This window comes from Bidens hawaiensis, unplaced genomic scaffold (assembly GCF_021521415.1).
Source record: "Bidens hawaiensis isolate Kalapana, Puna unplaced genomic scaffold, B.hawaiensis_p1.1 tig00001960_1, whole genome shotgun sequence".
NCBI classification, from domain to species: domain Eukaryota; kingdom Viridiplantae; phylum Streptophyta; class Magnoliopsida; order Asterales; family Asteraceae; genus Bidens; species Bidens hawaiensis.
In genome coordinates this window covers 1,644,564-1,716,652 of record NW_027491108.1, presented here as the reverse complement: position 1 = coordinate 1,716,652, position 72,089 = coordinate 1,644,564, and the positions used below count along the sequence as shown (strand labels likewise).

The 72,089-nt window shown below is 37.3% G+C and overlaps 3 protein-coding genes and 1 pseudogene across 3 annotated transcripts; 2 read left to right on the top strand and 2 right to left on the bottom strand.

Moving 5' to 3' along the window:
• Positions 1-11,411: 11,411 nt before the first annotated feature.
• Positions 11,412-12,557, bottom strand: LOC143602004 (F-box protein CPR1-like; annotated as a pseudogene).
• A 7,221-nt stretch (positions 12,558-19,778) lies between these two features.
• LOC143601999 (fatty acid amide hydrolase-like) lies at positions 19,779-23,069 on the bottom strand. Its single transcript, XM_077079260.1, has 11 exons — positions 22,797-23,069; positions 22,476-22,558; positions 22,339-22,407; positions 22,155-22,219; positions 22,001-22,062; positions 21,836-21,931; positions 21,601-21,661; positions 20,354-20,562; positions 20,184-20,228; positions 19,971-20,012; positions 19,779-19,892 (listed from the first exon to the last, which is right to left on the bottom strand). The coding sequence occupies exons 1-11, from the start codon at positions 22,911-22,913 to the stop codon at positions 19,779-19,781; spliced, it is 963 nt and encodes a 320-aa protein (XP_076935375.1). The 5' UTR covers positions 22,914-23,069.
• Positions 23,070-48,169: 25,100 nt separating this feature from the next.
• LOC143601305 (phosphatidylinositol 3,4,5-trisphosphate 3-phosphatase and protein-tyrosine-phosphatase PTEN2A-like) lies at positions 48,170-54,958 on the top strand. Its single transcript, XM_077078755.1, has 13 exons — positions 48,170-48,291; positions 49,979-50,402; positions 51,005-51,106; positions 51,216-51,272; positions 51,926-51,991; positions 52,309-52,485; positions 52,571-52,657; positions 52,749-52,813; positions 52,970-53,046; positions 53,576-53,622; positions 53,779-53,909; positions 54,006-54,075; positions 54,342-54,958. Exons 2-13 carry the CDS (start codon positions 49,995-49,997, stop codon positions 54,714-54,716), a joined length of 1,662 nt encoding a protein of 553 aa, XP_076934870.1. The 5' UTR covers positions 48,170-48,291; positions 49,979-49,994; the 3' UTR covers positions 54,717-54,958.
• A 4,711-nt stretch (positions 54,959-59,669) lies between these two features.
• Positions 59,670-71,589, top strand: LOC143600612 (cyclin-D3-1-like). The gene is made up of 4 exons (XM_077078248.1): positions 59,670-60,228; positions 60,360-60,564; positions 70,783-70,913; positions 71,274-71,589. The coding sequence occupies exons 1-4, from the start codon at positions 59,755-59,757 to the stop codon at positions 71,448-71,450; spliced, it is 987 nt and encodes a 328-aa protein (XP_076934363.1). The 5' UTR covers positions 59,670-59,754; the 3' UTR covers positions 71,451-71,589.
• Positions 71,590-72,089: the final 500 nt, after the last annotated feature.

The following is a 72,089-nucleotide window of genomic DNA, read 5'->3' as shown; positions in this document are numbered from 1 at the left end:
TAATGAAAGAAATAGCAGAAGACGTATTTCATGTTTCAAATTCTTTTCTTGTTTCGTCCTTTGTCACTAACCCAGTTAAATTTTTTTTATTAAATATGGTCATGTGCCTTGCACATGAGGGCAAACTGGTCATTTTACCTATTTATTTAAAAAACATTGTAATAATAAAAATCAATTTAATTAACCCCTCTCTTTGAGTTCATCCACCACAAGTCACAACCAAAGCTTCATCTTCGACGAGGAAGCCACCACCGTCTTCTCCGGCGAGCCACCAATGTTGGCACCGGAACCCCCATACCTGGCCCACCTACCATTGTCTCTCCTTCCAAGCAACCCAACACTGCCACTATGAACGTCTTCCTTTATTAACTCAGAATCATTCACCACCACAATCTTTAATTAACAACAAACTAACAAATTAATCAACGGACGACCGTCACTGCATCGTCTGACGACCACCGCAACATCAAAAGACCACCACCGCACCACCACGGGTCCTCAAACACACGAACCTCTCTAGTCTCCCCAAATCCACCTCCACCTCCACCCAACTATTCAAGGAAATCCGATGAAGAAATTGAAACCCATCATCTCCTTGTTGTCTAAAAAAACCACTGTTGGCCAAACAGGCCACACCACCACTAGCATATATCTAACCCTACCCACCCCAAATTAGAGCTTTCAAACCTAGAAAAAAGATGAAGATGATGCATACTTTAAAACCATAGATCCCCAAATTAGGGATTTTGTTCTCAACGCCCCACCTGCAACCTCCGTCAGCTCCACCTCCCATTGTAACCACCATCAGCTCCGCCTCCACCTGTAAAAACCGTCGATTTCGCCTCCCCCTTTAACCACTGCTGGCTTGGGCTCAACCTGAAATTACCGCCGCTTCGCCTACACCTGCAACATCCACCGGTTGCATCTCCACCCTCAAGCTCGTTTTATGGCACAATCGTTTGGCTTTCAAAGATAGCAACAAGGTTGTTGGTGTTGAAGCTCCGGTGGAGAAAATCGGGTTCCGATGATGATAATATGATGAGATTTTGTTGCTGGTACCATGATACGAGTGCGGGGATGAGCTCCTCAGTAGCATTTTTATTTTTAGAAACTACAATTTTGGCGCCGGAAAACGAGAGGGGCTGTACCCTCTGCTGCCATCGCAAACCAACATCCTCGTGATGCCTAAACTCCAATACTACAAACTAGTTCCGTGGCTGCCCTGATGCTAGTGGCGGTGGTGGTAGGTGGAGGTGATGGTGGCTTAGAGAGATCGGAGATAGAGGTGAGAGAAAGAGAAGAGATGAGATGGAGATAGAGTATTTTAGTGATTTTAATTACAGAAATAACCACTCAATAGGTAAAATGACTAAGTTGCCCTCACATGAGGAGCACATGACTGGATTTAACGAGAAAAATTAAGGGGGTTAGTGCCAAAGGATGTAACGTGAAGGAATTTGAAACATGATATATGTCTTTTGCTATTTCTTTCATTAAAGGACGTCTAATGAAAATCGGGTCAAATGTAAAGGACGTCTTTTGTCATTTTTTCTTTTAGAATTGAAAGTCTTGCATTAATGATATTTTTTACTTATAGAAATTTAAAATTAAAAACTTTGTACGAAATCAAGCAAAACCAAGCTAAACCAAGCCGCTTGGTTTCAAACCGAACCAAGTTCAAGCATAAAAATATCGCTCATTTCTTAAAATTCAATCTGCTCAGTTCGACTCGCTTTCAAACCAAACCAAGTATAAACAAACATGCGTTTGGTTCGGCTCGGTTCGTAAACAACCCTAATACTACCACAATTCAATACGCTAGTCTTAGTATTTACAAGTAGTCAAACAAATATAAATTACAAATCAATAATGCTATTCTTAGCATTTGCCACTTTGCCACTAGACAAGTTTAACACACCACGTGATCATTACATTCAACCTAACACATTCTTATGAGCTATGCTATTATTAAAACACATTCTCAAATATGATGCCATAATTAAAACACATTCTCAAACAAGAAATTTTTTTAGGGTATGTTTGGTATAAGATAATAGAATGAATAAGGAATTGAATGAACAGAGTAATTGAATGGACAAATGAATGAAATGAATCATTACCATTCAATTGTCTTGTTTGGTTACAATATAAGAATGAAATTAATTATCACTTTATATTATTTTGTTTAAATAGTAAACTACACACACATACTATTTTCGTCGATTAACAGAGAAGAAATAACATAACAATGATATAATAATATAAATAAAATTAAATAATTATAATTATAATATAATAATAATAATAGCTATATACATATATTATAATAGAAATGAACATCGATAACAAAAAGAATAATTATAATAATGATGATAGTTATATTGTAATAGAAAAAAAATGTTGATAATAAAATAAGATTTATAATATTAATTATTATTATTGTTATTATTGATGACTTTTTTCATTCCATTCCTTAAAGGAATGAAAAAATAACACTTTCTTTTAAGAAATGGAAAAAAAAACTATAAATGGAAGGAAATGCATTTCTTTGGAATGATTCATTTCATTGATACATGACAACTAAATGTGTTTGATTTCCTTTAGAATGAGCTATTTCTTTTCAACATTCATTCCTTTATATCAAACACTACATTATAGTTTTAAAGAAATCAATTTTATGTTTAAAATAGTTTGTAGCGAGACGGTATATGCTTTTCATTTTCAATATCACTACCCTTGTCACAAGCAGTTTACGTACATTTTCTAATGTTGTTTTATTCATTCGATGTACAGTTTTTTCTCATACATTATATGTTGCATTATTCACGGTAACGGCAAACATGGTCTAAATTTGTTCAAATTGGATAACGATTTGAATATTTGTGATAAAACAACAAATGTTGTATATAAAAAAGTTTTTATAAAATTTATAATTTTGAGATTTCATTTCTTTTTTAGCTTTAAATTTTATACATTTTTTTTCAAATAACAATCATTAGTTTTTATCATTTAACAAATCTCGTGTAATACACGGGTTCGAAAGCTGGTTCTTTATATTTGAACATTCATTTGCTGACTGCCACAACCTCCTCATATAATTCAACACTAGCTTTTGAACCCGTATATTACACGGGATTTGTCAAATAATAAAAATAAATATGGTATGTTATTTGAAAGAAATGAACAAAATTAAAGGTAAAAAGAAAATAAAATATATAGTAAAAATAATAAGAAATCTACAATCTTAAATTTACAAATTAGAAAAAATATCTTTATATACAACGTTTGTCAAAATTGTTTTGACATATTAATCTATTACCCATGGATAATTATGATAAATGAGATGAGAGTTAGAGAATTAGAAGAAAAATTATAACTCATTTGTTAAAATTGTTTTAACCCATGACCCATGGATATATGTAGGATAAATAAGATGATGAATTAGAGAATTATAAAGAAAATTATAACCTATTTGTCAAAATTATTTTGACCCATAACCTATGGAGAGGGATGAATGAGATGAAAGATTACAAAGAAAATTATAACCCATTTGTCAAAATGGTTTTGCCTCATAACCCATGAATATCTAGAATGAATGAAAAGAGAGATTAGACCAAGAATGAATATGAGAATGCCACATCATCTCCTTTATTTTCTTTTATTAGTATTGTTAGATTTAGTTATACATAGTGTTTGGGAAAGTTGTAAATACCGTATCTTCTTATCAAAATTCACACCTAATATTCAAATAGAATTCATATCCCATTCTTTATAATTGTTCATATTTTAAAAATATATAAAAATGAAGAAAAAAAACCTCACTTTGTCACATTCTTTGTACTTTTCTTTATCCATAAATTATATGGTTATATATATGGGTTAAATAGTGATTTCTAATATTTATCGAACGCACTATTCATTTCATATAACTTTTTTATGAGTGAAAGAGGGAGCAATAACTGCTAAATCTGATTAAAAGTGTATTATTTAATTGAATACAGATAAATATAAGGATTGAGACGTAGATTTTAACAAAGAAATGTAGAAAAATTAAGATTCAAGTTAAACTTTATTCGAATTATGTGAATAAAAAGAAAGAATAAGATATGAATACTCCTGTGAACACCTAAAACCCATTGTTATCCATGAGACAAATACCAAGAATTCATTTTTTTACACTTAAATCTGAGATTCATGTCAATACATAGCTTTATTTTTCTTTTGCTAAAAGAGGTTAAAGACATTCAAAATGTGATGGCTAGTTTTGAAAAGTCATAGAATGTGTAAGGACTTAGTTGCAATATGTTATATTTCGTTACCTTAAATTTTATTCAACATTTTAGGCATTGAGTTCGTCTATTTGAAATCAAATTAAACCATCAACCGATAGAGAATGAGAGATAGAAGCTCGTCGGAGGCAGAGCCGGCTCAATAGTATAGGAAACTAATGCCCCAATATTTTCTTTATAAATAAGCTATCCCTTTCATGTTCATACTAATAAGTGCTTTGCATTTTTATTACACAAGCTTTGTTTACTCCGGTGGTGTGCATGTTGCTTTTTTGTCCGCAAAGACATGTTCGAATCCTACTGGTCTTGACTTTTAATTCCAACAAATTTTCCTACTACTTTCGGTTGCCTTTATAATACCATATAATATAATTTTCTAATGCTTCACATACGCTATTAGTAAAACCAAATATTTTGGTTTAGAACTTTTAGTTTTCGTTGTTTATGTCTCAAAGTTATCTCTTTATAATCTACTAACTAAATCAAACTCAGGGGTTGTTTGGTTGCCTGGATATGATGTAACCATTAAGATGATTGCCTCTTAACTATTCAAACTTAAGGTTACCTCTTAACCATTAAGAGGATATAAACCATTAAAATATAGTATCTTAATGGCCATTAAAATGCTACCAAAGAACCTCTTAATAAAATCAATAAAGAACCTAAAAGACCCTCATTTTCCTCATTTTATACTTTATTTACATAGACTGACATCTCTCAAAGGTTTGTAATTTTTGACTAAAAATTGATTATTTTTTTAGTCAAATTGAGAAAACAATACACCTTCAATTTGAAAATTTGAACGAGACCTATTAATAAATCTGTTAAAGGATACGTGGTTTCATTTTAGATCTATTATCTTCTAAACTTTACTAAAAAGTTGTTTTGATTGAAATGGAAAAAAATCAATCACATAATGAATTAGTTAATGAGTTGGAAAAAACCAACTAAAATCAAGAGTTTTTATTTCGTTAGACTAATGCCCTTAGTTAATCCTATAATTCATATCAGGATAAAGTATTTCTTTTTAGCTTAAATCTTAATCCTTACTCCATTTTTATTTTACTATTATAAGCATTCGTTTTTATATGTCACCTGGTCTCACAAGCACTACAACCACATCCTAAAAATGGAGAATACACTCACATAGTATGAAAAACCCATTGTGAATGCTCTTGAGTTGGCCAGGGCTAATAATCTTACTTACGCTCATAGGATGGATAACATATCGAAAGTGATAATGGATTTTAATAATTCAAGCTACCATAAATAATCATAACTTTAGGGTCAGTGTATAAAGAATAGAAGATAAAGGACCTTGAAGCAAGTCATAAGCATAATTTGCTAGAATAAGGTTAGATCTGTTAATTAGGGATAGCTTGTTAGTGATCCTGTTAATGAATTAAAGCAGTAATTATTAGTTTTTAGTATGTGCAAGAGTATGTGCAAGAATCACTTGAGGAATCAGTTTCAATTAAACACAGTGACTTGGAATTCTAGGGCTTTGTTTGAGTAAGTGTTACATATGATGGATTTGACTTCTTTTGTTTGAGTAAGCGTTACATAGATAGTGGTCATGACAAGATGCACCATCAAAGTTCTCTGCTTCTAGTATAAGCACATGGGCCAAAAGTTTTAATATGTAAAAACAATAAAATAATTATTTGGGTAAAGCGAGTCATGTTCGAGTCAACCAGTGATAATGCGAACTGTGTTCGAGTTACCTGTCTAACACGACTTTCGGTTATGAGCATATGCTTTGCTGATAATACAATGGAGTGATGGACTATAATCTTGCTCTTAAATCATTATGCAAAAAAGAATGGATGTCATGTTGAGGTTAGCACATTTTATTTATTTATTTATTTATTATTATTATTATTATTATTATTATTATTTTGGCAATTATGATATCTATTTTAGTGAATTTGGCCAAAAAAGGGTATGTTGGCCAACTAATAGTCTATGAAAAATTTGTACAAGGAAAGGCTAAAAAAGGAAGACTTAATGGCAACATGGCGTGCTAGGAACAAACTGTTCAATTCGGTTCAAATTGTTTGGGTAAATCTGATTAATCGGTTAATCAGTGTTAAAATAAAAACCAATAGCCAACCCGGATGAATCGAATAAACCGATGAACATCACCATTATGATTTTGTTTATATGATTATTGATTAAGGTGAGGGGTATTTGTTATTCTGTTATTAGCATATTTAATCAAAGCCAAGAATAACAGATCCCGATTTTTTCTGTTCATCTTTGCAGAAGTAACCAAATTATCGGTTAAGACGATTAAACCGGAAAAAAAAAACAGAACTGGAATATTATTTTGTTATTCGGTTCGGGTATGTAACCGTAGCCAAATTCTTATTTGGTTCGGGTGCATTACCGATAGTAGCAACATGCTTTGAGAAAAAACCATATATAAGGCCATACTGTAAAAACTAACATATGCAACACAATTTGAAACTTAACAGTGTAACAAATAGATATTTTTGTTTAATCTCATTACATATGATACTTGAATCGAGTAAGGTAATAAAAAGGGCACCCATCTATTTGCAGGCTTTATTATTGGTCGGTTTTCAAGTCAAGAAGGTTGTTAAGGGGCATGAGTTATATATGAGATATACAATTTTAACGAATATTTGGATTTTATAACTATGATGCACCGACCAGGACATGAGTTCATTTTCATTCGTTTACTTAAATGACTAAAAATGGTGGATATGTTTGTTTGTTTATTTAATAAACGAACATAAACAAACCCTCTTGGTTCACGAACAATTCACCAAACGTTTTCTTATAAGCCTAAATTTTTTAAGTAAAATGAACTCCTATTTCAATACCAATATGGTACACAACCAGAAAGGGTATATATTTGACGAATTGTTATTCTTACATTGTGTTTGATGTTTTGGAATGTTTATATTTGTATAGGTTATGAAAGGGAGTTACAAAGCCAAAATCAGAAAAGATTGAAGATTAGTGAAAAGAAGATGGTGGTTGCTACAGCAAGTTCAGGTGCAACGTCTCTATTGTGATGTGTGTGATTTGCAGATCTAGATTTGCGTTCAAGATCTCTTGTATCGAATTAAAACCTACCATATGTTCTGTAATATTAGCTCTTTCATGTGCTATTATGAGGATTTATTAACTTTAAAGTGAATTGGTTGATTCTAGAAATGTTTTAACTTATATTGTTGTATAGCGAGTTGTTTTCGGATCCCGCAAATGCGGCGGGATCCTACTATTATATATTATATAGATTTGTTCATTTTAAATTGTTGATGTTGTATATCATAAAATTCTAAGCAGAATTTGCAAGAAAAAGGTTAAATATGTAAATGGGGAAAATGTATCTATGATCATGTTTATAAATTATAGTACTGTAAGTTTGTAACTAACTAACTAACTACAATTATGTGCAAGCATCTAAGTGAGGAATGAATTTCAATAAAACACAGTAACTTGGAATTTTACGCTGCGTCTCTGAGAAAGAAAGAAATGAAAACATTCCTTTCCTTTAGGTGGTGTTTGGTAGAGGGATTTGATTGGGGAGAAATGGAATTAGAAATATTTCTTTTGTTTGTTTTCCACTTTTCATTTCTATTTCTCTTTCTATTTCTCTAAAACTAGAGAATTCCATTTCTCTTTAAAACAAAGAGAAATCCATTTCTCAGCAGACTCCTCATAGCATGTCACCACCTCGTCTCCGGCCGCCACCCCGTCTCCAAGTCTGCAACCGCCAACTCGTCTCCAAGTCTTCAACCACCACCCCGTCTCCGCCGTTCGCAGTGGTGAACACAGAGATGGTAACCGGTTGTAGGTTGCAGGTGGTACGGGTGAACGGAGATTAGGGTTTCAAGTGGTGGTTCGTGGTAGGTTAGGGTTTTCAGATGGTCGGGTGATTGTGGCCGCAGGTGGGTGACAGTGGTGGTGGAAATCGGCGGTGGTTGCAGGTGGCTTCTGATTATCATCATCATCATCGCCACCACAACCACCACCACAAAATCTCCAAAGAGGCAGTGATGACAGATCTGAGCCTCCTTTTTCTATATCTTATGTTCCAAAAATTTGAATCTTTTTAATTTCTTGTGTACTGTGGTTGAAGAAGGGGGTTTGGTGGCGGCAGCCGGTGGTGGTGGGCTGTGGTTGAAGAAAGGGCTGTGGTGGTGCTGGTGGTGTGGGGCTGTGGTGGTGGGGCTGGTGGTGGTGGTGGGGCTGCGGTGGTGGTGGGGCTGTGGTGGTGGGGCTGCGGTGGTGAGTGGTGTCAGGTTGGGTGGAGGTGGGGTTGGGTATGGTAGAGTTCTCTGTTTATTTTCTCGTGTACCAAACAAGAGAAATGATTCTCATTCTCCATACCAATTCTCTCTCTCTACAATTCCATTTCCATTTCTATTTTCTCTCCATTTCCATTCTCTGTACCAAACACCCCCTTAATTTAATTCAATTTCCTTTCCATCCTATTCCTTCCAATTTGAAAGGAAAGCATCCACCCTTTAAAACATCATATTTTCTCCTTTTTTTTTTCTTTTCTCTCTTCCGTTAAATGAAATTTAGGAACACAATGTATTTATTTTTCCTTTCCTTTCTTTCCAAGATAAAACTTAGGAATATACAGCTCTCTTGTTTTCCATCCCTTTCTTTTCCTTTCTTTCTTTCTTAGGGTTTTGTTTTAAGTATTATATAGATTTAACTTAGTTTGACTTTTGCTTAACACTTGAATTTTTACAATATGTTCACACCAGAATATAACCATCAAAATGAAATAATTTTTAGCATGTTTCTTATCAACTATTACTATTGAAATTTTGGATGCTACAATATTCCCGCTTAATGGAGATGAAATCAATTATAATTTTCTCTCCACTCTGCCATATGGTAAAGACTCAATTACACTATATCGCATATTAAAACATATTGGTACATATCTTGGTAGATGAATGCACGAACCGAGATTAACTAGTTTTATACCCGTCTGGTGGACGGCTAGTTTAATGTTATAATAACAAAACTATCTTATTTAACTTATGAGTAAAAAATGTTTAAGATAAAAGCACAACTTGTTTAACTTATGAGTAAAAAATGACCGAATTCATTAATATAAAACACAAAGCGATGAAAATTATTCATGTACTTGCCTACATAGATACATCCAATCTCCAGCATTCCAAGTGTAATTCCTTACATCCTGTCCATGCATTCAAAAGATATTTACAAGTAATATGATACTTTAAGTATGATTAAGAAACTATAAAGTTGTACACTTACAATGATAATCTAACATTTGAAATAACAATTTTGTTCATCAAGATTGGAACATGAATGAAGATGTATATATTTTATGAACCATTGCACGCTATCTGGCTGCCTCATAAGCTCATAACAGGCCGGTATGTGACAGAAGATACAACACAAATAGTTTAGTATTTTGTAAATCCTTTAGCTTGAACATTATGACAACAACTGTCAAGTTCCTTCAACTCATTACTACAGACGGATCAACGATCACTTCTTCCTGATGAAATAAAAAACGAAGTTACACTTAATTAATGGATTTACAGTCGCAAAGAATCAACAAACATATAGGATAACCCCATGATCTTATGATCTTGAAATTAGCATATCAAAGACAGCAACATAATAAACTTAATCCAAAAGAATGAAAAACACAAATTAGAGTAATCCTTCTATGGTTTCACTCGATCCAATATCATATCATATAAAAATCCGTCAACAACCAATTCCTACTCATAAACATTGCCAACTGAAAAAAAAATAAAAATAGAAAAATAGTTTAAGAAGAAAAATATAATAGCAAAAACCATTGAATACGAGAGATTGATCGATGGAGTTCATATGCCCTGCCATCACGCCTCAAATACGAAATCAACTAACAATAAGGTCGGCCCGGACCTCATATTTGAATTATAAATTCAAACAATTTGGGTTTGAGTTGAGCTAAAATAAAGGAGTTGGGAGTAAAAGTCACAATTAGAGATAAAGTTTAGTTTGATACGCAAATAAGGAAATGATTACTCACCGGCAACGATGCATTGGGCAAAGGAACAAACTTTCAATACCGTTGAAGTAGGCGATGCTGGAGGAACAACAACTGAAGATGATGGAGAAACAAATAGTTACAGAAGATGTTTTTTTTGGTAGAAGGCTTGAACGGAGAGTGGGGTGATATAGGTGTCGTTCCCTATCTTACCGGGAGTAACAGCGGTTATCATAGACGTGTGTAGGAAGTTGAAGAAAGCAAATAACTTCTTGTAACTTCCCCTTCTAGAAGGAATTTATGGAGTTTAAACGATCCAGATTTCACCTCAGCTTGATCCAAGGGTGGATATTCATCCAATAGTTGGTTACATAATCCGGGATATATATATATAATAAGGATATTTATCTCAACCCTGGTTGACCTTGTTTGTTTGCTCATGTGTTTGATTTGCTAATGAAATAATGTAAAAGTTGTCTATTAACAATCACTATATTAATATTAATATTATTGGATAATATATATGGAGGTCATCTAAGTATGTATCACGGCTCATTTATGCTAATCAGAGCAAACAACATGTGTCATGCAAGACGATCAACACACTTACTTTTTTTGTTTTTTTTAGCATGTTATAGGTCGAAATTAAATGTTGTCTTCTCAAAACATAAAGAGTTTTTTCGTCATTCAAGCATGTTTTTTGTCGTAATTGATATAAATGAAAGCAAAAGCTGAATTCTTGTTATCCTGCACTTGTGTTCTCTCTCGTATTATCTTTATATGTACAAATATTAGAGGGCTAATGCATGCATAGACCATCCGAGTATTCAAAAGTTTCCACCAAGGTCGCTTAAACATTAACAATTCTAAAGGCTAGTCTTGATCTTTGGAGGAAGAAAACGAAATGACAATAGTGTTGACGATGATGAAGCATGTAATGTTTGGAATCACAAAGCCCTTTTTCATAATAAGGCGACGACCGCTATTTGTTAATAAAAATAAAACATGTCCATTGAGTTTATTAATATAAATATAAATAACCACCACCACAACCGGCTAATACTGTTTAAAATTATATAAAGTTATTATATTATATCCATATGAGCGGCTTGTTATGCTTACAAAACCACGATCGACCTCTTACTCTTACTCTTACTCTTACTCTTACTCTTACTCTTTCTTATGTTGCCGCTTTCAGCAGTACTCTCATTACCACCTTCCTGCCCCTGCTGCATTGCATGTACAAAACATATATAGCACATGTTAGTATGAATCTACACGCACTGTGTTTGTATGTAATAAAAAAACAAACATATTTAGATCAAACCTTGGCATTTCTCGTTTGTCCCTCGTTAACATGGGAATGGGGAGATACGAGGCTCTTGACAAATATACTAGCACGCATATAATCCCCAGCGCTGGGCTCACGTCTACCATCAGGTCCATCCATATGACTGTAGATAAAACTAGGCGGTGATTCCACCACAAGGGTCAAGCCGTGCACAATATCATACATGTTGATCTCACAATGATCATTACTATTATATAGTTCCCACTTGTTGCTTTTCAATACCCATGTGTTACTAGAGAAGGGGGGATACACTGAATAAACACATAGACATTCGTCTATAACTCCGAGACAGTGATCTATATCACGTACATATAACATATCTGGCAATGGTTCGGGTATTTCCTTCAGTTCCTCTGTGGATAAATCTAAAGATATGATTACTTTCTTCTTTTTTTTTCCAAACATTCGATTTCAACGTTAACACATGAAAACATGTCCGCTTTATATGAAGGTTTTTACTGAAACCTGCGATAACCTTGTAATCATCAATAGACGAATCATAACCAAAACCCCAACATGCGACCTGCCTGATCATTCCAATCTTGTGCATTCGAGGCCGATATGGCGGTGTTGGCAGTTGCTTCTGCTCTCTAGTAGAAGGATTGATTAGTAAAAAGTCAACATCTTGAGGAGAAACGCATACGAGGCCATTAGAAGAGCCAACAATATGAAAAGAGTTGCTGAAAAACCAAAAATCTTCCGACCTAATTAGGTGACTAGCCATCCTTCGGTGTCCAAGTTCTAGATTGTCACTATCGCTCTTGACATTACGTTTCAAGTGAGCGTGAACAAAACCAGGAGAGGATATAAAAGATAGCCATGACTTACAAACACTCTTGCATCGAATAAGATCTTCCACGTCCAATCGTAACAGCATCTGCTCAACCACATCAAGCGCAAGCTCTGCAGCCATGAAATCAAACCCTCCCTAATTGCATGCGGCTAAACAATGCGTATAAATATAGTTTAAACCCCATCACATAAACAAACATTATTAACAACTCTCAGCCCAAGCCCATGGTAATTGCGTAATTCTAAAGTATCCAAATTAAAAAGGTATACTATTTATTTATATATTACTAGGTTAATACCCATGTCATACACAGTGGCGGACCCAGGATTTTTTGTCAATGGGGTCCCAATTTTTCCGGTTTACAAAATTTTTGGGTCGGTCGTTATTCGGGTCGGGTCGAGAGGAGGAACATAATAAAACACGAAAATATGGTGTCATCGGAAACGAGTAAGTAGAAAGAATATAGATTAGAAACTAGATAGAACATACACTTTTAATTCATTTTTATTCATACCCGAGAAACATAAGCGTAAGCTATATATATATGGTCTTACATGAATAACCAAGACATGAAAAACTAACTCTTACACAAATAAATGATTAATTATAATATACATACACAAGATAAATAATTTAAGTATATGTAAAACTCATGTTGTCATTATATATGTTGCATGGTGATAATGGTTATATGGGATAAACTAAAGTGATAATGGTTATATGGGATAAACTAAAGAAAAAACACAAATACCCTAACTAAATAACTAATATTGACTAGAATATTAAAAAAACAACAAAAACTGGGTATGGTGAGGCTTGAACCTGCAACCTCTCAAAGAAAAAACAAGGGACTTTCCACTAGACTAGTTCAGCCTTAATAGTATGGGTTCCAATTATTAATTTTTATGGGGTCCTTACAAAATTTAATATATCGTCTCTAAGTAATTTTTAAAAAACATTGGTGTCCCGGGACCCCGATGGGAACTATGTGGGTCCGCCCCTGGTCATACATGGGCTTGACAAGTTAAATTATGTAAGTGATAACTTTTGATACATAAAGTTGAGTAATACATTAATAAGTATGAAGTAAAATTACAACTACTATTCACAATCTTAAAAATAAATCATAAATCTCTAAATATTTCTTTCGACACAACAGTAGACGATACACTAAAAATATGGTAACAACTAATTAAGTAAAATAGAATTATGAGAGCATAAACAGTACAATCGGAACAATACGAACCAGTCATCAATAGAAGAAAGTTTTCAGTAAGTCGAAATGTGCAGTAAAAGAAAATCATTAAGGTTCTGATTGACAATATATGGATAGAAAGAAAGAGATTACGGTTATAGGGGAAAAGAAGGTGAGCTGGGTTCAGTTAAATATCCACGTATTTTTAACAATGAACCCGCTAAGTAAGTTTTAGGAGCTAAGATTTTTCATATACATGTAAATGTTTTCTTACATATAAAAACGATATAACTTTATATAAGACAAATTAAATAATGAAAATGTTCAGTTTATAAAAATGTTTTATAAGCAAACCTAACGTTTTTAAGAAAATAAAATATGTTTTGTAAAAGTAATTAGAGAAATCATTAAACAAAAAATATATAAAAGAAATTTAAAAAATGTACTATTAATATATAATTAATAGGAGAGAGAGACGGGAACAAATAGTAAGAAATGCATAAGGGATTGACATGTGACATGAGAAAACTTTTATTTATTATATAGTATAGATAGATATATTTTAGATCCTATTATATTCTTTCCAATATAATTGATAATAATATATTCATCGTTAAATGTTTATATTTATTAATATTGATTAATATAGTTGCGGGCTAATATATTTTTTGCACCTTGATCATATTAATTTCTCATTTACAAGTTGAAAGATTTCTTTAAATTCCTCTCTGAATATATTTAAAGAAATAAGTGTTAGGTTCGTTGTGGTCCGTATGATTCAAATGAGTTTTAACAAACGAGGAATGTATTGTCATGACTCATTTCACATGCAATCCGACAAGATTCTCTATACAGTATTGTAGTTCATGGTTTCAAATTGTGACATATGGTTTCTCAAAGTCGTGTTTGGTTTCATCGAATTACCACAATTTTATAATTTGACATTTGACACATATCGAAATGGTACCAAATCTCACTGTTCATATTCGAGTGTCTTGACTAAACCAAGTATTAAACCAGACGATATTTAAGGGCGGTTCGGTAAATCTCATGGGATGGCTTGGAGGATATTTTAAATAATAATTCGTTTATTATTTATTAATAAGTTAGTCTTATTTTAATTAAGTTAGTCCTATCCTAAATCCTATTTGAGTTGGGTTCAAATTGTGTATTTGATTATGAGTAGGACTTGAATTAAGGGCGCTACATAAACCCTTGGTTCACGTAGGTTTATAAGTTTTTTACGTGTGCCGTTTTCTTATAAAGGTTGAGTCTTTTGTTCGTCAAAGAAAAACTCAACTGTGTTTAATTATGTGCAGCCCAAATTGGAGTTTTTTGTCCTTGTTCCTTGCTGTACGTACAAGAGCTACAAATCAAAAAGAAACAATAATTGTTTTGTGTTTTGCGCATTCAAGATTAGTTCTTGATTGTCATCAACTCCCTTGTGTTATATTCAACACCAAGTTCCTATTTTTGCAAACACATGAGGCGCAAAATGATAAAAATACCGAGTTTTAATAGCTATAAGCGTCTAGTATTGAAACCCTGGCACATCGCCCGGCACGGGTACAAACTAAATGCTGGCCAGAGATTGAAAATCGATGTGTACGTTGAGGGCAGCGTCATGTATCTTTCAAACCAGGTTGGAATCAAGTAAACCGTATCAATTGGTGTTTTCATTGAGCTTAAGCCGCGATGGATTTGGAAAGACTCTTGTGGGAACATCCGCAATTACCTCGCTTCACTGGATTCAATCCTGCTCTATAGATCTCACAAGGCATTTTCTCTTTTACATGGTCTATGACGACGAGTGGTTTCCCTATGTCATTGAATCCTTCCTTGATGAACCATTATGGTGGTTCAATAGTTGGCACTTGAGTTCAGACTTCGGGCGGTTACTTTATCAGGGCTCCGCAGGAGAAGGGAAGCACGGAGGTTCCTTCGCAATGGGACAACTCACCCAGCCATGATGCATGACAGAAGAGATCGAGCACAAAATGGAGTTTCCCTCTTGGGTGAGGCTCACGTCCGGAAAGAATCTTTTTCACGACTTATTGGCATCAGGAACCCTTTCTCACCCAGTCCTACCTACCCTATGTATTCGAGGGGGCTGGAACCGAAAAAGACCTGGTTCCACACATATGAGACAGGCAGAAGGTATGGGACGACCAGCTTTCACCGATAATCACATCCAACTACATCCAGGAATCGCATCTGCCAGATGTGGTTTCGGGACCAGGCGTGTAACCTCGATAGCATGTGAAAGTCTTAGAATGAATGTTGGCCTAGATAGAGGAATAAAAACTAGTTCGACCGGAAGGGAGAGGATAGGCGAATCAGTAATTGAAATGACAGCTGGAGTCAGACAGTCAGTTGGAGAGCTAGGATGAAGAAGTAGGAAGGGGTATTCGAAAGGCTTTGAGAAGAGGGGCAACTCTTCAATCTCGGGATACCACCTAAATAACTATAACTGCGGCCAGAGAGTCAAATAGGTCGGGAAGAAAGAGTCTGAGGTTGGGTTGGACGACATACATCTTGGTGTTTTGAGTGAAGGCCAATATGGGCAAAAGGTTTTAAGTTGTCAACCGCAGACGGGGCTAAGCTTTAGCGCGAATTCAAAGCCGGGAACCAAGCTAAGGATTCATGATTAGCGCGAAAGCCTAGCGAACAAAGAAGCGCAGCCCCTCCATCGACCAAGACTCCTTCAATATGCACTTTTATGTAAAGTGGCTTTAGGTGCATGGTCATTGCCTAGGCCTTCGGAACAAAGGCGATTCTGTTCATGCTTCAGACGATTTGGCTAATTATATAGACTTCTATACTAATTCTATTAGACTTCTTCTATTATAAATAGAAAGGCGAACCTATAGGATCGACATGAGAGTCCAACTACATTGCATTGCCAGAATCCATGTTGTATATTTGAAAGGCTCGGTTATTGATAGAGTGAATAAATCACATGGGACACTTTCAATGCTGCAATGCTGAATCAATTCCATAGTGGTGCCCTTTTTATTACTAGATCTAAATGATTTATTATAACAAGGTTGTTTTTAAATTCATATTACGAGGATGCCCATAATTCATTGGTTTCCATCTTTATTGGTATTCAGTGGGATTAAAAATGAATTAGTAATTCTATCTGAAGGTATATGTGTGATGTTCTTGTTCTCATTAGAATCAAAGCCATACCTACAATATAAGAACCTGAAAAGTGCAACTCAAACTTACTCCTCCTCTACCAGAAATGTGCAACTCAAAACCAGCAGGCTGCTCTTTTAATTGTTTAGAGTGATGATTTTTATTCTCTTGATATGTGCATATGCTTTGAATTTCAGGATATGCATATCTTTGGGCCTCCAGTCAAGAAATCATTGGTGTTGAGAATAAGTTTAGTGGCATTTGTTATGGTATGTGGTGTTTTCATGTGTTCAATTGGTGTAAGCAACTTCACAAAAACTGGTTTCATTGACTTTTAACCCATTTGACCCGTTGACCAATTGTCACCATGTGTGAAACAGGTTACAACAAAAGTTGCATCACAAAGTAAAGATGGGGAGTTATTAGAGTGCCTTAAAGACATGTTACAACATAACACAACCGCTTCGTCAGTATTTGATACTCTGAGGGACGAACTCTCATTTCCGGATGTTTCTTAGTCTTCGTGACATGCAAAGTTTGTGTTTTGATCTTTATTTGCGGGCTATTGAGTTTTAAAGAAAAAGTAGTGTTCCTGTAAGATTTTTTTTTTATAGAAAAATTATTGATTTGGGACTATTCTGCTTAATTCATAATCGGTGTTGTGTCTGATTTATATTTTGGCTGGTAACTTCTTCTAGAATGAATAAGTTTTGGATTTCAATATTAGTTTCTTGTTCAATGTTTTCAACTCTTGAAAATCCCTTATTGAATTACAAATCTGGATAAATTAAGCTTGTTTTCCATTTATAGCCAATGCAGCATTAGTTCAAGGGAATAGTCGAATAAGAAAACGGTAACCACTAATCTATCATGTGTAATGAAGATACATATTAAAAATGAAAAGACTTGACTTGATCAGAAAAGAGTTAAGCGATTCAAATCAAACAAGTATTTATTAACCGGTACCATTCATAGTAAGTAGTATGAAGTGCATCACGCAGAAAATGTAATATGAAAAAAATGGTCAACCAGAGTAGCATTAAGAAACAGCATATAACATCATAGTACAAGTAAAGGATGGTGCAGATAACAGATAACGGGCGTGTAGTTAACAGACAGCTTCACCTTAGCAGCTCTCACATCCTTTACATGTGTCAACAGAGAAAAACAGAGGATTAGAGTTTCTAGATGATATACATAGACATGAACAGAATGTATGTACGCATATATGCATGTATGTATATATGTATGCTATTATGTAAAATACGCATCATGTAGCACAGATAAGTGACCAGATAATCAATCCTAGTTATGCAGCAATTTGTCAAGTGACATTATCATGTATTAATATGACCAAGAGTTACATCCTATGCTGTAACAAGATTTTGCATTAACATGATCAAGTGCCAGAAAGATGGTTTATGCAGCAAAGTGACATAACTATACTAGGGTCGGAGAACATGCTTCGCGGTGTGGTCATAGGAGGGTGTTTGCGAGAATTTGTTTGTTACCTATCGATGGATTAATATACACCATAAGTCTCTTTCGTACTCTTTTTATGCTGGTTTATCAATCCACCCCGCGCGTTGCCATTGTCACTTACCAAATGAACTCAAAAGACTATGTTGCCCTTCTCACTTACCAAATGATAGATTTGGTAAGGCTGAGAAAAAACCTTTTACAAAATCATTCCAGGTGGCCTCTAAAAAAAACAAAAAATAAAAACTTACCAAATAACATATTTGGCGAGGGTAAGACCAAAATTAAATTTTGTTCTAAAATACCTACACCGGATCAAGAAGCCTAAATTTTGACCAAAAAAGTAATAGAAAATCAACAATGTGGGTCAGACTTGCTTGTTACTGGGTCAAAGGCAAATAGGTCATTATATTGCATACGGGCCAATCAGGAAATATGTCACATTAGATACGACCCGGTACACAACCTGAACCTGAAATCGTGTCACGTGGTACCAAAAGACTCAAACAGAAAAATAAAAGGCAACAAAGGCTTTACAGCAGCAGTTAAACAACCAACGCATGCATATACAAACCACATAGAAATCCCTTAAATCTAAACACTCCGGAGAGCGGATCAAAGATAAGAAAAAATGTAAAAGTTTCCAAGCAGTGTTAAACGGACCGTGTTCGCGGGTCCCTGTAACAGAGTATTAAGTGCAGCACAAAACGCATTATAAAAATCATATTATGCGTAAACAACACCTTACAAAAACACAGCTCCTTGTCCCGTTTCAATTTTTGGGTAATAACTTGCTACTTGAAAGTAAACATTTCAGTTTTGACCCATGTATGGCTAAAAAAGAATAATGCACAGAAGAAAAGATTAATGAGGTTGTAATTAATAACTAAGCCCATCTAAGTTTATGTATGACACCAGAAGTCAGCAGCGTTGACACACTGATGGTCAACCAGGGTCAAAAAGTCAAGGATAACCAAAATTCTCAAAGAAGGAAAAAGAAATCAGAACAAATAAAATAAAAAGAATATATGATATGTCTTTTAAGAATATAAATTACACATTAGCATTAGCCCCTTTATCAAAAGATAATGTACTCTAATTAAAAAATAACTAGGTTGTTGCTTTCGTTCATGAAAAAGTGTGTTAGTCAAAACTGCCCCTAGACTTTACCATAAGTAAGGTGAATTTAGTGGAAGGCATAAGAATCCTACAAGGCTACAACTTGTTTAGTGCTACATTGAAACGAGACAGGATTCTTAATTGGAAAAGTCAAGATAGAAAGTCAACACCCTAACAGTGACCAAGACAGAAACATGTCAAATTCTTGTTGCAGCAGCTGGTGTAAGACAAATTCTGGCAAAATGGAAGTTATGGTTTCCAAATTAAATCAAAAAGTCAAAGCTGTCTTTATTTTGTCTAAGTTGAAAGGTCACAAACATGATGGAGTCCAAAATGTAGGATTAAGATTTTTCTTCCAAAATAATATTTTATAGATGTAATTGGCTAAATACCTGCTAGATGATCACTCAGTTCTTTTTCTCTTTTGCTCCAATTTTGAAGAAGACTTTGAATGACATCTTTTTAAGTTTCTCATTAGACGTTCTTCTCTTCTTCTTACAAACCAGCTCAAGTGAAGTATCCTGTATAAATATGCATGCAGATACCAAATTTTAGCAAAAAACAATTAAAGAATAACCAAAAATACTCATCAATAATACCTCATCCGCAGCAGATTTCTCATCCAGCTCAAGTAACTCCTCCTATGTGTGAACAAAAATAATTATATTCATGAAATATACCAAATTACAAGTAAAGAAACAAAACGAGTAGATTTCACCTGAAGTTTTCGGTCCCTCTCAATCCTTTCTTCTTCAGCACGTTTTGCTAGTTTTCTAGCCTTTTTTCTTTTGAGTTATTGTCAGGGGCAATACAGTCACTTTATTGCCATTAAATGCTATGATTGGCACGAAATACCTCTAAAAAACAAAAAACATAGCTCATAGAAACAAAGACAACGAAGACAACAACAACAACAACAACAACAACAATAATAATAATAATAATAGCAACAACAGCAACAATAAGCAATAAAAAGTTATACCCTTTGTATCTCCTCATAAAATTTTGGGGTGGTGCTTGCAAGCATGTATGATGGTCTATCCGGTGTCTTCAACAGCTCTCGAATGCATATTTTGCCATCAAGGATAACAGAGTGTCCGCAATCGTGTTGGTAAACACGCAGCGGGTTGACATTCCACAGATTTGCAGCCACGTGTCTTGAAAAAGCACGCACGTGGAAATCTTCAAGGCCTTTCATAATGCAACTAAAAATCGGAAAACGATCAGCATCATCTTTTTATTTTTTTTATATATATTAAACAGCAAAAGGTTGCAAATCACCTGGTGATACGCACAACAATATTCTTAGGACCTCCTGTATAGATAATAGTGGCTCGAGGGTCTGCCGAATTCATGGCGCACCAACGTCCAAAAGAAGGATCACACAATATTTCCTTAAAAAAGTAATACAATCATACATACCAATTCTTGAAAAAAAAACAGAGAAACTTAGAATCCACCAGCTGAGCTATGCTATAACCAAAGTGTAACGATACAATCTTACACACATATGTAGACCGGTTACTACCATTTATGAATTTTGAAAGCCATAATATATTGATCAGCTAGGTTAGGTACCCGTGTAGATTACGGGTTAAAATAAATAAATTTATTTAAATAATAACACAATGTGAAATATAAAAAATATGTTCAACATATAAAAAAATATAATATATAATTGAATAAATTACACAATACACAGTATGGAAATAAAAAATTACAAATTTGTAAATCTCTAAATATTTTTTTGTATACAATATTTGTAACTTTATCATCCATATTAAAATTATTAGTTTCACTTTATTTTTGTTTCAACTATATATAATGGAACACGTAACTGGCCATATGTTAAAACATGTTGTCTCAAAAACAAACAAATTATCTAAAGCAATCGGCCTTGTCTTTTATTAATCTTCATTGAGAACCAAACATAAAATGAAAATTTCTTTTTTTGAAATTTGAAATTAATTATTTTATCTAAATCAATGTGAAAATTCATTGTTTATAAAAACTTACTATTAATAGCTAGTACAATATATTAAAAACTAAATAATATATACTTAAAATAATATATATTAAAGCAAATTGGACTTGTAAATATATACTTAAAATAAAATTCCATAATTAAAGCAAATTGTCAAAAAAAACATGAAAGTTAACAAAAGTCATGGCTTAGAATCAAGTAACCCTTGAGCACTCATCAACAGCCTTAAACTTGTTCTCACTTACCCTTTGTATTTGTAACATCAAAATATATTACAGACTTCCTCTTAGGTTCATTCCATTGTTGCTGCAAACGTAAATGCAAATAGTCAACGGTCTTCATGTTTAGTCTTGTCTTTGACTTTTAAGGTCAAATACATTATATATTTTTCAGCTTTAATTAATATGATTATCTTTAAATTTAGACAAGTCCATAATGATTTTACTTAATATAGTTGAAAGTACAAAGGTCAACTTTTACCTCTATAACAACAGCCAAACGCAAAATCGTTGCTTCACACCAAGGCCGTCCTATTAGTTGCAGCCCTATTGGAAGTCCCTGCTTATCATAACCAACCTAGTCAGACGCAGACAACAACATAAGACACGAGGAGTGGTTACGTTTATCATTTCCATACACACTTACAGGGACAGAAATGGCCGGGAATCCAAGAACATTTGCTGTCAATCCATATTTCATTAGGCTAGCTGAACAACACACACATATAATAATAATTAGACTCACATTCCATTTTGTTTGTATAAATAACAGATAATCTTTTCTTAAGTTAACTATGCACCTGTAACCTCCAGATCCGATTCACCACAAGCAAGTGCACTCGGGTGAATCTTAGGTGCAGTCATGCTGGACAATAACGCAATTAGATCATGAAAACAATCAACATATACATACATACATACATACATACATACATACATACATACATACATACATACATATAGTAGCTGCTGAGCTTATCATACCCCGTTGAAGGGGTCACAATAATGTCCACTTTCTTGAAGATTTCCATGTGGTAATACATTAATCTCCATCTGTAGCATGTTAAATTATAATTATTTCTCTAGCTATAGAAATCATGATAAAGAATTTTTTTTTTTACCTAAGACGTTGGGCAGCAACATAGTTTGAGCCTGTGAATGACTGAATAACTGCCAAATTTATACGACTATTCAATGCAAGTTTCTGAAAGTTCCTGCATGAAAAACAAACAACCTGTCATTCACCAGAAGTCCATTTTTAATGTTTATAGAATTCTGAAATCGTTTTACTTGTAAATTAAGACTACTATGGTAACATTAAAAATTATATTTCTCATTAAACTCAAAACGATTACAATAAAGTCGTGATTAACATGTTTGTAATTATACATAACAAAACACACATACCTTTCTAGGAATCGAGGCATTAATGAGCACAGGGCTTCACTACCATATGAAACGATATGTGCTATGCGCATCTTTTGAAGCTCTGGTATAGTAATCTCTACTATCTTGGACCACAGAGAAAGCAAATTATTGCAAGCTAGAAGAAGTAACATTTAAGTAGATATATAGACTTACTTCACACCCATGCATCTCTGATAATGAAGTAAGAACTTGTCCACAGACACCAGATATGTCAGGCGAGTTTACATCATCAAAGCACTGAAAGAGTGGTACACATAGACATATTTAGTACTCTTTAAGACCTTATTAGGTAAAAGTATAAAACTGTGTCCGTTTCAACTCAATTATATATTTTAACACAGTAATCGGCGAGGCATGGATTATTTGAGGACACGCCGGAGCAATTAAGAACTATACCTTAGTCGCTGTAGCAATCGGTGAGGCATGGATTATGATGATAAGACGTAACGAATCTTCTAGTGCTGGATCGAGAAGAAGAAAGATTTGAGTTTGTTTTTCATTTTTTGTAGTTTATTAATTATAATATATGATTTTAATAATCCTTTTATATATATTAACTAATTTTTAAAAATTTAAAGAAGATGGAACCTCTAAAAGAAGTGCTGACATATGAAAAGATTAACAAACCTGAGCTTGCTGAGGCAAAAGTTCCTTTGTTTCTTCGGGCTTTGCAAACTCTTCCTCGGTTTGAGGTTCACAATTTGCATCTGAAAGAAGTTGTTTTAAGGATGCAATGGTTTCTTTTAGTCCTTCACATTCAATTATCTTGCAAAAATCAAAAATATTGATACATCAGAAAACAAAGAATATCAAAAGGCAACAGAAATCTGCAATGGACGTTTAAAATTGTACCTTTTGGTTGAGCTGTTCTTGTATTAGTCGATGCTCCTCGGTTTTCACCTGTTAATCAAAATGATATAACATCTATGCAATAATAATAAACATAATCATCGAAATTCACAAAATTGAAGAACATTTGGTTAAAACAACAAATAAATAATCAACCCTAAAAAGAATAAGGAACACGATTTAGAGTTTATATCAAAACAAAAATAAAGATAAAAGGCACATATCGAACATAATTTCATACATTATGAAATCGAAGAATAAACAATGGTGAGATGCTGCTTGTTAATCAATTCATGCCTAAATACATTCTGATATCGATTTAGGGTTTATATGAATAATTAACGAACACCGAATCATATGAGAAAGCAAGAACTATAACATACCAGCCTGAGGTCCAAAGACTGGTGTACCAAAAGGGTTGTCGGCGAGACCAGTGGTGGAATCAGGTGAGAAAAAGGGGGTGGCGGTGGCGGTTGCGGCTGCAACATCGGAGACGAAGGTAGCTGAAGAATGATTTAACAGATGAATCGGACCAGTGTAAAATCCGGTGAGAAAAAAGGGGTGGCAGTGGCGGGTGCAGCTGCAACACCGGAGACAAAGTAATTAAGCTCGAGGATGATTTAGGGTGTGTATGAAAGAAGGCGTTCAGATTGAATCAGGCCTGTTATAGGAAATGGGTGGTTTGTAAATGGATATTGGTGAGAGGCGGGAATGGGAGACTAATGATGGGTTAAATGGATGACATGTGGCATAAAGAAAGATTTATTTATTTAGTAGTATAGATTAATATAAACTAGCCTTCTGGTTTGAATTAATTACTACTGGTGCAGCACATTGTTAATGTATTCGGGAGCTCAGTCAACAAGAACAAGAGCTGGCTAAGGATATGGTACTTTTCTCATCTTCAAGCAACCCAACCCAATAGGATATCTGCCTTTTCTAATAAAGTAAAATAAATGAAGACATTTGTCATGTTTTGGTTAATTCTTATAATTTTTCTCTCTCTAAAACTTATATACCCTAATATATGTAATAAATCAATAATTATTTACTTTTCTTTTACACTATATTTATATAATATATGTATATGTGTATGTATATATATATTTATAAATATAAATATTAACATCTTATTTTACTATATATTTCAAAATACTTGGTGAATTCCAAAAATCAACAACAAATTATGTTTCTCAAATGAAAATTGTTTTGGGTTTTTTATGGATGTTAAATTTGATTTTATGGGTCAAAAGTTGGTAAATAGATTGTTTGGTACAAGTTAACTACATTTAGCCCAAATTTTGTTACGGGTCAAAAATGAAAATTTTGAGTACTTTTAAAAGTTTGAGAATGCAAATAGATTTATCGTCAAATTTGTTATAGGTTCAATTGTTGAATTTAAAATGTTAAAAGTATGAAAGTTAGAATTTTAAACATGATTCGGGTTTCAAGATTATTTTTAAGGGCATTTTTTGAAATAATCAAAAGGTTCGGGATTTGGCAAATTGACTAATTTTCCCTCAACTATTAAAACTTAATAAAAGATTGCGAACACTTTCGACATGCCACCCCCATGCCTATCAATGCTTCTAACTTTTATCAAATTTCAAATATTTATGTCAACATTAATTTTTCATTCAATGGTGATCAGAACGTTATATGGGAAGCATGTCATGCAAAACTATGCTCAAATGAAACAAAATATTCACAAAATTGAATGAGTTAACATATTATTTTTTATGTTGTCATTATAACAAAGTTGAGAAGCCCTCTGAAACTTATCAAAATCTTTTTTATGGTGTAGCTCGGAAAAACATAGTTCTTGAAGAACATCTATTGTTACAATTTAATATCCTACTTTCTTTTGATGGGTAGTAAATTGATAAATATATCAATAAAGGTAACGCCTCTTTTGTATTTAGGCTGAGTGGTTAGAACTACTATCGTATGAGAAGTCTTATTTTCGAAATTGGTTCATAACCAAAATTGTTATGCATATATGACACCGAGAATGAATTTTTCAATAGAAAGAAGTATTCTCGGGTACGATTTTGCACGGAAATTTTTTTATTAAGTTCATTTAAAAAACCATTTTATGATATAAATAAAATCAATTTATGTACACATTGTATATATACAAGCATAGATGTAATACATTTTTTCTTCATATACGCCATGTAATTATTTATTTTACTTATACTTTTATAATTTGAATTATCTCGTGTGTAACACGGACTCTAAAACTAGTTATTATAATGAATTAGAATAATTTATGTAAAATCCAAGGCATATATATATATATATATATATATATATACACATCACAATTGAAGAATTACGAAGGCTCTAACAGCATATACACGTACGGAAAGGAGAATTGTACGGCTACATTTATGGAAGTCTATCATAATCATAACAATACATCCTATCTAAATCTAATCTAAATGTAAATAAATAAATGAAGATATAATAAGCATAAATATGGTTAATACGAAAATCATGAATTATTTTCCATAATAATTAGGTGATCCGAATCCTATATATAGATCCGAATTCCACGTCCTCTTCCTCCGTAGGTCAATTATTACATACTATACTATAAACTAAGCTATAAAACAGTCAAGGAGATATGCTTGCTTATTCGCCATAGACGAACCGGCTACTAGAAGTACGGAATGAAACGAAATCGAAATGGAAATGGAAAATGCGTGAGTGTTTGACGCTTAAATACTGTCACTGTGATGGGAAACGTGCATGCGCCTAAATTATGTAATTGCCACCAATGTTTTCAGACCCGTCGACCCGGAGGCCTTGCCGGGTCAAAGATTGAGCCGGTGTTTGACTTGAGTGACGTCATAAGTAATTTAAATATATTTACATATTTAATTTATATACATATAAAAAGTAATAATAATAATAATAACAAAATTTAATGTTTATTTATGTTTTATACATTGTTTTTTAAATATATATATATATATATATATGTTTGATTAATAGACGCATCAAGTGATCAAACATAAATGGGAAGGCATACTTTGTAATTCCTAGTTAAAAACATGGCTTAATTAATAATTGTAAACATGCAGAGGAGCAAAACGCTTTGTAAGATGCCAGGTGGACCTGCAACAAACTTTTGTACTAACCATGTTTAGCGAGAGATCAAGCATATAAGATTGTTACATATAATAGTTTGTGTGAACCGCCAATCAAAAAGTTAAGAGCCTATTCGTCACATCCTAGCTAGCCATGGTAAGTAGGATGTCGATTCCATAAAGACGGACTTAATGGATGACACAATTCACATGGATCAAAATACACAACTAAAATATATATATATTTTTTTCTAATTGGTTGTTGTAGGACAGGAAATAAATTATTAGAATATATTTGACTAAACTATGATCACGCGTGCATTCAGGTTTGATATCACTGTGCATAAGCTCGCTTCATTAACTACGCTACTAGGCTACATAAGAATAGTCATATTTTAACACTAGATTATAGACAATTAATAATACCTTCAATCATGCATGGTGTCTTTAAACGATTCTAGCCAACAAAACAAAGATGCAAGAAGTGATCACAGTTAATCAACACATTACTAAATATTGCAATATCTATTGCAAAGTAATTGTTCTTTTAACACTTCAACATAGAAAGTAAAAAAAAAAATACAAAAAGGGATCATGACTAGCTAAACACACGAGTCTAGCTACTCGAATCATTATTAACAAGTTTAAACTACAAAAACATACTTTTAATACCAAATTAATATTAAAAATAGCTCATTTAAGATGTTGAAAATGTGAATTATTATTAAAAAAATACCAGCATTTTAACTTAAAAATAGTTTGTCATAAAAGCAAATCTGTCATACGCAAAGTACATTAAACACATAGATTTATTATACAAAAGTTGAATGTCATTAAGAGTGGGTGCTACTAGATGACTCATTTTGGGATTATGTATACAAAAACAAACGCCCAGAATTTTTTGTGACATGCGCAAAGTGCCATAAAAATGTTCGCCGAGAAAATATGACATGGTTAAGCAAAGTACCAATAAAAACTTAAACTAGTGGAACAAAAGCAAAACGTCATTGAAACGTGTAACCACCAAATAGTTTTTTGGGTGGAAATTTTAGGAAAAAGCGCTCGAAATTTTAGAAATAAGTATGGGGACCAAATAGTCCGTAATAACTATTTAAGGAATAAAGTTGTAACGGTTAGTCGTTATATAGTAGTTACAACCGTGAGGATCAATTGTTAACGACTAACTAGTACTTTGTTATCGCATTTTTCACTTGATTGGTATACTACAACTACTTAAAAGTTCAAATTTGTTACCACAATTCCGTACGCTAGTCTTAGTATTTACACGTAATAAAACAAATCTAAATTACAAATCATTAATGTTATTCTTAGCATTTACCACACTAGACAAATTTAACACGCACATGATCATTACATTCAACCAAACACATTCTTATAAGCTATGCTATTAACAAGTATGATGTGGTAATTAAAACACATTCTCTGTTCCTGCATAATTTCGTTTGAATAATATCAAACAAGAAAAACTTTTATAGTTTCAAAGAAACCAATTTCATGTTTAAAATTAGTTTGTAGAGAAACGGTTTATGCTTTTCATTTTCAATATCACTACCCTTGTCACAAGCAGTTTACATACACATATTCCATACAAGTATATTCTTCATCCATTATGCTTGCTTTATATTTGAACATTCATTTGCCGACTGCCACAACCTCCTTATATAATTCAATGTTTAGTTACACATGGTGTTTGCAAAACTTGTAAATACCGTATCTTCTTATCAAAATTTACACATTATATTCAAATACTTAGAGAATTCATATCCCATTCTTTATAATCGTTCATATTTTAAAAGTATATGGGAAACATGAAGAAAAAAAACCTCACTTGAAGAGGTAGGTCCCAGCAGAGCCCAGATGGACCCACAGGACTCACCTTGAAGAGAGACGTCTGCGCAGAAACCAACTGGATCCGCAGGACCCACCATGCTCAGAGACGTGACGTCCTTACGCGCAGTACGCAAGCTGTTCCCGCAGGAAATGCCTCCCAATGGTGAAGTACTCCGCCTGTTCCCGCAGCTGCGGATACAAGCCATCAGGGAAGGCCACCCGCGCAGCAGGGCTACACGCACAAGGTACTTAGCTCTCAATAATTCAGTTGTCACCTGAAGGAATGAGCAAAGCCGGGAACAATCCCGCACAAAGGCGGGAGGGGGAATACTCGCGCCAAAATGAGCCAGTCCGTACGATACTGGAAGATCTTTTGTACTGTACCTGACGAGGTATGGGCAAAAGATCTGACCAGAGATACGACAGCCCATTGACAACAGTATGGCGAGCAGCATGCTCTTGTACTGTATGTCACTATTAGCCGCTACCTACTCACCAACTCCTGTCATACCACGTGCATAGCCTACAGTTGGTGGAAAAGGAATAGTACACAGCAGGCCTGGTCACTGTCAGCCGCTGCCTACCCACCAACTGCCAGCATGGCACGTGCGTAGGCCACAGTTGGTAGAACAGAAATACTATTCAGCCGGCTATACCCTCTTGGAAACCTACCTTCGGCTATAAATACCCCAAATGGTATGATCATCTCATCTTATCTTGTATCTTACATCATATACCTGATATCTGCTCTAGCAATCTCTTAATATACATTTATATTCAAGAGCAATCTAGTCTGATTCTCACGCCGGAGGGTGGTCACAAGGAGGAACCCCCCCCCTTCTCAGTGACGAGCTTACGGTGTCTGTTTTGCAGGTTATCAGAAGAACCATCTTTGCCGGATCTAACCCCTCGTGGGAAACATCTATTTAACCCCCAGATTATCCGTAATCTGCCCGGGGTAACTTAGTGTTTCTTCATTGGCGCCATCCGTGCATAAAAGCTAGAACTTCATTTCTTTTCAGTTTTTTCAAACTTCTGGAAAGATGGTTAAAGAAACTCCGGTAACCACAACCCCAACTACTCAGGGGAATACCGGCGACTACACAGTTTTTACGAACACTACCCCGGTTACCCAAGCCGGGGCAAGTGCAGTAAATAATCGCTCACTGGGATTCACCGATACCCAGTTAGAGAGACAACGAACGAGGCTCCCCCGCCAAACACTCGATGAAGTTAAAGTGTGGGCGGAAGCACGTCAAAAAGAATTCCAAGCCGAGTTGGATGAACGCTTACGTTCACTCCAACAGCCTGAGGAATTCGGAGAGTACTGGGACAATGATTCGGAGGAATCCGATAGTGACGCAAACCCTCGTCATAGGGCGAAAGGGAAGCGTAAGGAAACGGACTCCCAACCGAGAAGGCGTTTTGGAGAAGCCTTTAAACCAAAAAACGCAGGTGAAAACCCACGTGACTTCTCCAAAACATTTACACCAACTGCTGCAAAGGCGGGAACGTCCAAATTTGCAAGGGACATTGCGGAAGCAATCGTCCCGAAAAGTGCCAAACAGATGTCCAACATCGGCACTTACGATGGTATATCTGATCCAGACGATCATTTGAACAGGTTCATAGCAGGGGCAACCGTCAGTAGTTGGACGGAACCTACGTGGTGTTACATGTTCCAAATGACGCTTGTTGGGGCAGCTAGAGCGTGGTTCGATCGTCTACCGGTCCACCACATCTACGATTGGGAAGACTTCCAGCAAAAATTTAGCCAACACTTCAGCCAACAAAGAAAGTATACCGAAGAGCAATGGACAATCCTCAAATGCATTCGAGAGGAAGATGAATCTTTGCCAGACTTCATCACTCGCTTCAACTCAAAGAAGCTAAGTCTGGGTAATATTAGCGAAGATCTTGTTCGCGCTGCTTTCATCCAGGGCGCGAACGACCCAGAGCTCATCCGCACCTTAACGGGTAAAGATGGCATGCCATCCACATGGGATGCCATCATGACAGCAGCTAAACGCTTTGCGGAAACGGAGAAGCAACTGGGTAGAGATCTCCCCCAGAGCACAAACCTCTACACCCAGAAAACAAGAGAAGACAACGTCCTTACCGCCCGACTAAACAAAAAGCGGAAGCTAGGCATTTGGCAGTCAAGGGTAAACTTTGACACCTCATCCGGCTTGCAACATCGGTTAGGCGGAAGGGATAACGTACAGTCGAACCAAAACTCCAGATGGACGCCACTCACCAAAAGCGTCACCGAGATATTCGCCACTGAGGTGCTCCCATGGCCAAAGGCTCCAATAATCCGACATCGTCACAATGCTGATCGGAGCAAATACTGTGACTTTCACAGGACAAAAGGCCACAACACTGAAGAATGCACAGACGTAAAGGACATCGTCGAAGCATTTGTCAGAGATGGGACGCTCGCACACCTCGTGGCGTAACGAACGCTGAGCAGGCTGATGCGTGTAGAACCCCAGCTGGGGAAAACACGAATAAAATTGTAGCTTCAATGCCGGAGACTACATACTGCGTAAACAACGAGATCCCGAACCAGGTGCATATCGGCTCGATGACATTCCCATCCCAACATGGAAGGGAGCTCAATTACACAGTTTGCATGTAGATCAATTCCAAATTTGTAAAGAAAAGGCCCAGAGCCACTTCTAATGGAAATGATTCTCCTTAGAACATCGATGCTGATGATTTTACATTTATACTTATGAACTTTCCACACGAATATGCCGGTTCTCACCGCATAATTACGTGGAAAGTCGTTGCGTGGGGAAGGCGGCAAAACCCACATAAACCCAAAAAACGGTAAAACTTCCACGCAGGTCGGATATAGGTAAAGTTTAGCCATCCTACTAAGTGCAAGTGACGGTCTTACCCGCACAATCATGAACGAGGAAGCAAAACTTCAACCTATTATCTACCACGTTCAAAGGATAACTTATTTTAAACACTTAGAAAATTTCAAAGGAAAGGATGAGGAAAACTTCTAATGGAAATGATTCTCCTTAGAACATCGATGCTGATGATTTTACATTTATACTTATGAACTTTCCACACGAATATGCCGGTTCTCACCGCATAATTACGTGGAAAGTCGTTGCGTGGGGAAGGCGGCAAAACCTGCATAAACCCAAAAAAAAGGGTAAAACTTCCACGCAGGTCAGATATAGGTAAAGTTTAGCCATCCTAATAAGTGCAAGTGACGGTCTTACCCGCACAATCATGAACGAGGAAGCAAAACTTCAACCTATTATCTACCACGTTCAAAGGATAACTTATTTTAAACACTTAGAAAATTTCAAAGGAAAAGATGAGGAAAACTTCCACGCAGGTCAGATATAGGTAAAGTTTAGCCATCCTACTAAGTGCAAGTGACGGTCTTATCCGCACAATCATGAAAGAGGACGCAAAACTTTAACTTATTATCTACCACGTTGAAAAGTTAAATTATCTGAGTACAAAAGAAATTGCTAAGTTAAATAAGAATATGCGTGAAATAAACAAGGCAAGGGATTGGCAAATAATCTTTATTCCATCGAAATTCAAATATTACAAAGATTGCTGGGTACATACCCGCATACAAAAGAAGCTATACAAAAATGAAAATCTACTCTAATGGTGGAAAGGGATCTTCAAGATCAAGCCTCAGGACCACTACCGCTTGGACCCGCACCATCTGTAGAGTGTGGCGGTTCAAGGAAAGCTTTAAGGATAGCTAGCCCATCATCAGCAGCGGCAACTTCGTTTACCTTCTCCACCACCGGACGCGGGAAGGCGGCATACTGATTCACTACTTGGTCGTATACAGCTTCAGTATCCACATCAAATAAAGGGAAGTTGGAAGGCGGGATGCCTTTCTCAACGAACCCTAGACCAAGCAGGAAGCCGGCCTTTTCCCCATCCTCATGAGAAGCGTTGAGGGCTGCGCTCATAGCATCGTCATAAGACGTATCCGTGAAGACCCGATGCACAACCTACAAAAAGAAAAAATACAAGTATCAAAACCTTTTCTATTCACAAAGAAGCGTAAAGACATTATGAAGTTAAGCTTACCTGAGACAACGCTTCTCGAAGAAGCCATTCCTTGGCAACCAGAGCTTCTTGGAGGGCGGCTTGAGCTTGGTTACGGGCGCGTTCGGCTTCACTTTTATTGAGGTTGGCAAGCAACACTTCTTTAGCCGCAGCCTCTTCAACGCCCTTTAGCTTCCGCTCAGTCTGGTCAAGCACCCCCCTCTGGTCCAGGATCTCTTGGAGCTTCTTCGCGTCTTCCATCGCCAAGACATCATGAGCCTGTTGGAGCGCCTCTAGTTTAGCTTTAAGTTCCTCATTCTCGAGGCGTAGAGGCTCAGCAACAGCTTCAGCCTTGGTGGCCCTTTCAGTCGCGTTCCGAGCAGTTTCCATAGCCAGCCGAAGCTGTTCGTTAACAGCTTGGGCAGCCTTGGAACGGGCCTCGAGACGGGCCTGAACTTCAACTTCAAGGGCCTTGAACGCCTTCTCCTTCTCCGCAGAAGCCGCGGAGAGCCTCCTATTCTCCTCCCGGACAGCCCGCGCCTGAGCTACTTCTTGGATACGAGCTGCTTTTAACTTGTCGTTTTCATGACAAAGCAGCTCGACGCGCGGCTGCATCCGGGCCAGGAGAACCCGAAGCTCATTGGTTAGCCTACCCTCCTGGTAGCTAGTCATGGCTTCCCCCAACGCACCACTGGGAGCTGCGTGACGAGCCCACTCCACGCACTCCACAGGTGTGCGAAGGGTTGTTCCTCGGCGGATGTTCCATCGTGGAACATACACTTCATTGGAATCCGACACTTCAAAAAACAAAAAGCAGTTAGGAAAAGATGATAAAAAAAAAAAAGAGGCCAAAAGAACCCTACGCACCTGTAGGGTCAACAACAGGCCGATAGCCGCCAAACCCATCACCTGAACCCAAGGGAAATCCGTCCAAGAGGTCAGGTAGATGGGAAGGAGGCAGAGGTTGGCGAGAAGCCCCATGCATACCTGAAGGATCGGCCGTCGTTGCCGATGACGGAGGAGGCATGGTGAAGGCCGCCGCGGTAGTAGAAACCAACGTAGGTGAACTCACCGTAGGTGAACTCACAACCGTGGTCGCCGCTGCGGAGTCCGCAGAAAAAGTAACCGCCGGCTCAGTGAAAGATGCGGTAAATATGGCACTGACAGCCGGCGGTGATGTCATCGCTGTTGGAACAGTTGGCTCAACTGGGTGAGCAACTGAACCAACGGAAGCAGGCGCAGCAGTCTGGGTCGTCGCCTCAGGTAGGCTGACCAAGCCTACCGTCATGGGTCCGGAGGTACTCCTCCCCGCTCCACCCTGGAACGCGGTAGCATCCACGCCTGCACAAAGAAGATAAGTATTAAAGATGGAAAGCTATGAAGTTAAAAAAAAAAAGTTTGTACTTACGGGTTTTCTTGAGCCTAAAAGTGCGGACAGGCGGGGATGAACCCGATGGAGCCGGCCTCTTCACGCCGCTCACCGTTGTCATCCTGGGCTCTCCGGAGGTGACAGTCGTCGCAGCCTCCGGAGCAGTGGTCTTATCACCACCGGGGTTCCCCGCCACCTCCTCGCTCTCGGTCTCTGAATCAGACCGAGGCACCGGATCGGCAGTGGAGGCCACCTTCGCCTTCCCCTTCCCGCCGGCAGCCTTCTTCTTCCGTACCAACGGAGGACCATCTGCGGATTCCTCATCAGAACACAAGATTAGAGGAATTCCAGCAGAGGTTTCAGCATTGAGGGGTCGAGGGTTGAATAACGCCTTACCTGGCCGCCTGGCGCTCAGGATCTCGTGGCCTGGCGGGTAGACCTCCACGAACCGATCCGCCGTCTGTTCAAGGATGGGCAACTCGTCCTCATCTAGAGCACGAGTACCCATCCGAGCGGGACTATCAGCCTCCCGCGGATACAGGAGAGACTGCAAGTCGTTCCCCTCTGAAATAAAAGAAAAAAACAGTTAGAAGACAAACCTATATAAACAAAGAAGACAGAGCGTACCGTAAGGGAAAGAGTTCAAACCGTATTCAAGGACGATCGGGATCTTTTGCGCATCCGCATCCTTCCACACCCGGCTCATCCCGAGCATCACCATCCCGGACTCCGCAAAGCGGTAAACCGGAGATTGGACTCGGGATATCTTTGAGAACCATTCCGCCTCCTGGTAGTTGGAGGCGTGAAGGCTGGGGAGTGCTTGCCCATTCTTGAACTTCATGGCAAGGGAGATGGCGCGAGCGGAGATAAAAAAGAACTCCCGCTTCCATGAACGAAGATTGCGCTCGGTTGCGCAAATCTTCAAACCCTTGATCCGGGTTATCAGAGTATACCACCCATGGATGCACCTCCAAGAGTAGAAGGTCATCAGGCGGTCGACGAAGGGCTCAACGCCCAGAATCCGGCACACCCACTCGAAGTGGCGAATCTTCGCGATCGCCATCGGGTGCACCTCGGTCAGGTGTACACCGTGCCTCTCCAGGACACGGTACACAAACTTTGTCAAAGGGAACCTAAGATTCCCATAGACAAAGAATGCGGCATATACCCCGATCTTGCCTCTGGGGGCATCATACACCGTCTGATGAGGTTCAGGAAACTCAGGCTCGAGAGACTCGAGCATGAACTTCCTGACGATGTACTGATATAGATCGACAGGCAGAGCACACTGGCACTCGCCAGCAGTACTCTTGTCATCTTTGTCGGACGTGGATGACGGGTTCTCGGCGTACACCCCAGCCTCCTGGGCTGTAGCCTCAAGATCGTAAGCAGAAGACATCTTGCAGGTATGAAAAAGAGAACGATTTCAAGAGAATGCTCGACTGAAAAGGTGAGTATTCGCCGGAAATCGTTTTGAAGATGAAGAGAAAAGTGAAAGTGTGGATTACAAATGACCCTTTCCCCCTTTATATACTAATCGCAATTAATGCGATGAATTTAATGCGGAAGAGAGAGAAATCGCAGGTGCAATGAAACTATGACACGTGGCAAAAAGCAAGCTGGCAACAGCTGTTGAAAGGACGCGTGCCAGTAATTTCGCGGCCACGCGCCCGAAAATTCGCGCCCACGCGCCGGAAAAAGCGCCTGGAATGACCATATATTGTCACGTCGCCATAACTCCCTGCACGTCCTGACACTGTCAGAAGAAACCGTCGGACGACGTTTCAATAGTTCGGACTGTTCTTATCCTTTCACCAACTCTTCGATTTCAAAATTTCAAAAAGATTCAAAAGCGGGAAAATACCCCTTACCTTGGCAACCAAGTAACTATAAGATAGGTGCGAGTACAGTGTTAAGGCAAAACCCTTCACATACTTAGCACCTGCAGGGAATTGAAGCCAAAGAATACCTTGGCGACCAAGTAACTATAAGACGGGTGCGGGTACAGTGTTAAGGCAAAACCCTTCACATACTTAGCACCCGCTGGGAATTGACGCCGGGAATACCTTGGAAGTAAAGTAACCGTAAGACGAGTGCGGGTACAGTGTCAAGGCAAAACCCTTCAGATACCTAGCACTCCGCAAGGAATTGAAACCAAGAAGGATCTTCTGGGCAATGCTTGCGGAAACGGGAATAACATCCCCACATAGCGGGAACGTCGAGAACTACATTGTTAGAAGCTTCAAGATGGAATTGGTGGGTTTAACATAATTGATCACTATGTTCAAAACTACCAAAACCTCATGGAGAATCCACACAAGTGTGACTCAACGCTCCTGACTTGCGAGGAGGTTACAGACCTACCCGCATCATACCCAAAGATCAAGCAGGAAAGTCGGGAATTTCTGCAAGTGACATAAGAACTTCCGCGGGAAGAATCCCCATGGAAAACCTTAAAACTAAACCCCTTTTCAAAAACCCTTTGCTTAAGTCCAAAAGTTCACCTCACTTATTAAACACTCATAAGAAGAACATTGGACTGGGGGGACTTGAAGAGGTAGGTCCCAGCAGAGCCCAGTTGGACCCACATGACTCACCTTGAAGAGAGACGTCTGCGCATAAACCAACTGGATCCGCAGGACCCACCATGCTCAGAGACGTGACGTCCTTACGCGCAGTACGCAAGCTGTTCCCGCAGGAAATGCCTCCCAATGGTGAAGTACTCCGCCTGTTCCCGCAGCTGCGGATACAAGCCATCAGGGAAGGCCACCCGCGCAGCAGGGCTACACGCACAAGGCACTTAGCTCTCAATAATTCAGTTGTCACCTGAAGGAATGAGCAAAGCCGGGAACAATCCCGCACAAAGGCGGGAGGGGGAATACTCCCGCCAAAATGAGCCAGTCCGTACGATACTGGAAGATCTTTTGTACTGTACCTGACGAGGTATGGGCAAAAGATCTGACCAGAGATACGACAGCCCATTGACAACAGTATGGCGAGCAGCATGCTCTTGTACTGTATGTCACCATTAGCCGCTACCTACTCACCAACTCCTGTCATACCACGTGCATAGCCTACAGTTGGTGGAAAAGGAATAGTACACAGCAGGCCTGGTCACTGTCAGCCGCTGCCTACCCACCAACTGCCAGCATGGCACGTGCGTAGGCCACAGTTGGTATAACAGGAATACTATTCAGCCGGCTATACCCTCTTGGAAACCTACCTTCGGCTATAAATACCCCAAATGGTATGATCATCTCATCTTATCTTGTATCTTACATCATATACCTGATATCTGCTCTAGCAATCTCTTAATATACATTTATATTCAAGAGCAATCTAGTCTGATTCTCACGCCGGAGGGTGGTCACAAGGAGGAACCCCCCCTTCTCAGTGACGAGCTTACGGTGTCTGTTTTGCAGGTTATCAGAAGAACCATCTTTGCCGGATCTAACCCCTCGTGGGAAACATCTATTTAACCCCCAGATTATCCGTAATATGCCCGGGGTAACCTAGTGTTTCTTCATCACTCTATCTCATTCTTTGTACTTTTCTTTATCCATAAATTATATGGTTGATATATATGGGTTAAATAGTGATTTCTAATATTTATCAACTCACTGTTTATTTCATATAATTTTTTATGGGTGGAAGAGGGATCACTAACTGCTAAATTTGTTTAAAAGTGTATTATTTAATTGAATATAGATAAATATAAGGATTGAGACATGAATTTTAATAAGAAATATATAAAAATTAAGGTTAAAGTTGAATTTTATTTGAATTATGTGGATAAAGAATAAAATGTAAATGCTTTTATGGACACCTAAAACCCATTGTTACCTGTGAGTGTGAGACTAACACCAAGAATTTAATTTTGTACACTTAAATATGAGATTCAAGTCAATATATAGCTTTATTTTTCTTTTGTTAAAAGAGGAAAAATACATCCAAAATGTGATGACTAGTTTTGAATAGTCATAGAATGTAAGGACTTATTTGCAATATGTTATGTCATTACTTTTAATTTTATTCAACACTTTAGACATTGATTTCGTCTATTTCTATTTGAAAACGAATTACACCATCAACCGATATAAAACAAAAAACAAAAGCTCGTCAGAGGCAGAGCCAGTTAAAAGCTTGTCCGAAGCAGAGCCACTGGCCCACTACAATAGCATAGGAAACTAAAGTCCTAGCTCTAGGCCCCCAGAACGTTAAAGATCCCAATATTTTAAAAAAACTAATAGCAAGCCCGTCACGTTGCACGACGGGACACAAATTAATGTATCCGTTAAGTTCGTTGCAACATCTGGACTATATAAAAGTTAAGTTTATAAACGCTCAAAAGAGTATCGGAACGCATACAGCTTATAATCAAGAGTAAAGTGCCATTTTCGTCCTTGTGGTTTGGCAAATAATACGAATTTAGTCCAAAAAGTTTATTTTTTACCCATATGGACCCTCCACGTTTCCCAATTCTTGCCAATTACATCCAAATCACTAACCTCGTTAAATTTAATCATTAAGTCAGGGGTAGACATGTCTTTTCACTATTTCTTATTATATGAGTAAAGTGCCAAAATCGTCCATGAGGTTTGGTCATATTTGCGAATTTCGTCCAAAACTATTTTTTTTTGCAAGTAGACCCTCGATTTTCCCTAACCGTTGCCAATTTCGTCCAAATTGTTAACTCGGTCTAAATTCAACGTTAACTTATGGGTGTTACTGTCATTTTACATGTTTGTTTACATTATTGTTATTATGTGTTTGTTTGATGACATATATAACATTTCACGATTCCTATGTTTGAATCCAATATATTATCCGTTTGTTTATTCTTCTTTATTTTTAGTCATATAAGAGGTTTAGCTCAGCGTAATAATAATAACAATGTAAACAAATATGTAAAAGGACAGTAACACCCTGAGTTAACGTTAAATTTAGACCGAGTTAACAAATTGAACGAAATTGGCAACAGTTGGGAAACATCGAGGTCTAGTTGCAAAAAAAGAATTTTTGGACAAAATTAGCAAATGTGACCAAACTTTAGGGACGATTTTGGCACTGTACTCATGTAATGAAGACAGAGTGAAAAGACATGTCTACCCCTGAGTTAACGATTCAATTTAACGGAGTTAGTGATTTGGATGTAATTGGCAAGAATTGGGAAACGTGTAGGGTCCATATGCAAAAAATAAACTTTTTAGACTAAATTCGTATTATTTGTCAAACCACAAGGACGAAAAAGACACTTTACTCCAAAAAGAAAGACAAAACCTTGTGATTCATGTTACCAATTTGTCTTCGATTTTCATATCATTTTCATTATCTACTTTTATTAATTTTTTTTCCAATAGAATGAGTTTAATACGAAAAATAAAAATGAGAAAAAGACCTTACATACATATCCAAAAAATACGCTTAAAAATTCTAGACGGCTTCATGTTGTCTACAAGACATGATTTTAGATGAGTGCATGATAAAATCTTCAAAATTAATATAATTAGAAGAGTAAAGTGTTATTTTCATCCTTGTGGTTTGACAAATAATGTGAATTTAGTTCAAAAAGTTTATTTTTTGTATATGGACCCTCCATGTTTTCTAATTCTTGCCAATTACATCCAAATCACTAACTCCATTAAATTGAATCGTTAACTCAGGGGTAGACATGTCTTTTCACTCTTTCTTTATTACATGAGTACAGTGTCAAAATCATCCCTGAAGTTTGGTCACATTTGCTAATTTCGTCCAAAAATATTTTTTTCGCAATTATACCCTCGATGTTTCCCAACTGTTGCCAATTTCGTTCAATTTGTTAACTCGGTCTAAATTTAACGTTAACTCAGGGGTGTTACTGTCCTTTTACATATTTGTTTACATTGTTATTATTATTACGCTGAGCTAAACCCCTTATATGACTACAAATAAAGAAGAATAAATAAACGGATAATATATTGGATTCAAACATAGGAATCGTGAAATGTTATATATGTCATCAAGCAAACACATAATAACAATAATGTAAACAAACATGTAAAAGGACAGTAACACCCATAAGTTAACGTTAAATTTAGACCGAGTTAACAATTTGGACGAAATTGGCAACGGTTGGGAAAAATCGAGGGTCTACTTGCGAAAAAAATATATTTTTGGACGAAATTCGCAAATATGACCAAACCTCAGGGACGATTTTGGCACTTTACTCATATAATAAAGAAATAGTGAAAAGACATAGTCTAACCCTGACTTAACGATTAAATTTAATGAGGTCAGTGATTTGGATGTAATTGGCAATAATTGAGAAACGTGGAGGGTCCATATGCAAAAAATAAATTTTTTGAACTAAATTCGCATTATTTGCCAAACCACAAGGACGAAAATGGCACTTTACTCTATAATCAAAGTGACAAATCTGGTCGCTGCCGATTAGGTTTGTGTCGGTATATGCATTAAACCCTAAAAATAAATTAATATACGCCCAAAATAGTATTGAAACTCGTATAGCCTATGATACAAAAAAATAACATATTTAAACCGACGTTTATTTGAGCGATATCGACTACGTTTGTTATGGTATCAAAACTAAACCAAAAATTAGTCTCGTCAAGTTAGCATACTTAAATAAAACATGGGCGTTGCCTCGACGAGTTGACGCAAATTCGTTTGATATCAATTTGGTTCATTACAAATAATTATCATAATAAAAAAAACAAACTTTTATACATAAATAGATTAAAAAAAATCAATATAACAAATAAACAACACCTGCAAATAAAACATAATTTCAGCCATCAGACCAAACCAATCAGTTTGGTTATCAATTTAACTTAACTATATAAAAGCTCAAACAATTGCTCCTATAGATTATTATGTGACACCAATCAGGTGCTGTTTGTTTTTTAAGACAAAAACTGTCTGTAATCTGATTTCATGTCAGCAACTGAATATGTGGTCTGAAGGTCTGCAATCTGAAAATATAATATTGTTTGTTTTATAAACTGGGTATCATCTGCGTAAGCTGAAAATTAGTTACCTGTCATACATATCACGGTAAATAGAAGTCATTTAACGTCTGTAAACTAGTAAAATAGTTGGTGGTGGGCGGTGGACGGTGGTGGTGGCGGACGGTGGGTGGTGGTGGTGATGGTGGTGGGTGGTGGACGGTGTTGGTGGCGGATGGTATGTGGTGGTGGTGGCGGACAGTGGGTGGTGGTAGTGGACGATGGTTGTGGCCGACGGGTGGGTGGTGATGGTGATGGATGGTGGTGGTGGGTGGTGGTGATGGACGGTGGTGGTGGTGGTGGTGGGTGGTAGTGAACGGTGGGTGGTGGCGGTGATGGACGGTGGTGGTGACGGACGGTGGGTGGTGGTGGTGGTGGCGGCGCACGATGGGTGGTGGTGGTGTTGGACATTAGGTGTTGGTAGGATTTTAAGAAGTGTGAAGATGTGTGAAGAAGTTAAACAATAGCTTATTTTTTAAGACCATAAAAACAGTTTGCAGATATTATTTAAAAAAAAAAAACAAACAGTCTTCAGAAACTTATGTCTGCGTGCCCGCAGACATAAGTCTCCTGCAGATATTTTAAGAAAAACAAACACCACCTCAGTTTGGTTATCAATTTAACAAAACACTTGATATTTATCTTAGTATATAATGACAAATAATTATCATATTAAAAAAACAAACTTTTATACATAAATATATTAAAATTAAAAAAACATCAATATAACAAATAAACAACACTTGGAAGTTGTTAACTCAAAAAAAAAAAAAAAACAAAAATATGATTCTCGAGGGGCACGAACTCAAGCGCTTAATGATATTAAGAGTTAGAAAACGCAACTTCAACCATTAGACCAAACAATCAGTTTGACTATCAGTTTAACTTAACTATACAAAAGCGCAAACAAGTGCTCCTATAATTTATTATGTGACACCATCACTTGATATTTATCTTAGTATATAATAAGTTATCCCTTCATGTTAATAAGTACGTTGCATTTCTATCACATAAACTTTGTTTAGTCTAGTGGTGTGCATGTTGACTTTTGTCCGCGAAGACATATGCTCGAATCATACCGGTATTGATTTCTAATTCCAGCAAATTTTCCTACTACCTTCAATTACCTTTATAATATCATATCATCTAATATAAGTTTCTAGTGTTCACATGTCCTTGAAGATATTAAATGATGTTCTCTTATGCTCTATTGAAAAGTTATTCATTAAAAGCTAGCAAAGGAAACACTATATACTATATATACAATACGTATTACATGTAACATTACTAGTTTTCTATTTAATTAGAAAAAAAGAACTTTGTTATTCATTAAAAACTAGCAAAGGAAACACTATATATACATACATATTACATGTAACGAATTACTAGTTTTCTATTTAATTAGAAAATAAAGAACTTTAGCATGTTGAATGCTATACTTTTTTATATATGCATCACTGAGTTTGATTTTGAGAGAGGAGGCGATATATCATCTACAAGTTTCAGCATGAATCGACACTCATCTCACAATCAATAGACATTCATGAGTCAAGATTTCAAACACTTGATTTGTTTTCCTTCTATCTTACATTTCGTTTCACGATTCAAGGTTGTTCTCCTTTCTTTCAGATGCTGCTTAAGTTACATGATTGATTTCTGCTTAGTTGATTTTTGGCTTATTTTTTCTCCTTAGTTGAATCTACTAGTTCATTAGTTGGTTTATGCTATATATATTTTGGGGAAAAAGGCACTGTATAATCTAATCCGTGTTAGGCCCCAAAACGGTGAGTCAGCCACTGGTCGGAGGTCCATGATATACCCAAAAGAGGGATCACGTGTATCACCTCATGTTTTGAAAATTTGTGCTCAAAAACCGTATTGAAGTTTTTGTAAAAATTGAAAATGCTAATCAACTGTTAAGTGATCAAGCATTGCAAATGCAAAATGATCACAATAAACAAGTCATGGATTTTAACAGAAATTTAAAGGAAAAAGAACACTGAAAGTAAGCAAATTGACTTCAAAACCATAAAAACTAATGGCACAAAAGCAAAATGTCATTTAAAACATGTGTCACTAAAGAGCTTTTTTTTTTTAAGAAAGAAAAAATTATGGAAAAAACGCTCGAAATTCTAGAAATAAGTAGAAGGACTAGATAGTTAATAATAAGTATTTAAAGACTAAAATTGTAATAGTTTCAAAGTTGTAACATTTATTCGTAATATAGTAGTTACAATCGCGCAGATCTTGCTAACGATTAAAGAGTGCTTTGTTATCGCATTTTCCACTTGACTAGTATTATAATGGAGTTACTTAAATTCACAATTTACTACCACAATTCAATACGCTAGTCTTACACACAATAAAACAAGTATAAATTACAAATCCATAATATTATTCTTAGCATTTACCACTAGGCAAGTTTAACACACCATGTGATCATTACATTCAACCTAATATATTCTTATAAGCTATGTTATTAAAAAATATGACGCGGTTAGAACATATTCACCGTTCTTGTATAATTTCGTTTCAAATATCAAATAGGAAAAACTTTTATAGGTTAAAGAATGTGTAATTTTATATAATAGTAATCAAATTTTAAAAGTGTTTTAATTAGGTCATTCAATTTTAAAAAGTGTTCCAATTAAGTCACTCAACTTTCATTTTTTATTAAATTAAAGGTTTTAACATGTTTTTTAGCCCTTTTCTTTTTTGTTTCATATATAAAATCTTTTTATCTTTTTTTTTTTATGTTAACGTTAAGTGGTACGTGAATTTTATTTTTTATTTTTAAATTTTAATAGAATTAACGTTTTTTTTAATTTTTTAAATTTAAATACATATATTGCAAATTCCGACCACCACATTTTATCCTCAATTTCTTTCTTGACGCACAAAAAAATTGATGAGACTTGATTTGAAGATTTAGTGACCCGATTTGGAGAAAAATTATATAAGTGATCTAATTGAAACACTTTTGAAACTTGGTTACTATTATATGAGATATTCCTAACTTCATGTTTAAAATTGGTTTTTTTGAGACGGTTTACGCTTTTCAACACCACTGCCCTTGTCACAAACAGTTTACATGCAAGTATATTAATTCTTCATCCATTATAGGTTTATGCATGCTTTATATTTGAGCATTCATTTGCTAATCGCCACAACACCTTTTTAAATAATTCAAACATTTATTTATCTACTTTGACCATTCACACGTATCATTCTTTATAATCATCATATTTTGTAAAATATATGTAAAACATAGAATACAAAAATAAAAAGATCACTGCATCACATTCTTTATACTTTTCGTCATCCATAAATTATAATATTTATACGTTTTTTTATCCACAAATTGCACAGTTTATTCATATGACTAGATTTTGTCCCCCGTATTACGGGGATTGTTTTACATTATTCGTTTTTAATTTTTATATATGTCTATTTGGATTTTAATTTTATCTATTGTAAGAAAAAAGTTAATAATTAATATACTTGAGCTTTGATGATAAAATGGTTACATTAATAAATGATATGTTATAATTCAGTTTAAAAGCTATCTGGGTTTTGTGATACCCATTACCCATTTATTTTATTTATTATAAAATTGTTTCTAATTATAAATAATATATATTTTTTAAATAAAATATGATATTAATTTTTAGTATATCCTTGTTTTATATGAATTTTCATATCAAATATTTTATAAGATTAATTTTAATATAATGAGATGTTATAATCCATTTAAGAGCTATCTGGGTTTAATAAGACCTCTAGCCGTGAATTGGGGTCAAATGCGTGAGAAACATTCATTTACAAATAAAGCAATCCGATGGCTTGAGAGAATGATTGTTTTACAATTTTTATTTTTTGGATTTTAATTTTCCTTATTATAAGAAAGTTAATAATATACTTAGGGTTTGATGATGAAAGAGTTTCATAAATAAATGATATGTTATTACTCATTTAAAAGCTATATGGATTTGGTGACCCATGACTCGCTTATGTTTTTTACTATAAAATTGTTTATTAATTATAAATAATATCTTTTTCTTTTTAAATTGGATATTAAATTTTAGTATATCTCTATTTTATAGGATTTTCATATCAAATAATTGGTATGATTAATTTTTAATTTAATGAGATGTTATAACTCGTTTAAGCGCTATCTGGTTTTGGTAAGACCCATACCCATGAATTTGGGTTAAATCAATAGAGGTCTTCATTTAAAAATCAAGAAATCTGGTGGCTTCCATAAAGGGGGGGGGGGGGGGGGCGACCACATCGCGACACATAGAATTTTTGGGTTTTCGTTTATATATATATTATAGATTTGAATAGTGATTTCTTATATTTATAAAATAAGTAAGTATTCATTTATAATAATATATATAAACGAAATCCCTAAAATCCTATGTGTTGCGTTATGGTCGCCCCCCCCTTTTTTGGAAGCCACCAGATTGCTTGATTTTTAAATGGAGGTTTCTCATTGATTTAACCCAAATTCATGGGTATGGGTCTTACCAAAACCAGACAGCTCTTAAATGGGTTATAACATCTCATTAAATTAAAATTAATCTTACAAATTATTTGATATGAAAATCCTATAAAGCAGGGATATACTAAAATTTAATATATAATTTAAAAAAAAAGATATTATTTATAATTAATAAACAATTTTATAGTAAAAAACATAAGCGGGTCATCTGTCACAAAATCCAGATAGCTTTTAAACGGCTTATAACATATCATTTATTTATGAAACCTTTTCATCATCAAACCCTAAGTATATTATTAACTTTCTTACAATAAAGAAAATTAAAATCCAAAAAATAAATATTAAAAAATGAAAAATGTAAAACAACAATTTTCTCAAGCCATCATATTGCTTTATTTGTAAATGAAGGTTTCTCACGCATTTGACCCGAATTCACGAGTAAGGGTCTCACCAAATCCAGATAGCTCTTAAACGGGTTAAAACATCTCATTATATTAAAAATTAATCTCATAAAATATTTGATATGAAAATCCTATAAAATAGGGATATACTAAAAATTAATATCCTATTTTATTTAAAAAAATATATTATTTATAATTAAGAAACAATTTTATAATAAAGAAAATAAACGGGTAATAGGTATCACCAAACCCATATGGCTTTTAAACCGGATTATAACATATCATTTATTTGTGAAACCATTTTATCATCAAACCTCAAGTATATTAATTATTAACTTTATTACAATAAATAAAATTAAAATCTAAATATACATATATAAATATTAAAAGCAAATGGTGTAAAACAACCCCCGTAATACGGGAGATAAAATCTAGTTGCATATATATATTTTTATGAGTGAAAAAAAGAGAGAATAATTGTTGAATTTGATTAAAAGTGTATTATTTAGCTGAATATTGATAAATATAAATGTTTGATAAAAGTGTAATTTAATATTAAAGTTAACTTTTAATTACATTATATGTGAATAAAGATAAATGAGGAGATGTGAAAGCTCTTATGGACAACTAAAACCCATTGCTATCCGTGAGACTAAGTACCAAGTAACTATATCATAAATAAGTCCTTAAATATCTATGAGATTCATGCCAATAACTTTATTTATGTTTAATCTTTTGTTAAAAAGAGGGAAAAGATATCCAAAATGTGATGGCTAGTTTTGCTGCCTATAGCTAAGGGGTTATTTGCAATATCGTATTACTTCTACTCTTAATAAGTGTTTTGGGCATTGAGTTTGTCTATTTGAAATCGAATCAAATCATCAACCGAACCAGAACAAGAGACCGAAGCTCGTCGGAGGTCCATGACATGTCCCAAGGAGAACACATGTGTATCACCTAATGTCCATGAAAAATTGTGTTACAACTATATTGAGGCTTTCATGAAAATTAAAACCGCAAATCAATTGTTTAGTGATCTAGTGTTGCAAATGCAAAATGATCACAAGACACAACTCATGGACTTCGAACGAAAGTAAACACTGAAATTTCCAAACTCAACCATGATACAACTGATCATTTTGATTCTTTTTGATTATTTGATTATAACATACTAAGCTTAAGCTACAAATTTTTATAATGTAATAGTAATACATTAGAAACAGTGACGGACCCAGGATTTTTTACCAATGGGGTCCCATATTTTCGGTGTTCAAATTTTTCGGGTCGGTCGTTGTTCGGGTCAAGTTGAGGAGAAGAACATAATAAAAACAATATCATAATAAAACTTTATTTTCAATCATCACCACCTGAATGGGTCAAAATGGGTCGGGTTGACACATAAACATTTTTTTCCCTTTCTTTAACGCTTTTGAGATAGACCCTAGATCCACCCTTTCATAAGCATGTGTTGAAAACCATTAACTTAAACTAGTGAAAAATAAAACTGGTATTTTAAAGGTGCTTGGATGTATCCAAAGAAAACCATGCATAAAGTTGAAAACAATGATATGTATTTTAGAGGTGTTTGAATGTTTCCGAAGTTATATTACAACATTAACAATCAAATGAATGATTAACACTAAAAATTAACACAAAAAACCAAAAACTGAGCCTTGTAAGACTTGAACCCATGACATTTCAAAGATAAAACAAGGGATTTTTCACCAGACCACATTAATATTAATAGTAAGGGTTCAAAGCATTAAATCTTACGGGGTCCTCAAAAAATTTAATATACCGCTTCTAATAAAATTTTAAAAAATGTTGGTGCCCCGGGACCCCGGTCCACACTATGTGGGTCGGCCCTTGATTAGAAACCCATCAGCCAATACGAAGCATATGTAGGGATTTAGGGTGCCACTGGTCACCTCCGTTTTTTTTGTTCAGTAATGTAAATTTACGGGTCTTTGTTCGAAAAATTTTATACGTAGTGTAAATTTATTCATTTTCATCTGGAAATTTTGAGCCCACCCACCCGTGTTTCTGAAAATTTCTATCGTATTGAATCCGGAGACCCCGGTATTTTCGTCCAAACTTCGCCACTACTATCTACTAGGGATTACAAGTTCGAGTTATATTCACAAAATATAGAAAATGATATTGGATTTTAATAATTAAAGCTACAAGCATAATAATCACAACTTTAGGGTCAATGTATAAAGAATAAAAGATAAAGGACCTTGAAGCAAATACACAAAGTCCTCGTCCAGTCCACGTATTGTTTAAGCCCGTCCGTCGTCATTCCACATCGAATAACACCACCGTAAACCTCCAATCGCCACCGTTAGCAGCCGTTTTCCCTTTCAGATTCCGGCATCTGATGCTATACTATCCAGTAAGTTTTGAGCTAACGTTGTGTTTTTGATTGTCTATTTCACATATCAAGTAACGATGCCAATTTCTCGTGTATTGAAATATGCTTGTTTTATTATATTCATATTCGTTCATATTAAATTGTAGAGTTTGTAGATCAGAATAAAGTTAGAAGCATAATTTGCTAGAATAAGGTTAGATCTGTAAATTAGGGATGGTTTGTTAGTAATCCTGTTAATGAATTAAAGCTGTGATTATTAGTTTATTATTATGTGCAAGAATCAATTGAGGAATCAGTTCCAATTAAACACAGTGACTTGGAATTCTAGGGCTTTGTGTGAATGGATTTGACTTATTTTGACTCTCATTAGACTTTAATTTCTACAATTTGTTTGCACCATAATGCAACAATCAATATGAAATAAGTTTAACATATTTCTAAATTAGGGTACCGTACCGGCCCCGTACTGATACCGTCAATTCGGTACTGGCATCAGTATCTGTTTTTTTTTGTCATTTTCGGTATCAGTAAAAGGCGGTATCAGTATTTGTTTTATGTCATTTTCGGTATCAGTAAAAGGCGGTATCGGTACTGGTATCGATATTTGTTTTATGTCATTTTCAATATCAGTAAAAGGTGGTATCGGTATTTGTTTTATGTCATTTTCGATGTCAGTAAAAGGCGATATCGGTACTGGTATCGGTATTTGTTTTTTTGTCATTTTCAATATCAGTAAAAAGGCGATATCGGTATTTGTTTCTTGTCATTTTCGGTATAAGTAAAAGGCGGTACCGGTACTCGTTTTTTCGGTATTCCCAAATTTGTACCGATTTTCAAGGAATTTTTATACCATTTACCAATCAGAATGTGAATCTGTGAATTGTGATACAACCGACCTATGGAATTTGTACACCTAAAATATTGGCCTATCAAATAGGAATGGATTGCAATGGTTAACTAATTTTGATTCAAGACAAATTATATTGAATCAATTTACTTTTCGTAGCATTAATTAAATAAAGTAATAGTTCCAAAATGATATGGTATTGAAATTCTACTATAATATATCTTATACATAATCTAAAATAATTATATTTTGCAAACTATAGCTCATCATTTATGATATAACACGTGCGGAACAATTCAATATTTGAAGTTTGAAATCCATGTAATTCAAAACATGTATGCTAAGTTGCTAACATAATATCCAGCTTGAATAACATCTACCCAAGATTCTAATGAACTATACTATTGAAATTTGGGATGTTACAATATTCCAGCTTGATGGAGATGAATCTCACAATGTCTTGCACGCTTAGATAGCTGCCTATATAAGGATATTTGTTTTAAACTTTAATGACCTTGTTTGTTTGCTCATGTTTTAATTTGCTAATGAAGTAAGGTAAAGTTGTGTTCTAACAAATAAAAGAGTAATCACTATATTGTTGGATAATATACGTGGTGGCCATCTAAGCATATATCTGGTATTTCATTTATACCAATTATAGCCAAAAACATGTGATATGTTGAACATGCCCTTAAATTTTCTGAAAAGCCAACAATACCTTACATGAGGTGCCAGTATGTTATAGACTGAAGTTGTTGTATTCTCAAAATATAAGGGTATTTTCTATATAAATGAGACTTTACACTTGTTAAAAGAACAATGCACTCAATTTTCGATGCTTACTTGCTGCTTATGTTGAAGGGGCTTAAAAGGCAAAATGGATGTCAAATCGGCCAAGCCAGAGGCGGATCTAGAAGCTTCCGTTTCTGTAGATAGTGGTCATGACAATGTTGGACAAGATGCACCATCAAAGTTCTCTGCTTCTAGTATAAGCACATGGGCCAAAAGTTTTAAACTACCTCAGCCTTTAGGGAGAACACAAGCTGACTCTACATCCGAAGATACTGGAAAATCGACTTTTGCACGTTTTACTGGCGGGCTTGGGTTGCGGTTATCTCCAAAGGCTTCCCAACCAACTGAGGATTCTGTTGAAGGTTCAAAATCACCACAAGCTGGCTTCATTGGGACCCTTACTAAAGGTTTTGTTGACACATCTAAAAGTGCAGCAAAGGCTGTGCAAGTAAAGGCTCGTCATGTTGTATCACAAAATAAACGAAGATATCAGGTACTTTGTTTATGCTATTGGATTCATTATTTTATGTTTATCATGTGGTTTTAAATCTTGTAGCTTACATGATCAAATCATGGTTTTTTTCGAATACTTAGAAAGAAATATTTGCGAGTCAACTCTTTTAGTTTTACTGATCTATAGGTTGCAAGTCAAGAAAAGCAGTAGATGCGTCACCTAACATTATTATGTATATAAAAAAACTCCAGTGGGTCTACCATAGTTAATAGGGAGGTAATTTGTACACCAGCTTCTTTCAGCCATTAACCACTAAAATAAATGTTTTTGCTAATCTGCCCTTCACCAATAAATACTTTCTTCACCAATACTATTTAGTTAGTGTGTACAGGCAAAAGAGGAGGTGTAAAAAATGATCTTATAGTTGATTATGTCGATATAGGCTGTTAAAAGAATAGACTTGCAAAATTGCTATAAATGTAGATAAGTTTAAGTTTGTAAACATATATGACCTCATTTTATATCTTCAGTTTTCTGAAAATATGTATTTTAGAAAATCTTTTCAGTTTTTGTTATATATGTATGTATATTACAATTTAATTTAATATGTGGTTACATATCTACTTTATTTTTGGTTCCAGGAAGGCGGATTTGATCTGGATATGACATACATCACTGAGAATATAATTGCAATGGGGTTTCCTGCAGGCGACATGAGTTCTGGTTTCTTTGGATATGTTGAGGTGAACTTACGTCATCTGTCATTACCTTTGTGAAAAGTATCAATAGTATTATAACTGAAAATCCTTTTTTCAAATTAGTTTAGTTGAAACTTTTGGTAATTTTTTATAGGGATTTTACCGTAACCACATGGAGGAAGTAATCAAGTTCTTTGAAACCAATCACAAGGTAGCAACATTTTCTTATTTGCCTTTTCTTGTAATTTCTGGTTGTATTATTGTTTTGATAATGGCACATGTGAGAAACCAGGCTTATTTATATTTTTGGGCAGAGTGCATGAAAAAGAAATGAACTTTACACTTCCCTTTCAGTTCCAGCAACCAACTTTAGATTATGCACAAAACAGAAGTCAACATGCAATTATTACCGGTTTTAGAAATCAATCTCATCTTAACCAGTTTTACTTGTACATTGCTGATTTGGCACTGGTTGATATGATCCCTGTTGCTACACCAGATTCAACATATGAAAAAGAAGTTGTGTAAAAAGCTTAAAAGAAATTTATTTTACATGTTTGAAACAAGTATTCTCTTTAAAAATTATGTTTTAAAAAAACATTTAAATTTGAACAGATGCCACATTACATGCGCACTAAAATGACAAATAATGCCATGGCAGCAGTTTTTTGAAACCTGGAAAATATGGTTTACTAAGATGCCAAGATGTTTGATATTGTGCTGGAAGGATGCTATTAAAGTTATTTAGGCTTGGATGATTCACTGAACTGTATTTTGGTGCGGTGCAACCAAGATACAGTTTCAAAGAAAGATAACTTTTTTCCGCCTGACAAGATTACTCCTGATCGTTAACAATTATTACAGGACAAGTACAAGGTGTACAATCTGTGTTCTGAAAGGCTATATGATGCATCGTTGTTTGAAGGAAAGGTATGTTCAATGTTCACAAGCTAACCTACATTGTTCATATGTACATGTTTTTATTGATGGAATTATGCCATTTTACCAATTTATAATATTTCTAAAATAAAGACAAAATATCATCTGTTGGCTGTTGCTATATAGAACTGTATTGGTCAAATAGCTAGCCCTTAGCATTAATTTAGCCATTTTCTCACAGCCTCTATAGCTAGAAACTATAACCAGCTTAATTCCTGGTACACTCGAGATTAAGAATTTAAGTATTGTTTAGATGAAAAAGATATGTTTACAATACTCCTCGAATAATGTTTTTCTTTTAATTGCAGCTTGCTAGCTTCCCATTTGATGACCACAATTGCCCTCCAATACAACTCATAATATCATTTTGCCATAGTGCATACGCATGGTTAAAAGAGGACATAGATAATGTTGTGGTTGTTCATTGTAAGGCTGGAATGGCAAGAACAGGCTTAATGATCACAAGTCTGCTTTTATATTTAAAGGTATCGTGAAGTCTCTCATCACTTAATTTCTTTTTCTTAGGTATAGAATATAAAATAATGCAAATGGTATTATATGTTTTTTTAGTTTTTCCCCACTGCTGAGGAATCTATAGATTATTACAACCAAAAAAGATGTATTGATGGGAAGGGACTTGTTCTCCCAAGTCAAATTGTAAGTTCAGTTTAAGATTTGTATAATGATTTCAGATTTTTTAAAATCAATCTCAAAAGTTCACTGTTTTTAATTGTATCTTTTTGTATAGAGGTACGTCAAGTATTTTGAACGTGTCTTAACACAATTCAACGGAGAAGATCAGCCTGGACGCAGGTATGGCTTTTGATTTATCTTTGAAACTTTGACATTACATAAAGTATTGTTGATGCTGACTTTTAAGTCATAAATCATAGAATTAGACTTTTGATGAAAAGTTAGTTAATATTGATCTTGATTGTTTATGGGTTATTATTCTCTCACCGGTTGTAGGTGTATGCTTAGAGGAATTCGTCTTCATAGGTGTCCTTATTGGATCAGACCGTCTATTACTGTATCAGATCATAATGGTATGCTATAATGTAAATTCAACTTTTTAGGTTATAGTTATGATGTAATTGTTGAAAAAAGAAAACCCATGGACTTTTTCTGAAACTTTTACATTATAATTATAGGGTATATGAAGAAAAAGAAAAAAACTATGGACTTTTTTCTGAATCTTTTAGGTTATAACTATGGGGTAAATATAGAAAAAAAGAAAAACTATGGACTTTTTTGAATTCTTACATAAGTCCCTGGAAGTTATTTCTGCATAATTAAGCCCTGAAGTTTATACAACTCAACAAATAGGTCCTTTTTTGCATAAATGTACCTCTTTTTAAGTTCTTATAACTTTAGGAACTTAATCATGGAAAAAAGACATACTTGTTTGAAATACAGTCTAAGGACCTTTTTGTTGATTTTTACAAGTTTGGGGACTTATGTGCAAATTTAGCAGAAGTTTATAGATTTCATTTTTGACCTTTGAACTATAATTATGTGTGTTATTCTTCAACAAGATGCATGGTATTTTAATTATTGATCTTTCTTGTCATGCAGGTGTTCTGTTTTCTACCATAAAACATCCTAGAACCAAGGATTTATCAGTATGTATCTTTAATGCTTCTAAATTTTTTTTATATATAAATTCATAATGTTAATTCTTGATATTGTCAATTAAATGCTAAAGTGTGAATGTTATTAACTAAATTATCAACTATACAAGTAGAATGCAATGATTTATGATTTGCTTAACTATGCAGCCTGAAGACTATTGGTTTGCTGCACCTAGAAAGGGTATAATGGTCTTTGCGCTACCCGGGGAGCCCGGTTTAACAGAATTATCTGGTGATTTCAAGATTCATTTTCATGACCGTCAAGGGGACTTCTACTGGTATGCCAATTGTCAAGTAAACTTTTACGTAAAATGGAAATTATTGTGTATTTACAATATTGCCATCTTCATTGTTTTTTAATTATCATTTTGTAGTTGGCTAAACACAACAATGACCGAGAACAGGACGATCTTAACCACCAATGATCTTGATGGGTTTGATAAGGTATTCATTAACAGATGTTTGCGCTATTACACTTTTAAAGTAGACTGGTAGAGAAAATTGCACAAATGGTCCCTGTGGTGTGACCATATTGCAAGTTTGGTCCCTGTTATTTTCAAAATTGCAAACTTAGTCCTAAACATTTGTGAGACGGTTGCACGTTTAGTCCTCACCGTTAATCTCAAATTTGAAATCTTATTAAAATACTCACAACTCAAAATACTCTCTTTAAATTAGTTACATACTTGCATTCAATTGTGTATTTGTAGAGGAAACTACCATCTCCAGGATTTCTAGTGGAGGTTGTGGTTGTTGACTATGACCCCACCGCTCAATCGAAACCGCAAACTGAAAGTACAACAAAACCGGCTGAGGGTACAACACCAAGTGCTCCTTCTGAGACTCCTACAGATTCTGGCAAAATTGAAAACTTATCAAATGAGACCCAAAATCTCTCTCTAGAAAAGTCAGGATCCAAACAGACTGATAGCACAAGTGAGGCCAAGTTGGGTGCTGTAACATCGGGCCCGGGCCTTGGGGGGTCGACCCCAGTTGGCGAGGTAAGTGATTTCAAGGCAATGGCTGCTGATGCATCTGTGTTTACTTTTGGAGATGATGAAGACTTTGAAAGTGACGGTGAATAAGCGACTCCAAGATGTACCTGCGGCTTTGATACTTGTACATAAAATGGACTTTTTTGGTTCACTTAGAAATATCCTAGCCTATCCACGGATTAAAATATTTGCTAAGCAAAAGCCATGCAAATGTCCCGTGTGAGGCCAAGTTGTATCGTGTTGTATGTGAAGAACATAAACCCAAACAAAATCCTTGATATGTTTGTTTGTTTGATTTTACAGTTGAATAACTTTCGTTGGATGTGTTATGTTTCAAATTACCTTTTATTTGTATTTTCGTCATGTTATTTACTTTGACATGTTTTGCTTTTTTTATTGTGTAGTTTATAGATCACATTTCTGTTTTGGTTTTCATCTGATCTTTCCTGTGTCAAAACAACAGGATGGTTTTGCTTTAATCAGTGAAACTGGCTGGTCAGTTTCGGATTTTTGAAACATAACAAAATTAAAAACATATGATAACTGAAGCTTATGATTTTCTCATTCAATCAAAAGGATTAAATACGAGAGACACCTGCATAAAATTCCTTACTTATCAAGTTGGAGCGTGTAGATCCGTGACGCTCAACTTGCCAAGCAGATAATGTTGTTCAGCTCCAAAAGACTTGGTGAACAAGTTGGCAGTTTTTTTTTGCTTGGTATCAATGTAGAGGGGCAAAACATCCTGTGACTACCCGTTTGCAAACAAAATAAGAGTCCATCTGATACGAAACCAGTTATTCTGCAAAAATAGGAGTAGTGGAGCAGTTTAATTACTGTTAATTAGGATTAGTATTTATAATATGTTCTGCATTTATTTTTAGGGATCGATGTTTATGTTATTAAATTAGGGTTTGTTAACCTTGTAAACTGGAGATCACCCATCTTGAATCAGGTCACTATCCATTTCAATCTCAGTAATCAAGTTCTTAATTTCGGTTCCTATCACCATCTCAACATGTACAGTGTGCTTGGGAAAAACTGGATTATTAATGATATGACGCAAACCAAGATTATCATAAAACAAAGAGGTGGGGCCAGTAGTAGGAACTTGGAAAATGTTTAGTAACCAACGCATCCACAAAACCTCACTAAAGTGCTAGCCATAGGATTTGGAAGTGGCTGTGGAGTTGGGGAAAGCTAAAAGGTAAATCGCTGGATAATGGGACCGGATTGGTTTCTCTTGTAGGAAGCCAGAATGAAGCCGAAGAAAATTTAGAAATTATTGGTTGTTTTGTTGTATTATACTATTTGGTTGATATATAAAATGTGAGAAATGTGTGGTTGTTTCGTAAAGAGACGAACTCTCCTACGAAGACGTCAAATGATTTGACGGTGTCTTCGTTTTGTTGGATTAAGAATAGAGTGAAATTTGGTCTTCCTCTTGGACGGATTGGTGTTGTTATCCGACATGGGTCATTATGTAATTGTTTTTTTTCATAGTTACTTGTAGAACTTTTTCCTTATCTTATGTTAGTATATTTTTTCCCCACTATTTAATAGAAGGTATAATTGCAACTCACTCTTTTTCTTTATTATTATTATTATATCTGACTGTTAGTTAACATGTAAATACATAACTGCTTGGTTGTTTCTCGTTGTTTTCTATTGAAAATTGTTTCTATTTTGTACAACCATAATCTCATACATCTAACTTTGTAGCCATGAAAAGATTTCAATATTTAACTTTCTACGTGTTACATGTATCGGACTAATTTATACCACCATTTATAAATATAATAAAAATGTTGTAACCAAGAAATAAAAAACTCACACGTATACACGTGAAGTAATTACGTAAGACAATGATTCGCTAATGACGTAATTACTAGTTAAACCACATTTAATTAAGCTTATATGTAGTTCTACACGTTCACACTGCACATTAAGGCCCATTGTTTCCCGTCTACTGTGGAATAAAAAGTTGTTAGCTCTTTTATAATATAATTTTTTGATCCACCTCGTCCAATTTTCTGACATAGATGTATTTTTAATTGTAACTAACATGATTAATGATGCTTACAAACTTGTTCTATATAATATATACATTCTATAATTAAAGTTGGCATCCAGACTGATGATTTCGTTCATAATTTCTATTAAGATTTATTATCAACAATAGCTTAAAAAAACAAGATTATGTAGCTTACATGTTCCGTCTTGGTGTAGGAACCAACCTCTATACAAGATGAAGATCATGGGATTATTAATTATTTGTTTGTTTTGATAACCTAGAGAAAAAGCTACTTCTCGTAAAAACATAATAACTTCCTGTTGATTAATGAGTGTTAGGACAACCTCTCCAATGAACATCAAAGTAAACTATTAACGATAAATGAAAACAATTTTAAAAGAACTTGAACTCAACATGAATATTTAGTCGTGTCAGGCTGTCAGCCACACAAACCGACATATTGAGACAAAATTTGAGCTTAGTTAGTTGAAAGTAGGGGTGTAAACAAGCCAAGTCAAGCCCGAGCTCTAGCTACTCGCTTGGTGTAGGCTTGAGCCTGATTCATTTATTATTTAATTTATGTGCATTTACAATTACACACACATATTTGTATTAATAAAAATATAAACAATGCACTCGTTCAGGCTCGCGAGTCGATTTCAAGTAGCTTACAAATGGCTCGCCTCTTTTGTTACCTAGTTGAAAGCTCTACTCAAGGAAACAAAATCCAGCTAACGTACGATTCATCTCAAGCTTGAACCATTGTTTGGCTTGTACATGTTCGAGTTCCATGATTATATATAAACCATATAAACTTGCTTGAGTTCTAAATTGTTTATAAACCTTTATAGGTACATATTGACTTATTGATGTAGCCCATCCGACCTATCAAATTCATATCGAACGAAAACGATGTTAGATTGACTCGTGCACCCGGTTTGCTGTTCGTTAAGTCTTGTCTTGCCTAAACATATAGAAATAAAAAACAAGTAGAAGTTTGTCAAATTTCTATATTAGTGAAACTTTTGGTTATGGAGTAAAAGTAAGTATAAAGAAATGAAAGGTAGTAATCGTGGGGCCCGGTCTTCATGGAGGGGTAGGTTTCACCCTGCCAATGAAATATTTGCACACCAAAACCTAAACCCATTAAGTACTTCGGTTTTTTTAATTCTTATAACATTTTTAAAAAGTAAGTTAAATAATAAACTATTTTTGTAATGAAATATGTTGTAGGATACAACTTTGTAATATGAATTACAATAACTAACTAGAAAAATGGAATAGCCATGACCGGCTTAATATCCTTGGAGGCCTAAAATTAACTAAAAATTTGAGGCATTTTTCTCTTTTTTTCTTTATGCGTATAAGGTTCGAGAGTATACAAGAATTATAGAATTTTGATAATATACAGTGATTATAGATATGAAACATCCTCTTTAGCTTGTGGCACATCAATAAGTTACTAATTCTAAAAAAACTCTACTTCCAAATCTCATAATACATAGCTCCTATTTAAAATGGAGGCACTATAAAAGTGGAAGCCTAAAACGATGGCCTCATTTAGCTTAGTTAAGAGACGGCCCTGGAAACATCTTAACCTTTTTATTCACGAGATCCAATATTTTTCTAACTAGACTGGTTATTGAACCTGACGGATTTGTTTGTGATGTGTATAAATTTACAGAAGTAAAAAAAATGGAAGTAATTAAATCACTTTTACAAAAAAATATATATATTCCAAACTTAAAAAGCCACAAAGAAAAAACAGGCAAAAAGAAAAGGAGGAAACGATTAACACATTATATTTTATTTATTTATATTTTCTTATCCATGTATTTTTATAAATATTTTGATCAACAGATGGTTTTCACATATCTTGAGATTCTAATTATTAATAAAACAATTAAAGAAACAAAGCATGTATAAAAATATTATCAACATGTTTAACAATTAAAGGAAATCATGTGATTTCGTTGAGTATGTGTCATTCTCATATCGGATAACTTTAATGTCTCTTAGTTTACAAAATTTTATTTAATGGTCAACGTGAATGAATACATACATACCGTGTAAAGTTATACGTAAACAAACAGTCACCTTGTACTCACCACTTAGAGCACCTCCGACACGCTCCAGAAGGTCCATAATCCGAGGTCTAGATGTGGTGACAATGAAGCGAACTAGGTGGGCTCGAACCACTCGTGCGGTGGGGGTGGGTGACTTCAGGGAATGAGGTCGGTGGGCTCGGACAAAGTGATTGTGCCATCCTCTCTCACATTATTAAGTATATAGTTTTCAGATTTTTTAATGGTAGTTTGTGAAGCCTTGGTGTTGTGGGAAAACTATTCGAAGAGTGCATAACCCCATGGATAAGCTCACACTAACCTGTCAATTTAGGATCCAATTCGATATTAAGAGGTATCGGGAAGGAATTGAAATGGAATAATATCGATTCAAACAGAAGAAAAGGTTCTCGATTGATTCAAAACACTGTACCTATGAAATTGAAGGTTTTTATAGGAAGTTTGAATTCTAATAAAGTTTGCTGAGGTGAAATTAAATGGAGGTTTGTGAACTTCTCTTTATGTGCTGCAAACAAATACGAGCCGTAGACAATTAAACATCATATAATATGGGTGTTTAAAAAGTGCAATAGTTAAATGTCCGTTTAACAAATCGTAACTAAACATCCAGTTTAATTGGAAGCTCTAAAAATCTAAAACTAACGCTGTTTAACTATTTAACTAGAATCGTCAAATTAACTAATTGTTCGATCGATTAAGTGGAATTGTTATATTTTAAAAGCTAAAAGAGAGTGATTTGACTATGATTAACAACAATTATGCATACATAAAGAACCCACGCCATCTCCACTTTGGTGGGATGGTAAAGGCTTAGGCCTTTGGGTGAGAGGTCCAGGGTTCGATCTCTAGCAATGGCGGTTTATTGTAAATAGTAGGAGGCAAGCTTAAACATTCAAAAAAAAAAAAAGAACCCACGTACATATATATATATATATAGAAAGAAACAAAGTAAAAGAATTCAAAGGCCAATGGATGAAACCACACTTATTTTCTCTTTAGTGTAATAATCAGCAATCAATCACCAAACCCAATGGCCATTTTATCACCATACTCATCTTCTTTCTTGGACACACGCTTCTGCAATGAAGAACAAGAACATGAAGATGAGTTAACACAAAGCACCATCACAGATTCCTCTGATCTTCATCATATCCATCCATTGAACCTAAAAGACTTGAGCTGGGAACATGAAGAGCTTGTCTCTCTTTTCACAAAAGAACAAGAACAACAAATGCATACCCCTTGCACTTTCTCTTTTGACCAAACAGGCCCCTCTCTTTCTCTTGCTCGGAAAGAGGCTGTTGACTGGATCCTTAAAGTCAAAGCTTATTATGGATTCACACCTCTTACAGCCATTTTAGCCATCAATTATCTAGATAGGTTCATATCTAGTATCCATTTTCAGAATAATAAACCATGGATGATGCAGCTTGTTGCTGTTAGTTGTCTTTCTTTGGCTGCTAAAGTTCAAGAAACTCATGTGCCTTTGCTCTTAGATCTTCAAGTATGAAACTTTAATATTATATATACCTTGTGCATATAAAAATATCTATTATATGGGTTTTGAAAATCTTGTGTGATTTCTTGCTATAATGATCACATGGTCTTGTTAATTTTCTTGGATCTCTATTGTAGGTGGAGGACACTAAGTTCTTGTTTGAGGCCAAGAACATACAAAAAATGGAGCTTTTGGTGATGTCAACACTGAAATGGAGGATGAATCCAGTGACACCAATCTCATTTCTTGATCACATTGTAAGAAGGCTCAGATTATTATCAAGTCATGTTCATTGGGATTTCTTCAAGAAATGTGAAGCTATGATTCTTCACTTAGTGTCTGGTAATGTTAATGTCGAACTTAATTTTTTTTCGATTTAGGTGGTTTAAGATTCAACCAAGTATTTCTAGAGCTTAATTTGTACTTCTAAACTGCTCGCTACCCCTGCGAACGCAAGTTTGCTTGACAGCGAACTCCATAAAGTTTGAAGAGGTAGGTCCCAGCAGAGACCAGTTGGTCCCGCAAGACTCACCTTGAACAGGGACGTCTGCGCAAAGGCCATCTGCTCCCGCAGGACCCACCATGCTCATAGAATCTTACGCGCAGTACGCAAGCTGTACACGCAGGGAAAGCCTCCCAATGGTGAAGTACCCCGCCTGTTCCCGCAATTGCGGATACAAGCCATCAGGGAAGGCTACCCGCAGACAGCAGGGCTACACGCACAAGACACTAGATACTTCAGTAGTCACATGAAGGAATGAGCAAGGCGGGAACAATCCCGCCTAAATGAGCCAGTCTGTATGATTCTGAAAGATCTTTTGTACTATACCTACCAAGGTATGGATAGGACAGACGATCTGACCAGAACAGCCCATGAGCCAATCACAGGGTGACAGCTCACCGACAACAGTGCGAGGAGGAGCACCCTCTAGTACTGTTTGTCACTATTAGCCGCTGCCTACTCACCAACCCTTACTGTGGGGCATGCGCAGCCTACAGTTGGTGGAATAGTGTTACTGTTGGCCGTAACCTATTCACCAACCAGCATGGCCTGCGTACAATCCACAGTAGGTGGGACGTGCATAATCTACAGTTGGTGGAATAGTGCAGCCGACTTTGTTACTGTTGGCCGTAACCTACCCACCAACCAGTATGGCCTGTGCATAGTCCACTGTTGGTAGAACATGAATACTATTCAGCCGGCTGTACCTTCTAGGAAACCTACCTTCGGCTATAAATACTCCAACATCTTGGAATGGTAAGATCATCTGCTATCCAGTTATCTAGCAATCTCTTAATATACACTTATATTCAGAGCAACCTAGTCTGATTCTCACGCCGGAGGGTGGTCACAAGGAGGAACCCCCCCCCTTCTCAGTGACGAGCTTACGGTGTTTGTTTTGCAGGTCTCCTGAAGAACAGCCTTCTCAGCTAGACCTCATCCGTGGGAAACATTACTTAACCCCCAGATTATCTATAATCTGTACAGGGTCACTTAGTGTTTCTTCATTGGCGCCATCCGTGCATAAAAGCTAGAACTATTTTAGTTTTTTCACAATTTCTGACGAAATGGTTAATGTTACTCCGGTCCAAAGGCCTGTAACCGACCAAGAAACCCCGGTAACCACCCCAGCAACTGGGGGGAACACCGGCGGTTATACAATCCTTACGAACACTACCCCGACTACCCAAGCCGGGGCAAGTGGAGTAAATATGCCATTGGGGTTCACCGATACCCAACCGGAAAAACGAACGAAGGTCCCTCGCCAAACACTAGATCAAGTGAAGGAGTGGGCCGAAGCACGGCAAAAAGAATTCCAAGCCGAATTGGATGAACGCTTGCGTTCAGTTCAACAGGCTGACGAATTCACCAGTACTCGCCAACACCTCAATATGAGCAGTGACTGCGAGTACTCAGAAGACGAGTTAGAGTCCGATACCGACGCGAACCCTCGCCATAAGGCGAAAGGGAAGCGTAAGGACACGGACGTCCAACCAAAAAGGAATTTTGGGGAAGCCTTCAAACCAATCGCCGAGAGAAACCCGCGTGACTTCTCCAAAACCTTTAGACCAACTGCTACAAATGCAGGAAGGTCGAAATTCGCAAGAGACATTGCGGAAGCAATTGCACCGAGAAGTGCCAAACAAATGTCCAACATTGGCACTTATGATGGTCTATCCGACCCAGACGACCATCTGAACAGGTTCATTGCGGGGGCTACCGTCAGCAACTGGACGGAACCCACGTGGTGCTACATGTTCCAGATGACTCTGGTCGGAGCGGCCAGGGCATGGTTCGATCGTTTACCGATCCACCACATTTATGACTGGGCGGACTTTCAGAACAAGTTCAGCCAGCACTTCAGCCAACAGAGGAAGTACACTGAAGAGCAGTGGACGATCCTCAACTGCGTGAGAGAGGAGGATGAATCTTTACTAGACTTCATCACTCGCTTCAACTCCAAAAAGCTTAGTCTCGGCAACATAAGTGAGGATCTGGTTCGCGCCGCCTTCATCCAAGGCGCCGAATACCCAGAACTTATCCGCACGTTGACGGGTAAGGATGGCATGCCATCAACTTGGGATGCCATCATGACGGCGGCAAAGCGCTTTGCCGAGACGGAAAAGCAACTGGGAAGGGATCTTCCCCAGAGTACACACCTCTACACGCAGAGGACAAGAGAGAACAATGTCCGGATCGCCCGGCAGAACAAAAAGAGGAGGCTAGGTATTTGGCAGTCAAGGGTAAACTTTGACACCTCATCCAGCTCCCGCCCTCTTGTTGGCGGAAGGGACAACACACATCCTTCAAATCGAAAACACCGGTGGACGCCACTCACAAAGAGCGTCACGGAGATATTTGCCACGGAAAAATTGCCATGGCCCAAAGCCCCATCGATCCGGCAGAAACCTAATGCGGATCAAAGCAAATCCTGTGATTTCCACGGGACAAAGGGTCATGGTACTGAAGAGTGCACATCCTTGAAGGATATTATTGAAACATTTGTCAAGGATGGAAGGCTTGCACATCTCGTGGCATCGATCAGGAAGGGAGGAAGGAATGACAACCGGTACAGAGGTAACGGACGAAAGCCAGTCGACATCAGCATCAATATGGTTCATGGCAAGGTCAGAGGAAGGAAAAGACGGGTGACAGAACCATGCGCGTGGAAGGAAGCTGAGGTGCGCTTCCCGCGAGTGCCAGGAGGCCCCAGCAAAGAAGGCCCCATCGTCATCAGAAGCCAGCTGGGGCACTACATCACCTCCCGCACTCTTGCTGACAACGGCGCTTCATCGACAGTGATGTACAGACAGTTCTTTGATAAGCTGGATGATGAAGACAAAGAACGCTTGGAAACGGTCTACGCTTCAATGGAAGGGTTTGATGGCAGTACAGAAACACCCCTGGGTATCCTATCTTTCCCCGTTACTCTTACTGATGGGAATCATTCACGCACAGAAGACGTGGATTTTGTCGTGATGAAAAAGCCACACCACACATACGACATCCTATTCGGAAGAGACGGGATGGCAAGATTCAACGCCGTGGTATCTTCAGTCCACGGCATGATGGGATGGCCAACAGCTGAGGGTGTAGCAATGATCTCTGGCATTCCCCAGAATTTGGTGAGCGATAACGGCACCAACTTTGCTGACAAGAAGCTACAGCAGTGGCTGAAAGAACTTCAAATCACCCACACCTTTACCTCAGTGGCACACCCGCAAGGTAATGGTGAGGTGGAAAGAGCAAATAAAAGCATCGTTGAAGGCATAAAGAGAAGACTCTTGAAACACAGATCCGGCTGGGTGGACGAGCTTCCGCACGTCCTTTGGGCAAACAGAACATTGAAGAAGGCCAGTACGGGAGAAACCCCGTTCAGCCTCACTTATGGCACTGAAGCCATGGTCCCGGTCGAAATTGGTCTACCCTCACCAAGGGTCTTGAGTCAGCCAGAAGACAATGATGCGGAAAGACGGTTGGATCTTATGCTAACCGAGGAACGCAGAGACTTAGCCGCAGTGCGTGAAGAGAACTACAAACGACAAATGCAAAAGTATTACAACACGTGGGTGAAACTCTGCAACTTCAAGGAAGGAGACTACATACTGCGTAACAACGAGGCTTCGAACCAAGAACGCCCAGGAAAGTTGGCCCCAGTCTGGGAAGGGCCATATGTTATCAAACAAGTTCTGGGAAAGGGCGCATACCGGCTCGAAAGGCTCGATGGAACTCCAATCCCAAGAACATGGAATGGAGCTCAATTACGCAAATGTTATATGTAGATCAATTCCAAAACTTGTAAAGAAAAGGCCAAGAGCCACTTCTAATGGAAATGATTCTTCCTTTCATAATGTGTTTACCTTTATTCTTATGAACTCCCCACTGGTGCCGGTGTTTACCACATAAAGGGGGAGAAGTAAGTCGTTACGTGTGGAAGGCGGCAAAACCCGCATAAACACAACGTTAAAAATAAGGGAAACCTACACGCAGGTATGATGTAAGTAAAGTTTAGCCATCCTTGTAAGTGCAAGTGACGGTCTTATCCGCACAATCACAAATAAGGAAGCAAAACTTCAAACTATCATATACCACGTTCAAAGGTTATCCTAAAAAAAAAAAAAAAAAAAAAAAAAAAAAAAATTACAAGGAAAAAAGGAAAACCTACACGCGGGTCAGGTATGGGTAAAGTTTAGCCATCCTGCCAAGTGCAAGTGACGGTTCTATCCGCACAATCACGAAGGAGGAAGCGAAACTTTAACCCACTATCAACCACGTTCAAAGGTTAACTTATCCTAAATACTTAGAAATTTCGAGGGAAAATGAGGAAAACCTACACGCAGGTTAGATGAAGGTTAAAGTTTAGCCATCCTACCAAGTGCAAGTGACGGTTCTACCCGCACAATCACGAAGGAGGAAGCGAAACTTTAACCCATCATCAACCACGTTCAAAAGGTTAACTTATTCTAAAACACTTGGAAAATTGCTAACTTGAACTTATACGCAAAGTCATGAGTTTATAAAGCAAGGAATCCAAAGAAGGAAATAACAATCTTATACGCAAAAAGATTTATATTTCAATAATATATTACAAGAATGGCCAGGTTACTACCCGCCTAAAAGAGAATCTATACAAGTCTATCTTAGCAATGGAAAGGGATCTTCGGGGTCAAGCTTCAGGGCCGCTTCCACTTGGACCCGCTCCGTCAGAAGAACGGGGTGGTTCAAGGAAAGCTTTGAGGACAGCTAACCCATCATCAGCAACAGCTACTTCATCCACCTTTTCCACCACTGGATGCGGGAAGGCGGCGTATTGGTTCAATACTTGGTCATAAATGGCTTCGGTATCCACATCGAACAAAGGGAAGTTGGAAGGCGGGAAGCCTTTCTCAACAAACCCTAGACCAAGCATGAAGCCGGCCTTTTCCCCATCCTCATGAGAAGCATTGAGGGCTGCGGTCATAGCATCATCGTAAGAGGTCTCTGAAAAGACCCGACGCACAACCTACAAAGAAGAAAAAATACAAGTATTAGAACCTTTTCTTACAAAAGAAATGCGTGAAGATAAAGCTAAACATACCTGAGGCAACGCTTCTCGAAGAAGCCATTGGAGGGCAGCTTGAGCTTCGGTATGGGCGCGTTCAGCTTCGCTCTTGTTAAGGTTGGCAAGTAAAACTTCCTTAGCGGCAGCCTCTTCGACGCCCTTAAGCTTCCGCTCGGTCTGGTCAAGCACCCCCCTCTGGTCCAGGATTTCCTGGAGTTTCTTGGCATCTTCCATTGCCAGGGCATCATGAGCGCGTTGGAGAGCCTCTAATTTGCCTTTCAGCTCCTCATTCTCCAAACGCAAAGGCTCAGCAACGGCTTCAGCCTGGGCAGCCCTCTCGGTTGCGTTTCGCGCAGTTTCCCTGGCCAGCCGAAGCTGTTCATTCACAGCTTGGGCAGCCTTGGAACGGGCCTCGAGTCGCGCCTGAACTTCAACCTCGAGGTCCTTAAAGGCCTTCTCCTTGGCGGCGGCAGCTGCCGCCAGCTGTTGGTTCTCCTCCCGGAGAGCACGCGCTTCAGATACGTCTTTGGCGCGAGCTGCTTTCAACTTGTCGTTTTCACGACAAAGCAGCTCGACGCGCGGCTGCATCCGGGCCTGGAGAACCCGAAGCTCATTGGTTAGCCTACCCTCCTGGTAGCTAGCCATGGCTTCCCCCAACGCACCATGAGGAGCAGCGTGGCGAGCCCAGTCCACGCACTCCACAGGGGTACGAAGGGTTGTTCCTCGGCGTATGTTCCATCGTGGAACATACACTTCATTGGAATCCGACACTGCAAAAGAAACAAAGACAGTTAGGAAAAGATGATAAAAAACAAGGGAAAAAGAAAGGAACCCTACGCACCTGTAGGGTCAATGACAGGCCGATATCCGCCAAACCCATCACATGAACCTAAAGGAAATCCATCCAACAGGTCAGGCAGATGGGAAGGTGGCAAAGATCGGCGGGAGGCCCTGCGCGTACCTGATGGTCCGGCTGTCGGTGCCGGTGGCGCTGGCATGGTGGCGGCCGCCGTGGTCGCCGTTGTGGTCGCCGCCGCGGTCACCGCCTCCTCAGCAGCAGCAGTAACCGCCGGCTCCGTGAAGGATGCTGTAAAAATTGCACTCACGGCCGGCGGTGACGTCATCTCGGCCGGAACAGTTGGCTCGAAGGAACGAGCAACTGGACCAGCGGATGCAGGCGCAGGCGCCTGGGTCGACGCCTCAGGAAGGCTGACCGAGCCTACCGTCATTGGCGGGGAGATACTCCCCTGCGTTTCACCCCGGAATGCGTCAACATCCACGCCTGCACAAAGAGTGTTAAATTCATGAAGTAATAAATCTAGACAAACTATTAGTGTACTTACGGGTTTTCTTGACCCTGAATGTACGGACGGGCGGGGAGGAACCCGATGGAGCCGGCCTCTTGGTACCGGTCACCGTCGACTTCGATGGTTCTCCGGAGGTAACGGTCGTAGCCTCCGGAGCAGTGGTCTTCTCACCACCGGGCTTCCCCGCCACCTCTTCACTATCTGACTCCGAGTCAGATAGAACCACTGGATCAGCTGTGGAGGCCTTCTCTTTCCCCTTCACGCCGGCAGCAGCCTTCTTCTTCCGCACAAGGGGAGGACCATCTGCGGATTCCTCAGAAGAAGATAGGATGTAAGGATTTCCAACAGCGGGTACAGCATTGAGAGGTTCGGGATAGAATATCTCCTTACCTGGCCGCCGGTGGCTCAGGATCTCTTGGCCCGGCGGATAGACCTCCACAAACCTATCCGCCGTTTGCTCCAGGATGGGCAACTCATTGTCATCCAGAGCACGAGTGCCCACCCGCACGGGACTGTCAGCTTCCCGCGGGAACAGGAGCGACTCCAAATTATTCCCCTCTGAAAGAAAAGAAACAGTTAGAAAATAAACTAATATCAGCAAGAAAGACAAGACATACCATAAGGAATAGAGTTCAAACCGTATTCGAGAAGGATAGGAAACCGAGACGCATCCTTCCATACCCGGCTCATCCCCAGCAGCACCATCCCGGACTCCGCAAACCGGTAAACCGGAGATTGGACCCGAGATATCTTCGCGAACCATTCCGCCTCCTGGTAGCTGGAAGCGTGAAGGCTCGGAAGCGCTTGACCCTTCTTGAACTTCATAGCAATGGGGATGGCGCGGGCAGAGATGTAGAAGAACTCCCGCTTCCACGATCGGAGACTGCGCTCGGTCACGCAGATCTTCAAACCCTTAATACGGGTTGTCAGGGTGTTCCACCCCTGGACGCACCTCCAAGTATAGAAGGTCATCAGGCGGTTCACATAGGGCTCAATACCCAGAATCCGGCACACCCACTCGAAGTGCCGGACCTTGGCAATCGCCATCGGATGCACCTCGGTCAGGTGCACCCCGTGCCTCTCCAGGACACGGTACATAAACTTTGTCAATGGAAACCTAAGGTTCCCATAAACAAAGAATGCAGCATATACCCCGATCTTGCCACTGGGGGCATCGTACACAGTCTGGTGGGATTCAGGAAACTCAGGCTCGAGAGACTCGAGCATGAACTTCCTGACGATGTACTGGTACTGATCGACAGGTAGAGCACACTGGCACTCGCCAGCAGTGCTCCTATCGTTGGCTACAGCTTCAGCATCATGAGAAGACATTTTTGCAGAAAGAAGAGTGATTTCGGGAAAATGCTTGCCTGAAAAAGGGGAGTATTTGCCGGAAATCACTAAGAAGAAGAGAGGTGAAAGTGTGAATTGCAAATAACCCTCCTCCCCTTTATATAGTAATCGCAATTAATGCGGTGAATTTAATGCGGAGAGAGAAATCGATGGTGCAATGAAACTATGACACGTGGCAAAAAGCAAGCTGGCAACAGCTGTTGAAAGGACGTGTGCCAGTAATTTCGCGGCCACGCGCCCGAAAAATCGCGCCCACGCGCCTGAAAAAGCGACTGGAATGACCATGTTCTGTCACGTCACCATAACTTCCTGCACGTCCTGACACAGTCAGAAGAAACTGTCGCACGACGTTTCAGATGTTTGGATTGTTCTTATCCTTACCAACCTTTTGAATTTCAAAATTCAAAATTCAAAAAGATTCAAAAGTAAGCGGGAAAATACCCCTTACCTTGGCAACCAAGTAACCATAAGACGGGTGCGGGTACAGTGTTAAGGCAAAACCCTTCACATACCTAGCACCCGCAGGGAATTGAAGCCAAGAATACCCCGGCAACAAAGTAACTATAAGACGGGTGCGGATACAGTGTTAAGGCAAAACCCTTCACATACCTAGCACCCGCAGGGAATTGACGCCAGGGGTACCTTGAAAGTACAGTAACCGTAAGACGAGCGCGGGTACAGTGTTCAGGCAAAACCCTTCACATACCTAGCGCTCCGCAGGGAATTGAAACCAAGAAGGATCTTCTGGGCAATGCTTGCGGAAACGGAAATAACATCCCCGCAAAGCGGGGAACGTCGAGAACTACATTGTTTGAGGCTCCAGGATGGAATTGGTGGTTTAAACATAATTGATCACTATGTTCAAAACTACCAAAACCTCAGGGAGAATCCACACAAGTGAGACTCAACGCTCCTGACTTGCGAGAAGGTTACATACCTACCCGCATCATACCCAAAGATCAAGCAAAAAAATCGGGAATTTTTGCAAGTGACATTAGGAAACCCGCGGGAAGAATCCCCACGGAGAACCTTAAAACTAAAAACCCTTCTCAAAACCCCTTGCTTAAAGTCCAAAAGTTCACCTCACTTTATTAAACATTCATGAGAAGAACATTGGACTGGGGGGACTTGAAGAGGTAGGTCCCAGCAGAGACCAGTTGGTCCCGCAAGACTCACCTTGAACAGGGACGTCTGCGCAAAGGCCATCTGCTCCCGCAGGACCCACCATGCTCATAGAATCTTACGCGCAGTACGCAAGCTGTACACGCAGGGAAAGCCTCCCAATGGTGAAGTACCCCGCCTGTTCCCGCAATTGCGGATACAAGCCATCAGGGAAGGCTACCCGCAGACAGCAGGGCTACACGCACAAGACACTAGATACTTCAGTAGTCACATGAAGGAATGAGCAAGGCGGGAACAATCCCGCCTAAATGAGCCAGTCTGTATGATTCTGAAAGATCTTTTGTACTATACCTACCAAGGTATGGATAGGACAGACGATCTGACCAGAACAGCCCATGAGCCAATCACAGGGTGACAGCTCACCGACAACAGTGCGAGGAGGAGCACCCTCTAGTACTGTTTGTCACTATTAGCCGCTGCCTACTCACCAACCCTTACTGTGGGGCATGCGCAGCCTACAGTTGGTGGAATAGTGTTACTGTTGGCCGTAACCTATTCACCAACCAGCATGGCCTGCGTACAATCCACAGTAGGTGGGACGTGCATAATCTACAGTTGGTGGAATAGTGCAGCCGACTTTGTTACTGTTGGCCGTAACCTACCCACCAACCAGTATGGCCTGTGCATAGTCCACTGTTGGTAGAACAGGAATACTATTCAGCCGGCTGTACCTTCTAGGAAACCTACCTTCGGCTATAAATACTCCAACATCTTGGAATGGTAAGATCATCTGCTATCCAGTTATCTAGCAATCTCTTAATATACACTTATATTCAGAGCAACCTAGTCTGATTCTCACGCCGGAGGGTGGTCACAAGGAGGAACCCCCCCCTTCTCAGTGACGAGCTTACGGTGTTTGTTTTGCAGGTCTCCTGAAGAACAGCCTTCTCAGCTAGACCTCATCCGTGGGAAACATTACTTAACCCCCAGATTATCTATAATCTGTACAGGGTCACTTAGTGTTTCTTCAAAGTTTTTAGCGAAAAAATTGTCAACCAGAGTTTAACCTTAATGAAAAACTGTATGGAGTTCGTTTGCCAATCAAAAAAGAAAAAAGAAAGATTGACTAGAAAGTTTTTTTTTTTAAACGTAAAAGTGACTTATGAAATGAAAAGATATAACTACACTAAGAATTCTAAATCAACTACTATTTTTCTAATGTTTTTTTTTTCAAGATTCAAGATTCATGTGTTACAAACCATCTGTGTTGGCAACAGCTGCAATGCTTTGTGTTGTAGATGAAATCGATCCGACCAATTCCATTGGTTACAAAAGTCAACTTCTGGATCTTCTCAACACCAGTAAGGTTTGACTTCTTTGTCCTTTCCACTATTGTTTGCTACATGTTTTATGTACAACTCCCATTGCTCTTGAAACAACATGTGATACAACGAATGGTTATACAAAAGTACTACGTTTGAAACAGTCACAGTAAACACACTGCTTCATTTGTGCTGGCAACAAGGGTGATTTTGTCTTATTGTGTTGGTTACTACTTACTAGATTAGAAGCAATTTACTAAGTTACATCTAATTATTATAACTAATTTTGCCATTGCATGATTTGATCCAATATATTGTGGTGCATTTGACACAGCTTACGTAACAAAAGATCAAAATGTATGCGCATTCGAGTTGTACTTACACCCATAGTTACTTGTGCGCAGGACAACATAAACGAGTGTTACGAGCTTGTTATGGATATATCTTGTGATAATCAAAATAATAAACGAAAACGTGATGGAAATGAGACAACAACTTATCCTAATAGTACATCAAATGCTCGCGATTCCTCCCTTAAGAAAAAAAGAATCGATCAACAATTAGGTTTGGTTCACTTGTAAGCTTTCAACCACATGCAAGCACTCGGTATCCATATATGACACAGTGCATGGTGGTTGAGAACCGGTCCGCTACAAATTATGTTGTTATGGTCAAACAATTACTCTATCGTTTTAGATCGTTTTTAGTCTGAGATAAATTAAACTTATCTTTATCAAGCAACGAACATATATTTATTGTTGATGTTGAAAATAAAATTCATGGCAAATTTGTAGTGTAACAAAAAGGTGGAGGATTCATTGATAACCTTATGTCGTGTATGGTCCAGTACTGGCTACTTTTTATGGCTGTCATGCATGCAGTGCACACCATGCACGCATTAGATGATGCCAAGGATAGCGAGTATCTTATTTGATAGGTGGGAGATTTGTAGGCCATAAAAAGTAACGTTTATACTATAGAGTTATTATATTAATGCACATGATACATTATTATATATTTATATTTATCTTTTGTGATGCATGCTCCCCTCACTTTTTACCATTTATAAATCAAGTTTCAAAATTCTAGTTATTGTAAGTCATAACTTAGGGAAGTGGGGTGGTCCGTTATAGCGTGGCCATCACGCGTGATGGTCACGGGAACACCGTCGCCGGTCCTCTCATCACGCGTGATGGGGGGGCGGCCATGATGGCCATCAC

Coding starts and splice junctions, on each gene's coding strand:
- LOC143601999 (XM_077079260.1), bottom strand. CDS start 22,913: ATGTTACTTCTTCTAGCTTGCAATAATTTGCTTTCTCTGTGGTCCAAG. Junction 20,229..20,353: donor TTTATGAGGAGATACAAAGG/GTATAACTTTTT, acceptor TTTGTTTTTTAG/AGGTATTTCGTGCCAATCAT. Junction 19,893..19,970: donor AGAAATCTGCTGCGGATGAG/GTATTATTGATG, acceptor ATATTTATACAG/GATACTTCACTTGAGCTGGT.
- LOC143601305 (XM_077078755.1), top strand. CDS start 49,995: ATGGATGTCAAATCGGCCAAGCCAGAGGCGGATCTAGAAGCTTCCGTT. Junction 51,273..51,925: donor TCTTTGAAACCAATCACAAG/GTAGCAACATTT, acceptor CAATTATTACAG/GACAAGTACAAGGTGTACAA. Junction 53,047..53,575: donor TACTGTATCAGATCATAATG/GTATGCTATAAT, acceptor CTTGTCATGCAG/GTGTTCTGTTTTCTACCATA.
- LOC143600612 (XM_077078248.1), top strand. CDS start 59,755: ATGGCCATTTTATCACCATACTCATCTTCTTTCTTGGACACACGCTTC. Junction 60,229..60,359: donor CTTTGCTCTTAGATCTTCAA/GTATGAAACTTT, acceptor TCTCTATTGTAG/GTGGAGGACACTAAGTTCTT. Junction 60,565..70,782: donor GATTCTTCACTTAGTGTCTG/GTAATGTTAATG, acceptor TTTTTTTTCAAG/ATTCAAGATTCATGTGTTAC.